General features: G+C 38.5%; 2 protein-coding genes across 2 annotated transcripts; one reads left to right on the top strand and one right to left on the bottom strand.

Moving 5' to 3' along the window:
• Positions 1 to 45564: 45564 nt before the first annotated feature.
• Positions 45565 to 46497, top strand: LOC143643805 (olfactory receptor 4C11-like). The gene has a single exon (XM_077112312.1). It carries the CDS (start codon positions 45565 to 45567, stop codon positions 46495 to 46497), a length of 933 nt encoding a protein of 310 aa, XP_076968427.1.
• Positions 46498 to 58833: 12336 nt separating this feature from the next.
• On the bottom strand, positions 58834 to 59745 carry LOC143643804 (olfactory receptor 4C11-like). The gene has a single exon (XM_077112311.1). It carries the CDS (start codon positions 59743 to 59745, stop codon positions 58834 to 58836), a length of 912 nt encoding a protein of 303 aa, XP_076968426.1.
• Between the last annotated feature and the right edge of the window lie 12344 nt (positions 59746 to 72089).

The following is a 72089-nucleotide window of genomic DNA, read 5'->3' as shown; positions in this document are numbered from 1 at the left end:
GTGTACCACAGAGGATTGCAAATGGTAACATAATGACCAAAGGAACTGAGGATGAGCCGCAGAGCCTCCAGACACCTTAAAAAGTGAAGTACAAAGGTCTGAGTGAGGCAGAGTTTGTAGGAGATGACTTTCTCCTAAGACACAGCACCTACAATCAACCTGGGAGACATGGTTGTGGAGAAACAGGCATCAGCAAAGGATAAGTAGAAAAGACAAAAATGCATGGATGTCCCAAGTATCTGCCTGTATCTTATGGTCATCCCAATATGGAAATTCACCAATGGAGTTACAAGGTCAATAAACAAGAAGACCACAAACACTATCTCCTCCTTTAGGACATCCTGCATTAACCCCAGCAGAATGAATACATTCACACTGCTATTAAGGTACATGGTCACAGTGGGTGTAGAAAGGACTCAGCTGAGAATGGCTTATTTGCAAAGAAAACTGAGAAAGTTGTCATTTAACAAGAGTAGTGGGCTTGAATTCTTCATTACTACCCGTATTTCAATTCTATGACTACAATAATCCGGTGGTTCCCAATGTTTTCCACATGTTATGATAGAATGGACAATTTTTTTGAAAATGTTAATGACCCTACTATAGCCACTGGGCCTTCCTGTAAGAGACAAATATTATATTTGCAAAACAAAAACACACAAGTGGTGGACTGTGTTTTCTGACAAGGACTGAGAACTGCTCATGTTGCTTTACTAACTCAATAAGTTAATTCAATGTCATAAATTGTTTACTTCATCTGCAAACTACAGATTCTAATGGCACTTTATTAAGTGTATTATTATATATAATATATGTATATCGATTTTGGATCTCAATAACTGAAAAACAACATTCCTATATTCTTCAAAAACATTAAATTTGCAGATTCTCTCTCTAGAAAAACATGATATTGCATTCATTAATCTTGACCTTATCAGAGTATGGGTTGGATTAGATTGTAAGAAGAAAATATTTCTCAAATGTTTAGCTCCTCATGATCATAATTTTAACTCCATTATCTTTCAGAAGATATTTGTATCTGCTAAGGTTCTCTAGAGAAACAGAATTAGCAGGAAATATTCATAGATGTAAAATTTATAAGAGTGTCTCCTATAACCATAGCAACATAGAATACAAAATCCATAGCGCGGGCTGTTAAGCTGACGACTCTACTGAAGTATGTGGACAAACTCCCCAGGAGAGGCTTACTAGCCAAAGCAGGAAGAGAAACTGTCTCTTCTGAAACTTCCTCAAAAGCCTCCCAATGATTAGATTAAATGTCACTCATTGCAGAAGACACTTCCCTTGTCTGAGTACAAATGCTACAGCTGTGGATGCAGCCAGTGTGATCATAACAAATGTCCTCATAGCAACAGACAGGCCAGCACTTGTCCAACCAGACAAATGTGCACCTGGCCAAATTGACACATGAACTGGACAATAATAACATTAAGTGTTTGAATAAATCCCTGAAGCTTGCATTATTGAGGGAAATTATTGCATATATGAAATCATCCATTTTTCATACTAGATGTATGGTATTGAGATTCAGAACCTATGGATCAACATGAAGTACAGCATTTTATATTTATATAAACTAAACAATGTCTTTTCTCACATATGGTTCTATCACAACCTTGTAGAGTTTTTGTTTTCTTCTATTTGTTTCTGTTTTAATATAATTCTGAAATGTGTTTCAGTTTTGCCATACAGATATTTCCATTTTCTACACTATTATTGGCTTATATACATACATTTCTATATTAATATCTTCATCAATAGTGTTACCATATAGTTTGATTTTAACATTGGATTGTAAATGACTTTTACCACTTTACAACTAAGAATACATAATATAATTATCCTTTTTAGAAACAAATATCATGAAATGGGTTGAATTGAACAATAAGAATTTATTTGCCCATGATTTGAGGCTAAACAGAACTCCAAATCAAAGTTTCATTAAGAGAATGCTTTCTTCCCGAAGTCAGGCATTCTGGAGCTGTCTGCTGATGATCCTTTGACTTAGCATGTCGTGTGGTGAGGCATATAGAAGCTTCTCCTTCATGCTCCTTTTCTCTCTCCCTTTTCTTCCTGGTTCCATTGTTGTTCAGTTTCCAGCTTCCTTTGACAATATCGCTGTGTGTCTTCATTTCATTCCACTTATACAGGACTCCAGAAATAGGATAGAATTAAGGCCCATTCTTATTTCAGTGGGCCACACTTAAACTGAAGTAATCTCATAAAATCACCATAGCTACAATTGACTCATATCCACAGGAATGAATTAAATTTGAGAACACATTTTTCTTTGGTACATACACTTTCAATCCACTGCAAGCAAGAACTATTAGCTCCTTTCATACTATTCCAGTTTTTCATGGGCAAAATCATTATGTACTTTATTTCAGTGTCCTTGTTATGTATATATAGGACAATTATTTTCCATCGTTTCTGAACATGTGGAAGATGGCAGAGATTTCTCATAGAAATCAAATTTGTTACATTATCTTCTTTGCTTAAGTGGTGTAATTAATATCACTGCTGTATTAGGGTTCTCTAGAGAAACAGAATCAGCAGGAAATATTAGTAAATATAAAATTTATAAAAGTGCTTCACATAACCATGTGAATATAAAGTCGAAAATCAGTAGGTCAGGCTGTGATGATGATTCTGATGGATGGTTAGGATGAACTCCCCAAGAGAGGCTCACCAGCTGAAGCAAGAAGAGAACCTGTCTCTTCTGAATCCTCCTTTAAAGGCTTCCAGTGATTAGATTAAGTATCACTCATTAAAGAAAACACTCCCTTTGGCTGATTACAAATGAAATCAGCTGTGGATGTAGCTGACATGATCATGATTTAATTCTATGAAATGTCCTCATAACAAAAGAGAGGCCAGCACTTGCCCAACCAGACAAACAGGTGCCACCACCTGGCCAAGTTGACACATGAACCTGACCAAGGTAGCCCACCCTTTGTCAATTTGGCAGCTTAACTTATCATCTTAAACCACACCTAATTTCTAAATAGAAACTAATAAAAGTCACATTTTTTCCTCACCTTACAATACTCAACTGTCCTGCATATAACTGGAAATATATTAAATCTCTCCAGAATAAGGGTGCAAGTCCTTGAGTAATATTCATTCTTAAACTTGATATCTTGTAACTAAAATAGTATAACATGAACAAAACAGCATTATAATTATTGTTCCTGTAACTGATCACATTGTCGTAGTTCATATTTATCACTACCTTCTTCCACTACCCATTCCATATTCCCTTTACCCTCAGCAAGCACTTCAGTTGGCTGTGGTTCTTTGCCTGCTGGAGTGACCCAAACCTTCATTCCTGAAGTTTAAGAGCCATTGGTATCCCTGCCTGGATTGGGTTGTTGCAGTTCTCCATTGATTTTTAGTAATAGGGCATGGTAATACTAAAAGACACCATAGGGATCTCCTATATTCCAGGAAAACTCTTTTTACTTCTATTGTGTAGTTGCAGTCCTATTTCCCTCTGATAGTCAGGGTCAATCACCCCAGCCATAATGTAATCCTTTCTCGGCTTGTTGATCCAGGGGCATGAGTAGCCCAAAGCGACCAGGTGGCAGTCTAAGATACCAGTTTGATGGAATCTTTATTTCTCTTGGTGGAAGCACTCACCTTTTGAAACTAAAACCTGTAGACCAGCAGAGCTCAGGGCCACAGGGACAGGAAGCAAAAAGATTCCTAGTGGATCCTTAGGGGTAATAGTGAGTGGTGCCACTCCCATTTCCATCCCTAGGGTCCTGGATCCATTGATCCTGGCAGTGGGTGAAACAGCACCATATATTGGATGCTGATTCAGAGCAAACAAAACTTACTTGAGAACATTACCCCAGCCCTTCAAGGTATTGCCACCTAGTTGGCACTGTAATTGAGTTTTCAAAAGGCTGTTCCACTGTTCTATCAATCCATCTGCTTCTGGATGATGGTGAACATGGTAAAACCAGAGAATAACATGAGCTTGTTCCCATTCCCACACTTCATTTTCTGTGAAGTGTTTTCCCTGATCAGAAGCAATATTGTGTGGCATACCGTGGCAATGGATGTCATTCTGTAGGCCCACAAATTGCAGTTTTGGCAGAAACATTGCATGCAGGGAAAGCAAACCTATATTCAGAGTATGTGTCTATTCCAGTTAGTATAAACCACTGCCATGAAGGGAGTGGTCCAATGTAATCAACCTGCCAGCATGTATCCAGCTGATTACCTCAAAAAATGGTGCTATATTGGGGACTGAGTGCAGGTGATTGGTGCTGGCAGGTTGGGCACTCAACAGTGGCTATAGCCAGGTCAGCCTTGGTGACTGAAAGTCCATGTTGCTGAGCCTATGCACAACCTCCATTCCTACCACCATGAGTACTTTGTTCATGAGCCCATTGGGCAATAGCAGAAGTTGCTATGGAAAGAGGCTGATGAGTATCCACAGAACAGGTCATTCTATCCACTTCATTATTAAAACCTTCCTCTGCTAAAGTCACCTTCTGGGATGCATTCACATGGGACACAGATAGCTTCATGATTTTAGCCCACTCAGGAAGGTCTATCTATATACCTCTTCTCCAGTCTTCTTTATCACCAATTTTCCAATTATGATCTTTCCAAGTCCCTGACCAACCAGCCAAACCATTAGCAACAGCCCATGAGTCAGTATACAAATGCACCTCTGGCCAGTTCTCCTTCCAAGCACAATGAACAGCCAGGAGCACTGCTGGAAGCTCTGCCCACTGGGAGGACTTCTTCTCACCACTTTCCTTCAAGGACACTTGAAGATGTTGTAGTGCTGCAGCTGTCCACTTATGGGTGGTACCTGCATATCGTGCTGAACCATCTGTAAACCAGGCCCAAGTTTTCTTTTCCTCAGTCAACTCACTGTAAGGAACTCTCCAAGAGGCCATAGCTCTCGTCTGGGAAAGAGAAAGTAATGTGGCAGGAGTGGAGACCATGGGAATTTGGGCCGCTTCCTCATGTAACTAACTTGTGCCTTCAAGACATTCTCTGGCCCTATCTTGTATATACCATTTCCATTTTATGATGGAGTGCTGCTGCACATGACCAACTTTATGGTGTGGTGAGTCAGACAATACCCAGCTCATGATAGGCACTCAGATCTCATGGTAACTTGGTGGTCCATGGTTAAGCATTCAGTCTCTACTTAGGCCCAGGAGCAGGCCAAGGACTGTTTCTCAAAAGGAGAGTAGTTGTCTGCAGCAGATGGTAAGACTTTGCTCCAAAATCCTAAGGGTCTGCATTGTGATTCTCCTATAGGGGCCTGCTAAAAGCTCCAAACACATCTCTAGTTGCCATTGACACCTGCAGCACCATTGGATCTGCTGGATCATACAGCCCAAGTGGCAGAGCAGCTTGTACAGAAACCTGGACCTGTCACAGAGCCCCTTTTGTTCAGGTCCACATTCGAAATTAGCTATTTTTCTGATCATTCGATAAATGGGTCAGAGTAGCATACTCAAATGAGGAATACATTGTCGCTATAATCCAAAGAGACCAACTAAGCATTGTGCCTCTTTTTTAGTTTTAGGAGGGGCCAAATGCAGCAACTTATCCTTCATCTAAAAGAGATAACTTGACATGCCCCACACCACTGGACACCTAGAAATTTCACTAAGGTGGAAGTTCCCTGTATTTTTGTTAGATTTATCTCTCGTCCTCTGACACACAAATGCCTAACCAGTAAGTCTAGAGTAGTTGCTATTTCTTGCTCACTAGATCCAATCAACATGATATTATCAATATAATGGACCAAGGTGATGTCTTGTGTGAGGGAGAAATGATAAAAGTCCCTATGGACAAGATTATGACATAGGACTGGAGAGCTGATATACCTCTGAGGTAGGACAGTGAAAGTATATTGCTGACCTTGCCAGATGAAAGCAAACTGTTTCTGGCAGTCCTTACTAACAGCTATTGAGAAAAAAGCATTTGTCAGATCAAGAGCTGCATATCAGGTACCAGGGGATGGACTGATTTGCTCAAGCAATGATACCAATCTAGAAGAGCAGCTGCAATTGCAGTTACCACCCAGTTGAGCTTATGATAATCCACTGTCATCCTGTAAGACCCATCTGTTTTCTGCACACATCAAATAGGAGAGTTGAACGGGGATGTTGTGGGAATCACCACATCTGCATCCTTCAAGTCCTTAATAGTGGACGTAATCGCTGCTATCCCTCCAGGAATCCAGCATTACTTCTGATTTACTATTTTGTTGGTAGGCACAGTTCTAGTGGCTTCCACTTGGCTTTTCCCATCATAATATCTCTCACTGTATGGGTGAGAGAGCCATTATGGGGATTCTGCCAGTTACTCAATATGCCTATTCCAATTATACATTTTGGAACTGGGGAAATAACTACAGAATGAGTCTAGATGCCCATTTGACCCACTGTGAAATGGACCTGAGCTAAAATTCCATTGATCACCTGACCTCCATAAGTCACTCTCTGACTGGTGAACCAAAGTTCATTTTGAGTACCCTGGAATTAATGTCACTTCTGAACCAGTGTCTAATAATCCCCAAAATATCTGATCATTTCCCTTTCCCCAGTGCACAGTTACCCTGGTAAAAGGCTGTTGGTCTCCTTGGGGAAGTCTTGGAGAAAGAGTAACAGTATAAATTTGTGGCAGTGTAACAGGGTTCTCCCCCAAAGGAACCTGGGCTCCCCTTCATTCAAGGGGCCCTGGGTCTGTAAACTGTCTCAAGTCTGAAAACTGATTAAGAGGCTGTGACTCTCTGTTTTTGCAATTCAAGTTAGACTTCTGTTCACTTGACCTAGACCTGTTTTGTTTATATAGCTCAAACAAGTATTTAGTAGACTGCCCATCTATTGCATTACTAGGTGTTCTAGTTTGCTAGCTGCCGGAATGCAACACATCAGAGACGGATTGGCTTTTAAAAAAGGGGATTTATTTTGTTGGTTCTTCAGAGGAAAGACAGCTAACTTTCCACTGAGGTTCTTTCTTACGTGGAAGGCACAGGATGGTCTCTGCTGGTCTTCTCTCCAGGCCCCTGGGTTCCAACAACTTTCCCCGGGTGATTTCTTTCTCCATCTCCAAAGGCCTGGGCTGAGCTGCGAGTGCCAAGATGAGGAATGCTGAGCTGCTAGCAGTGCTACGTTGCAATCTCTCATTTAAGCACCAGCCAATTAAGTCAAACATCACTCATTTCAGCAGACACGCCTCCTAGCTGACTGCAGATGTAATTGGCAACAGATGAGGTTCACATACGGTTGGTTTATGTCCGCAGCAACAAGACTAGGTATGCTCACCTGGCCAAGTTGACAACTGAATCTAACTAACACACTAGGTTTCCCACGATTAACTAGCCAACACCACAAATCTCTGAAAGCCAGGTTATTTTGACTCCTGCTTTGAGTTTGCTGTCTATTATCATAGCCACATCTACCCTGTGTTTGGTGATTAAGTCCTGCAACCAGGCTTCTGCCAACTCAGGATCTGCTCATCCCCATTGTATTTAAGGATTCCAGTTCAGTGACAGCAGTTCCTGCAGTTAGAAGAACTGCAACTACAGAGTTCTTCAGGGACAACGTCATTAGTCTTACAAATTTATTTCTTACTGTTCTGGTAAAAGGTGCATATTCTAGACATTCCTGGGGTGTAAGTGCAGGCTTTGCATGATAAATCCACTCTAACATTCTGATTTCTCTAAGCCTCTGGATCCCTTCATCTACATTATACTAGGGCAGTTCTGGCATTTCAACCTCAGGTAATGTTGGCTATCTTTTGATCAATGTTTCAGCCAACCATCCAAACAACCTGTTACTGCCTTTTCTAACCCCTCGAGCTATAACATTGGATACAGAATCTCTGCTTCGTGGAGCCACATCAATAAATTCAGCCTGATCCAGCCTTATATTCCTCCCACCATTATCCCACACCCTTAAAATCCATTGCCACACATATTCTCCTGAATTCTGTCTATATAAGTTGGAAAATCACGCAGTTCTTTTAGAGTATAACATACTTCCTCATGTCTGATACTTTGTACTTCACCTTTAGGGGCCTGTTGTGACTTCAATCTAGTTATAGGTCTGGAAGAAATGAGGGGTGGTGGGGGTAGGTCATGAAAAGAATTAGATGTATATTCCAAGCCATTTGTTTCAAGACATTCATTTGCAATTTCACCTGGTGAAACCGGATTAATCACTCTAGGGCAAATCCCTTCAGGTGGAGGTTGGGTGGCCTCAAGGCAGGTTGGCCTCAAGGCAGACTGGAGGTGGGGCAGCTGTGTCCTCAAGACAGACTATTACAGAGTTACCTAGAGAAGAGTCAGTGTGACCTAGGGTTTCAACTTCTCCGCTCACATCATTACCAATCCATATGTCACCATCCCATTTTTCAGGATCCCACTCCTTTCCCATCAGTGCCCTTGTTTTAACAGCAGACATCCTGCCACATTGAGATTTCAGTTTATGTTGCAATGTTGCTACTCTAACAATAAGATTCTGAGTCTGATTTTCAGATATCTCAAGTCTATGGCTACAAGAAATAAGATTTTCCTTCAGGTCATTCACAGAAACGTCTACATCTGTCAGACGGTGTTTAAGCTTCTCATTAGAAGCCTTAAGCCCATCCCTTTCACTCCTTAATGTATCCAGTGTATCTAACAACAACAAGCCAACTTCTCTATACTTCCTATTTCCACAAAACCCTTTCCCCCAGAGTCTGACTCTTTATAACCAAAGCATTAGAAGAACTAAATGGTGATATTTTGACTATCTCTTTTGACAACTCACCCCTTGGATTGGCAATGTCATTCTGATTATGGGAATCGGAAGCCTTAGTGGCTTTGAGTCCAGTCAGAGTAGAAAACCATTCATAAAAACACATTTTTAAGATTCTATTTCTTAATAACCACTCCTGGTACCAAGTTGTATTAGTTAGGGTTCTTTAGAGAAAAAGAATCAATAGGAAATATTTGTAAATAAAAAATTATTTAAAGTGGCTCACATAATTGTGGGAACATAGGGTCCAAAATATGTAGAGTAACCTGTGAAGCTGATGATTCCGTTGGAGAATTTGGATGAACTCCACAGGAGAGGCTCACTGGCTGAAGCAGGAAGAGAAACTGTCTCTTCTGAATCCTCCTTAAAAGGCTTCCAGTGATTAGATTAAGCATCACTCATTAAAGAAGACACTTCCTTTGGCTGATTACAAATGAAATCATTGCGGATATAGCTGATGTAATCATGACTTAATTCTTTGAAATGTCCTTATAGCAAAAGACAGGCCAGGATTTGCCCAACCAGACAAACAGGCACCACCACCTGGCCAAGTTGACACATGAACAGACCATGACAACAGCATTAATTTCTTTGATTACCAATGATAGCATATTTTTGTAAATTTGTACTTCATACATTTCATTTGTCCTAAATTATGTATAACTTTGGCCAATCAATTTTTCAATGCCCCTCATTATTGAGGCATTCTCTTTTTTTTCATTCTTATAGAGTAAAACCTGTCAAAATTTTTTCCCTTTGCAGTTTAGTACATTATTGCTATTACCAAAGTTAAAATTTTTACATTGTCTTACACTATTTCTTTACAGTTTAATATTAATCTCAGGTGATCTGGAATTTTTTTAGTATTAGTTTTGAGATATTTTCCTTATTTGATTAATCACTACTCCAACAATGAGTCAATAACTCTATCACGTCAATTATCATGTACATACTAAGAAATTTCTCAGATCTGTTGTAGATGTCACAGAAAGATGTCCTCAACTTCTTTACAATTGACATGGAAGGATAACATATCTCTACATAACAACATTAATTACACAGAAATTACATGCAATTGCACAGGATTGTGTCAAATGAATTATGGTTCAAAAAGTAAAGAGATTATTAATGAGAATGCATTAACTGGTCACTAAAGGTTTAAAACTGAGGGAAAACTAGAATTATGAATTTAAATGTGTGAAACTCAAGTTTCCAACTACGTTTTCTGAAACTCAGGTATTCAATAAACATCTATCTATTTACACTGACCAAAACATTTCAAAAGTCAGAATTCAAAATGTCCAAATACTCTAATAAATTTATTTGATCTAAATAAAATCTGAATATTCTTACAGCCTAACTGAAATAATATTAGCTCAATATGATAGCACTAATTCTTTTATTAAACTAGAAACTCTGAATGGCAGTTTCAGTTATCTCCTGCAAGCATAAAATAGAAAATGAATGAAATATTACTCAATTTCTGTTCATTAGGTCATTAATGAAAGCTATAGTCAAAAAATGTATTCTTGGCTGTAAGGAAAGGAACAAAGTAGGTGAGAAATGTGAGAAAAAATATACATAAGAATGGGAGAAGTACACAATGCTTCAAGTAAACATAGAAATGACCTCCAAGAAAGTTACACTCTTATTTTAAAAGTTTTAAGAGACAACGTTTGTGGGCAGACAATGGACAGCCATGACAGCCAGTTCATGTTATACTATATATCTTCCTTTAAATAAGCAAAGGGAAGGTTTTAGGATGTCATGGTATGAACGCAGTGGTTGAACAAAATGAATGCCTTACCGCAAACCAACACCACCTCAGTTTTATAATTTTTTTTCAGTCCTTATTTCTTAACACTCTTGGACTATCTGACCTGTCTGATTTGGGGCAAGAATGGGTCAAATATTGGATCATGCAATTCTCTCTTCCTTAATATCTGTATTTTTAATTTATCTGTAGGTATTTTAACCAGTTCAAATTATAACTGGTCCCAAACATTTTAAACTAGTCCCAAGTATTCTTTTTTTCCAGTTAATAAACATATACCCGAACCCCTGTGGCCAATAGTACTATGGGATTTCTTTAATATTTACTGAACTGAACAACATGATCCTAAATTAAATATTGTTCTTGTACTATGACCTCAAAACTTAAATAGATTTTTATACTTATAATTTCATTTGTCCTGGAAATTTTCTTATAAGCTAAATGTAGCCATTTGCCTTCTTCTTTTTACATGTATGAGTTGAACTGTGATATAAAAAGTTAAGTATAGAAAAGTTGGGGTGGAATTAGGACATAATGTTCCTCTATAGCTACTCCCTCTAGTATCTATTAGTCATATAAAATGTCAATTCCAACAATCCATACAAATTACTTCCCAGAAAAGAGAATTCATTAGTAGCAAAATAGAATGCCAGTGAATACTTTAATTTCCTGCCCTTTTACCACAATCAAGTTTATTAAACATTTATGATGGGAGAAATATCAAAGGATCAAACTAGATACATAATGGATAACAATGAAGGGAGGAAAGAGCAAAGAGTCAACGAAGTGAGAGAAGGAAATAACAGAGTGATAATGAGCAGAGAGCAGGAAAGAAGAAGCAGGGGGTATGATACAGAATGATAGGTAGGCTAGAAGTGAGAAAAGTATTTTCAAGGATGATCTGACCAAGTTTTCACCAGAGTTCGCAGCTTTCCTCCAATCCCCAGCACTAACAGTTCCCCCCAAACTGGAGAGATATGACAGTGTGGACCATGAGCAATGGTAACCGTGTGTCCTAACCACTTGGGACAATGGTGTAGAAGCAGCCTTAAATATACACTGTTCCTGAAACATCATCATTAACCTTAAATTCTTCAAGTGTGGGGACCCCCAAGAATAGAAAACTTGTGGGTTGGCCTGAACGCCATAGTACAGTACACTCCTTTCTGTGACCAGAGTGGCTTTTGAGAGATAATGTACTTTTATGTGGAAGCCAGGGAATGTTTAGGACACAGGACCTACAATCACCTTTCCTTTTGGAAATCCTCTCCAAGGGCTCTAGTATTTTGTAGGAGACCAAATGATCACAGAGCTTATCAGGTCAGTCTTCAGAAGGAGAAATGAAGAAAATATTATCGATGGAGAAATGTACAAAATATTATAGACTAATGGAAAAGTTATCACCTATGATCTATGTTGAGCAAATATATGCCTGCTATCTTACAACTTAAATAGTATAACAGGAACAAAACAGCATTATAGTTCTCATTTCTGTAACTAATCACGTGGTCAAAGTTCATATTTATCACTACCTTCTTCCACTACTCATTCCATGTTCCCTTTACCCTCAGCAAGCACTTCAGCAGGCCGTGATTCTTTGCCTGGTGGGGTGACCCAAACCTTCATTCCTGAAGTTTCAGAGCCATTGGTAGTCCTGCCTGGATTGGGTTGTTGCAGTTTTAATTGATTTTAATCACAGGGCATGATAGTACTTAAAGATGCCTTAAGGGACCTCCTTTATTCCAAGAAAACTCTTCTCTACCCCCATTATGTAGTTGTAGTCCTACTTCCCCCTGATATTCAGGGTCAATCAACCCAGACAATAATGTAATACCCTTCTTGGCTTGTTGATCCATTGGCATAATATCTCAAAGTGATGAGGTGACAGTCTTAACTTCCAGTTCAATGGAATCATTGTTGTTTCTCCTGGAGGATGCGCTCCCCATTTTGGAACTAAAACCTGTAGACCAGCAGAGCTCAGTGTCGCAGGGACAGGAAGCAAAAATTTTCCTAGTGGATCACTAGGGATAATAGTGAGTGGTACCATTACCATTTCCACCCCTTGGTTCCTGGACCAATGGATCCTGGCAATGGGAGAAATAGCACCGTACAGCAGACGCTGATTCAGAGCATATACGTCTTCCTGGAGAACATTACCCCAGCCTTTCAAGGTATTACCAATTAGTTGACACCATAATTGAGTTTTCAAAAGAACATTCCAGCTTTCTATCAATCCAGCTGCTTCTGGATGATGGGAAACATGGTAAAACCAGAGAATTCCATGAGCATGTGCCCATTCCCACACTTCGTTTGCTTTGAAGTGTGTTCCTTGATCAGAAGCAGTGCTATGTGGAATATCATGACAATGGATAAGGCATTCTGCAAGCCTATTTGGTAGAAGTGTTGCGTACAGGGAAAGCAAACCCATATCCAGAGTATGTGTCTATTCCAGTTAGAACAAATTGCTGCCACTTCCATGAAGGGAGTGGTGCAATGTAATCAAGCAGTCACCATGTAGCTGGCTGGTCACCTCGGGGAATGTTGCCATATAGGGGGCTGGTGTGGGTCTCTGCTGCTGGCAGATTGGGCACACAGCAGTGGCTGTAGCCAAGTCAGCCTTGGTGAGTGGAAGTCCATGTTGATGAGTCCATGCATAACCTCCATCCTTACCACCATGACCACTTTGTTCATGAGCTCATTGGGAAATGACAGGAGTTGCTGGGGAAAGAGGTTGACTGATATCCACAGAATGGGTCATCTTATTCACTTGATTATTAAAACCTTCCTCTGCTGAAGTCACCCTCTGATGTGCATTCACATGGGACAAAAATATGTTCATGTTTTTAGCCCACTCAGAAAGCTTTATCCACACACTTCTTCCCCAGACCTCTTTGTCACCAATTTTCCAATTATGGTCTTTCCAAGTCCCTTACCATCCAGCCAAGCCATTAGTAAAAGCCTACAAGTCAGTATACAAATGCACCTCTGGCCAGTTCTCCTTCCAAGCAAAATGTACAGCTGGATGCACTGCTCGAAGTTCTGCTCAGCGGGAGGATTTCTCCTCACCACTGTCCTTCAAGGACACCCCAGAAAGGGGTTGTAAGGCTGCAGTTGTCCACTTTGGGGTGGTACCTGCATATCGCGCTGAACCATCTATAAACCAGCCCCAAGTTTCCTCTTCCTCAGTCAATTCACTGTAAAGAACTTCCCAAGAGGCCATAGCACTGGTCTATGAAAGAAGGTAATGTGGCAGGAGTGGAGACCATGGGCATTTGGGCCACTTCTTCATGTAACTTACTTGTGCCTTCAGAACGTATTCTGGCCCTATCTCGTATATACCATTTCTGTTTTACAATAGAGTGCTGCTGTGCACACCCAACTTTATGGCTTGGTGTGTCAGACAACACCCAGCTCATGATAGGCAACTCAGGTCTCATGGTAACTTGGTGGCCCATGGTTAACCGTTCAGTCTCTCCTAAGGCCCAGTAGCAGGTCAAAAGCTGTTTCTCAAAAGGAGGGTAATTATCTGAAGCAGATGGTAAGACTTTGCTCCAAAATCTGCAGGGTCCGTGTTGTGAGTCTCCTATAGGAGCCTGCCAAAGGCTCCAGACAGCATCTCTATTTGCCACTGACACTTCCAGCACCATTGGATCTGCTGGATCATACGGGCCAAGTGGCAGAGCAGCTTGTACAGCAGCCTGGACCTGTCACAGAGCCTCCTCTTGTTCAGGTCCCTGCTCAAAATTAGCAGCTTTTCTGGTTAGTCAATAAATGGGCTGGAGTAGCACACCCAAATGAGGAATATGTTGTCATGAAAATCTTAAGAGACCAACTAGGCATTGTGCCTCTTTTTTGGTCGTAGGAAGGGCCAGATGCAGCAACTTAGCCTTCACCTTAGAAGAGATATCTCGACATGCCCCACACCACTGGACACCTAGAAATTTCACTGAGGTGGAAGGCCCCTGTATTTTTGTGGGATTTATCTCCCATCCTCTGACACACTAGATCCAATCAACATGATATTATCAATATAATGAAGCAGTGTGATGTCTTGTGTGAGGGAGAAACGATCATGTTACCTGTGGACAAAATTATGGCATAGGGCTAGAGAGTTGATATACCCCTGAGGTAAGACAGTGAGAGTATATTGCTGACCTTGCCAGCTGAAACCAAACTGTTTTGTTGGTCCTTACTAATAGCTATTGAAATAAAAGCATTTGCCAGATCAACAGCTACATACCAGGTACCAGAGGATGTATTGATTTGCCCAAGCAATGATACCACATCTGGAACAGTAGCTACAATTGGAGTTACCACCTAGTTGAGTTTACAATAATACACTGTCATCCTCCAAGACCCATCTGTTTCCTGTGCAAGCCAAATAGAAGAGTTGAATGGGGATGTGGTGGGAATCACCACCCTTGCATCCTTCCAGTCCTTAAGAGTGGCAGTAATCTCTGCAATCCTCCAGGAATCTGGGATATCTTCCGATTTACTATTTTGCTCAGTAGGGGCAGTTCTAGCGGCTTCCACTGGCCTTTCCCACCATCATAGCCCTCAATGCATGAGTTAGAGAGCCAATGTGGGGATTCTGCCAGTTGCTCAGTATGTTTATACCAATTATACATTCTGGAACCGGGGAAATAACTACAGGATGGGTCCGGGGGCCCACTGGACCCACTGTGAGATGGACCTGAGCTAAAACTCCATTGATAACCTGGCCCTCATAAGCCCCCACTCTGACTGGTGAACCAGAGTGATGTTTTGGGCCCCCTGGGATTAATGTCACTTCTGAACAAGAGTCTACTAATCCCCAAAATATCTGATAATTTCCTTTTCCCCAATGCACAAAATCCCTGGTAAAAGGCCGTTGATCTAGTTGGGGAAGGCTTGGAGGAAGATTAACAGTATTATTTGTAGCAGTGTAACAGGGTTCTCCCCCAAAGGAACCTGGGCTCCCCTTCATTCACGGGGCTCTGGGTCTGCAAACTGCTTCAACTCTGGAAATTGATTAAGGGACCGTGACTCTGTGCTTTTGTATTTCAAGTTAGACTTCTGTTCACTTGACCTAGAACTCTTTTGTTTATACAGCTCAAAGAAAATTTATTAGATTGTCCTTCTATTGTATTTCTAGGTACCCCATGATTTACTAGCCAATGCCACAAATCTCTGCGAGTCATATAATTTTGACACCTTCTTATAATTTTCTGTCTATTATAATAGCCACATCTACCTTGTTTTTGGCAATTAATTGCTCCCACCTGGCTTCTGTCAACTCGGTAGCCCATCATCCCCATTGTATTTAAGGCTTCCAGCTCAGTGATGGCAGTTCCTACAGTAATATCTGACCTACAGAGAAATGCAACTACAGAGTTCTTTAGGGATGATGGTGCTAGTCTCACAAATTTATCTCTCACTGTTCTGGTAAAAGGTGCATCCTCTGGATATTCCTGGGGTGTAAGAGCAGGATTTATCGTTTGAATGATAAATCGACTCTAACATTCCAGTCTCTCTAAGCCTCTGGATCCCTTCATCTACATTATACCAGGGCAGTTCTGGCATTTCAACCTCAGGCAATGCTGGCCACATTTTGATCCATGTTTCACCCAACCATCCAAAAAAAAAAAACTGTTAATGCCTTTTCTAAGCCCTTGAGCTATAACACTGAATGCAGAATCTCTGCTTAGTGGGCCCATATCAATAAATTCACCCTGATCAAGTCTTATATTCCTTCCACCATTATCCCACACCCTTCGTACCCATTGCCACACATATTCCCCTGATTTCTGTCTATATAAATTGTAGAACTCACACAGCTCTTTTGGAGTATAATGTACCTACTCATGTGTGATACTTTGTACCTCACTTTTAGGGGCCTGTTTGGACTCTAGTCTAGTTATAGGTCTGGAAGAAATGAGGGATGGTGGGGGTGGGTCATGAAAAGAATTAGAAATATCTTCCAAGCTATTTCCTTCAGGGCATTCATTTGCAGGTTCATCTGGTGAAACAGGATTAATCATTCTAGGGCGAATCCTTTCAGGAGGAGGTTGGGTGGACAACTCCTCAAGGCAGCCTGCAGGGGGGCAGTTATGTCCTCAGGGCAGACTATTACAGGGTTATCTAGAGAAGACTCAGCAAGACCTAGGGTTTTAACTTCACCCCTGACATAATTATCAATCCATATGTCACCATCCTATTTTTCAGGGTCCCACTCCTTTCCCATCAATGCCCTCACTTTAGCGGCAGACACCATACAACACTGAGATTTCAGTTTACATTGTAAAGTTGCGGCTCTAACAATAAGATTCTGAGTCCGATTTTCAGAGATCTCAAGTCTATGGCTACAGGAAATTAGCTTTTCCTTCAGGATACTCATAGAAACATCTACATCTGTCAGATGGCACTTAATCTTCTCGTTTGAAGCCTTAAGCCAATCCCTTTCACTCCTTAATGTAGCCAGTGTATCTAACAACAACCAGCCAACATATCTATACCTCTTATTTCTACAAAACTCTGTAAAGGTGTCAAAAACATTATCCCCCAGAGCCTGGATTCGTACAAGTGAAGCATTAGGAGAATTGAATGGTGATATTTTGACTATCTCTTTTGCCAACTCACTCCATGGATAGGGAGTGTCATTCTGATTATGGGAATCAGAGTCCTTAGTGCCTTCGAATTGAGTCAGAGTAGAAAACCATTCATAAAAACCCATTTTTAAGATTCTGTTTCTTAAGAACCACTCTTGGTACCAAGATGTATTAGCTAGGGTTCTCTACAGAAACAGAATCAATAGGGAACACTTGCAAATATAATATTTATAAAAGTGTCTCACATGATGGTGGGAACACAGAGTCTTAAATCTCCAGGACAGGCTGTGAAGCTGACTATTCCGATGGAGGGTCTGGACAAAATCCACAGAAAAGTCTCACCAGCTGAGACTGAAAGAGCCTGTCTCTTCTGAATCCTCCTAAAAAGGCTCCCAGTGATCAGATTAAGCATTTCTCATTGCAGAAGACTCTCCCCTTTGACTGATTACAAATGTATATGCTGTGAATGCAGCTGACATGATCATGATTTAATTCTATGAAATGTCCTCATTGAAGCAGACAGGCCAGCACTTGCCCAACCAGACAAACAGGTACCACCACTTGACCAAGTTGACACATAAACCTAGCCATGACAACTTCCAATGAAATATGTTGCTCATTTCTTGAACTAAAATGTACTTAGCAGGTGAATCATATGACATCTGGATAAAACATGCAAACTATACTTCATTGTGATTTATGATGCCTTCTCTCATAGGAGGTTGTGGGGAGTGGGGAGTTTACACAGAGAGGACCTCTCCCTGTGGCCCAACTTCATGAAGTTCCTCTCAAGAGGCAACAGGTTAGAGAAGATCATGGTCTATGGCACAGGAGGGTGTGGGGGGTGGGTAATGGAAGATTCTCAATTCAGTGGCAAAATCTCTTTTATGGAAGAAACTGTTCATGTGCTGAGAGAGTGAAATGCCTCCAAGGTCAGCTCCATTCCCACAGGTTTTCATTTGGAAATACATATGTTAAATGTTTCTATTTCCATTGCATTTGTATATTTATAGTAATTCATACAAATGTTTAAAAATTCCATCCCCAGCAACTCCAAGGAAACCCTAAATTCCAACCGAGTCCTCAAGGATTGTCCAATGAGCCACTCAGCTCAGACAATGTGAGGGCAAATAGGTATGCAACTAGGTGAGTGAACCTTGAGGACAGTGTGCTGGGTGAAATAAGCCAGAAATGAAAACACCAATATTATTATGCCTCACTAGCATGCCCAACTATAATGTGCAAACTGTGAGAACTGAATTTGAGAGCCTAAGTTATCAGGTGAAGGCATATTCATAATGTTCATGTAAATGTTCCTAGATTGTAAGCTCTTACAGCAGCCACTTCTGTCTGGGAGTTGTCATTCTTATTTCTAAATTTTGAGATGCTGAGATATTTGTGTACAACCTGTCCATTCCCTGGAAATTTGGGTATTTGTATGACACCTGAGACTCAGGGATAGAGTTCTGCAGTTATAAAAGTCAGCAATACCCCATATAGTATTTGCTTAAAAAGCTGAAAAGGGGCCATGGTGGCTCAGCAGGCAGAGTTCTCACCATGCTGGAGACCTGGGCTCATTTTCTGGTTCCTGCCCATGCAAAAGTTAAAAAAAAAAAAGCCGAAAAAAGGATCATACTTCAATTAGAGATATGAATGAAGCTGATCATGATAGGACTAAGATAAATCAGACTAGAGGGTCAAGGATGTTATCGATTGTACTTTAAGACTTCAACTTCTATGTGATGCCAAAGTAAGTGATATATATGTATTTGAGCAAAATTATATTGTCTTTAGCACACTACCAGATTACAGTGTTATATTATAACTTATATGGTCACCTTATTCTAATTCCATAATTACATGGAATCTTGAATGGGTAGTGTGATCTTGTTGGTTTGCACAGGTTGTTGTGATGCCCTAATAGATTCCAGAGTAATCTGGGAAGAAGATTAAAAATAATTTGCATTTCTGGGTCATAGGGCAACTCAGTATTTAGTTTTCTGAGGAATCACCAGGAGCAGTGAATACATATTCCAATTTCTCCACATCTTCTCCAACATTTTTAGTTTCCCAATTGCTCATTCACAGTCATTCTGATATATGAGTGAGGTGATATCCCATTGTCATCTAAATTTGCTTTTCCCTTATAGCCAATGAAGATGAGCAGCTCTTCATGTACTTTTTAGCCATCTATATCTGCTCTGAAGAAAAGTGCATATTCATTTCCTTTGCCCATTTTATAGTTGGGCTGTTTGTTCTTTTGTTGGTGAGCTGTATAATTTCTTTATGTATGCAGGATATCAAGTCTTTATACAATATGTGGTTTCCAAATATTTTTTCCCATTGAGTGTAGCTGCCTTTTCACTTTTTTAACAAAGTCCTTTGAGGTACAGAAATTCTTGATCTTAAGAAGTTCCTATTTGTCTATTTTTTCTTTCACAGCTTGTGCTTTAGGTGTAAAGTTTAAGAAGCTACCTCCTACTGCTAGATCTTAAAGATGTTTCCCTACATTTCTTCCAGAAGTTTTGTGGTACTGGCTCTTATATTTAGGGCTTTTATCCATTTTGAATTAATTTTTGAACAGAGTGTAAGGTTGGGGTCCTCTTTCATTCTTTTGGCTATGGAAATCCAGTTCAGTATACCTATTAATTGAAAAGACAATTCTGTCCCAATTCAGTGGATTTGGGGATTTCATCAAAGATCCAATGGTCATAAATTTGGTGGTCAATCTCTGCACCCTTAATTCTATTCCATTGGTCAGTATGTCTATCTTTTTGCCAGTACCATGTTGTGTTGAACACTGCGACTTTATAGTAAGCTTTAAAATCAGGAAGTGATTTAGTGCTTCCACTTTGCTCTTCCTTTTTAGGATATCTTTAGCTATTCAGGGTCTCTTTCCTTTCCATACAAAATACCTAGAAAGGGTGAGGGCAGTGACATAAACAGAAATTTGCAAACCTGTGTTCATAGCAGCATTATTCACAATTGCCAAGAGGAAAAATCAATCCAGGTGCCAATCAACAGATGAGTGGATAAACAAAATGTGGTGTATACAAATGATGGAATATTATGCAGCAGTAAGAAAAATGATGTTGCAAAACATATGGCAATGTGGATGAACCTTGAGGACATAATGCTGAGTAAAATAAATCAGACACAAAAGGACAGATGCTGCATGATTTTGTTATTATTACTCTGGTAAAGCCTCCAGTATTTAGAAGCAGTGAGAATTAAAAGTATGAGATGAAGATATGGTAGCCCATGACAAATTCTGAGACTGTTCTGTAACTGTTTGTTGAAGTGTGCTTTGAAGATCATTGCTTTTTTCTTTCCTTGCTTTGTATACATGTTGTAATCTTTTTATTTTTGTTTTTATTTATATGTTATATTTTACAACAAAAAAGGTACAGAATGGCATTTAAGATAGTGTTTAATATTTAGAATCTAAGAAACTCTGATATCTATATCTGAAGATTTTTCCTTCCTTGTTTTAATTTTAAATTTGTGTATGAAACATATTGTGTAAACAGGTTTTACAATCAATTTTTGAACATATTTATTACTCCAAAAACTGTAAAAGAATACCTAGAAATCCCATATCTCCCAATTATTTATGTATTTTTTTGCCTTTTTCTCACAATCTGTCCAGATACTGTGCAAAGGGAGCACCAGTCACAATGTTTTTGCAATCACATGGTCACACTGTGAAAGGTGTCATACAATCATCTTCAAGAATCAAGGCTACTGGACTACACTTTAAGAGTTCCAGGTATTTCTTCCTATCTATTCTAATCCACTAGAAACTAAAAAGGGGTATCTATATAATGCATAAGAATAACCTCCAGAATGACCTCCGCATGCTATTTGTAATCTCTCAGGCACTGAAAATATTTAGTTGTCCCATTTCTCTTCCCCCTTCTGGTCAAGAAGTTTTCTTAATCCCATGATATCAGATCCAGGCTCATCTCTGGGAGCCGTGTTCCAGGCATATCAACACCCCTGGGTATCATGTCCCATGTAGGGGGAAGGGCAGTGGGCTCACCTGCTGAGATGGCTTAGAGAGAGAGGCCACATCTGAGTAACAAAAGAGGTTCTCTGAGAGTGAATCCTAGGCATAATTATAAGTAGGCTTAACCTCTTCTTTGTAGAAATAAACTGCATAAAGGCAGGGACCAAGATCCAAGCTTTGGCCTATTAAATTGGCAGTCACCAATACTTGGGAGAGTATCAGGAATCCCTTAGGTGAGAAAATTTAATATTTCCCCATTTTTCCCCAGCCCCTCAGTGGGACTTTGCCAATACATTTTATCTTTTACCCAAAATACCCTGGGATGAAATCAGGGCATCACATTAACCTGCACAAACCAACAAGAGCTCATGCATGATTCAAGTTTCCATATAATTATAGTGGTTGAGTAAACTGAACACACACGTTAGATTATTTAGTATGCTAAAGCAAATATAAATTTTGCACCAAATAAACATCTGTTCCTTTGGTCTCACACAGAAGTTGAAGTTTAAAGCAGTAATATCATTCTTTACCCATTAGTCTGATTTATTTTAGTCCTGACCAGATCAACTTCATTCATATATCTAATTGAAGACTGATCACTTTTCCAGATTTTTTAACTGTTGTTGTATGGGGTAATGTTGACTTTCATAGCTGTAGAACTCTATCCCTGAGTTTCAGGTGTCACACAGATACCTAAAGTTCCAGGGAACAACCAATTTATACATAAAATCTCAACATCACTGTCTTCAGAAATAACCTTTGCAACTCCAGAATAGATGTAACTTCTGTAAGAGTTTAAAATCTCAGAACTTTACAATATGCCTGTACCTGATAACCTGTGTTCTCAGATTCAATTCTCAGAGTTTGCACATTATAGTTAGTCCCTATTAATGAGGCATTATCAAATTTGTCATTTATTTCTGGCTTACTTCACTCAACATACTCAAGGTTGCTGCTGGTTTAAAATTATTATGTATGTCAGAAAAGACATGTTTAAATCCAGATCTAATTTTATGGGGGCAAACATTTCTTTTAATCCTGATTCAATACTGAAGGGCAGTATTTTTTTAATAGATTATTTCCACAGAGATGTGACATGCCAAATTGTAGGTGATTTTTTTATTAGATGCCGATATGATTTCACCCTTTCAAGGTGGGTCTTGATTAGTTACTGATCGTTTAAAAGGGGAAACATTTTTAAGAAACCTCAGATAAAAGCCAATGCAGATGCTTGGAGAGCAGAACTGTCAGAGCCAATACAAGACCCAGTTGTTTGGAAATGCAGAGCTCAACAGACATTGCTATGTGCCTTCCCATGAGATGCTAAGCAAGCTAGAATCTAGAGAGAGACAAGGGAAGCCACGAGATGAAATCTAGACTCAGAGAGGCCAAGTGAAGAATCCCTACAGGAAAAGAGGCTGGAAGCAATGGAGCCCAGGAGCAACGGACCAGCAGATGCCAGCCACATGGCTTCCTAGCTGATAGAGGTTTTACAGATGGTATCAGCCTTTCTTGACTGAAGGTAACCTTTTCTTGGTACCTTAATTTTCCCATTTTCTTGGCCTTAAAACTGATAACTTGCAAATTCATAGTTACATTTTTTAAAAGCTGTTCCCTTTCTGTTATGTTGCATTCTGACAGTTTAATAAACCAATACAGATTTGGTACTGAGTGGGGTGTTACTGTGTTTTACAAATACCAAACATGTTGGAACAGCTTTTCATGTGGATAAGAGGGAGATTTTTGAAATATTGTGAGGATATTGATAGAGAAGGCTGAGAATGTTTTGAAGAGACTGTTGGAAGAAATGTGAACTCTAAAGCTACCTCCAGTGAAGCCTTAGAAAGAAAAGATGAATTTGTCATTGCAAGCTGGAAGCAAGGTGTTTCTTGTGGGTGGAAGGCAGAATGTGTGGGTGATGATTTGGATATTTAGCAAAAGAAATTTTCAAATGAAATGTGGAAATGGTAGTCTGGCTTCTTCTTGCAGCATATAGTAAAATAAAACAGGAAAGAGATGAGTTGGAAACTGAATTCTTGGGTAGAAGGCAAACAGAATTTGATCATCTGGAAAACTCTGGGCTTCCAGGAAATGAACTCCAGTGAATAGGACCCCAAGTGAAGATTCAAGCAAACATAGAACCAGTCATCCATTTCAGAATAAGCCAGGATTAGAGATGGAGTTACCCAGAAAGGATTTGTGAAACTACATTTCCTGATGGCCATGATCCCTACATACTACATAGAAAACCAACAAGGGTGTTGTGTGGTCTGTATAAACAGTACCACTGCCAATCTGGACTAAAAGGGACAGATTGAAGAGAAAAGGACTTCAGAGGCATAAAACAGAAGCTAAGGTCTGGAGTCAGGAAATCTCAGGCCAGGAGAGCAGACCCTCACATAGAGAAAGAGTTTGCCCTTAATACAGATGGACTGCCTTCTGTCATGGTGCCCCAGGACACAGAGAGAATGATGCATATTTTTGGGGATTGGAGGGAGCATGGCTGCCACCCCATTTTTCTGGACGGGTTGAATGTGTGCCCCAGAGATGAAAGAGACCCAAGGTGCTTTCCCAATGTTTGGAGAGGGTGAAACTGAGAGGAACGTGGTTCCCACAGCATTGTCCAGTGTTGGATAGCATTTGGAGAGCAAATGGCCATTTGAAAAGTGGCCTTTGGAAAGGGTGGGGATGATGCTTTCTAGAGCCCAAGGATAATTTTGAAATCCAATGGAGTTTACCCTGTGGGTGTTGGAACTCTTTAAGTCTGGTGACCCATGTTTACCTTTTGATTTCTCCCTGTGACAATGGAAACATGTATCCTATGACTGTCCATCTTTTTATACTGCCAGGAGTTAACTTGTTCTGAGGTTCAGAGGTCCAGAGCCAGAGACTTATGCTTTATGACAGACTATGTCTGTAACTGACTTTGATGAAATTTTGCACTGTTTTTTTACTTTGTACGCTGTTTCTATTGTTACCAACACATTTTAAGGCTCTTGATACTTTAATGGAGACAATGTATTATTTTTTTTTTGCATGGGAAGACACTCAGAGATGAACCCGGGTCTCTGGCTTGGTAGGTGAGAACTCTGCCTGCTGAGCCACTGTGGCCCAGCCAGTCAGTGTATTTTATATACTGAAGGAGAATGTCTTTTGGGGTGTCCAGAGGATAGAATGTGTTGGATTGAAATGATTATGTACCCCAGAAAAGCCATGTGTTTACCCTGATCTAATCATGTGGGGGTAGCCATTTCTTCTAATCCTAATTCAATACTGTAGGACTGAAACATTTTGATTTGATTATCTCCACAGAGATGTGACACACTCAGTTGTAGATGTGGCTGTTTGGTTAGAGGGAATTGTGATTCTGCTCATTCAAGTTGTTGTTCCTTGAAAGGGGAAACATTTTGAAGAAACCTCAGATAAGAGCCAGTGCAGATGCTTGCAGAACATAAGTGACAGAGCAGATAGAGCCAACATGAGACCCAGACACTTGGAAATGCAGAGCCCAGCAGATGTGGCCATGTGCCTTCCTGTGAGATGCTAAGCAAGCCAGAACCTGGAGAGAGCCAAGGGAAGCCAAGAGATGAAACCCAGCCCCAGAGAGGTCAAGTGATAACTCCTACACATCACAGGCTGGCAGCAACAGAGCCCAGAGCAAGCAACCAGCAGATGTCAGCCACATGCCTTCCCAGGAGGTGTTCTAGATGTCATTAGCCTTTCTTGAGTGAGGGTGATCTCTTTTTGGAGCCTTAATTTGGACATTTTCTCAGTCTTCATACTGTATATTTTCAACTTAATAAATTCTCTTTTTAAAAAACGATTCCATTTCTGTTATATTGCATTCCAGCAGCTTAGCAAACTGATCCACTTTCATTCACCTAGTTGCATGCCCCACAACTTCATTCTTTCTTGCAGCTGCTGAATTTTCTATTATGTTTATATGCCACAGTTTGTTATTTCGTTCTTCAGTTACATACCCTGAGACCACATCCATCCATTGCAATTAGTGAATATTACTGCCATAAACACCAGTGTGCAAATGTCATTCATGCCCCTACTTTCAGTTCTTCCAAATGTACATCTAATAACTGGATTACAGGATCATAATGCTATACTCAGCTTCCTGTGGAAATATCACACTTCCCTCCAGAGGGGCTGCACTATTCTACTTCCCTACCAACAGTGAATAGGTTCATCTTTCTCTCCAGATTGTATCCAGCAAATGTATCTTTAAGCTTATTTTTGAACAGTTTTTTTTCACACTACATATAATCCATCATAAGTAAACAATCAACGGTTCTTGGTGTAAATGTATAGTTATGCATTCACCACCACAATCTCTACGAGGACATTTCCATTTCTCCTCCAAAGCAAGAAGAAGACAGAGAGAAAAGAGAAGGAAAAATAAGATAAAGCAAAATAAAAATGTGGAACAACAATACCAACACCAAGAGTCGAATACCCCTCTTTTGTATTCCCTTCTTATTGATATTTAGCTTTGGTATATTGTCTTTGTGACATTTAAAGGAGACATATTCCAATGTTGCAGTTAACTATAGAACCTATTTTGCCTTGATTGTATTTTTTCAACATACTATCCAATTTTAACATCTTGTAATATTGTTTTTCATTTGCTCTCCCTCATGTAAAAATTTTGTTATGTTTCTTCATTTGATCACCATCATTGTCAACCCAAGTTTTTCATTGAGTTATACAGTTCCAGTGATCTTTTCTGCTGGTTTGAAACTGCTATGTGCCCCAGAAAAGGCATGCTCTTTTAATCCAATCTTGTGGGTGCAGACTTTTTGTAGGGTGGGGTTTTGATTAGATTTTCTCCATGGAGATGCATCCCCTCCCATTCATGGTTGTTCATAATTAATTTACAGGAGTCCTTAAAAGAGGAGAGAAAGAAAGAGGGAGAGGGATAGAGAAAGAGAGAGAGAGAGAGAGAGAGAGAGAGAGAGAGAGAGAGAGAGAGAGAGAGAGAAAATGCAGAGTCAACACAGAGAAGAGAAAGAGATGAAACCGAGACACAGACTTTTGGAGATGCAGAAGGAAGATGCCCCAGGAGACCCCAAAAGCTGAGAAAATTGTTTGAAAACAAAAGCCAAGAAAAAAGGGCAGTACATGTTACCATGAGCATTTCTATGTGACAGAGAACCCTGGCCTGCTCAGCATTTCTTGAGTGAAGGCATCCTCCTGTTAATACCTTAATGTGGACATTTTCACTGCTTCAGAATGGTAACTTGTAACTTAATAAACCTGTTTATAAAAACCAATCCATTTCTGGCATATTTTATTTCAGCAGCTTTAGCAAACTGAATCAGATTTTGGTATCAGAGAAATGGTGTATTGCTGAGTTTGCAAATACCAAAACCGTTCGAATGTCTTTTCAAATGTATAAAAGGAAGATTCTGAAAGAACTTAATTGACTGTAATGGACTTGATAGAGAAAGCCTAGATTGCTTTGAACATAGTATTGGTAGAAATGTGTGCTCTAAAGATGTTTCTGTTGAGGCCTTAGACAGAAATAATGAATGCAGCATTGCCAACTGGAAGAAAGGCAACATAAAGTGGCGCATAATTTGTCAAAATTGAGTCCTGATGTGGATTCAAGGTAGAATTTGAAAGCAATGAGTTTGGATGTCCAGCTGAGGAAATTTCAAAACTAAAATATGAATAATTCCACCTGGCTTCTTCTTTCAATTTATAGTAAAATGTGACAGGAAAGGCATGAGCAGAGAACTGAACTCTTGGGTTCAAAGAAACCAGAAAATGTAAGTTTGGAAAATTCTGATTTTTTCCAAAATGTGCCCCCAGAGAATATTGTTCCACATGAGGATTTAACCAAATATGAAAACAGTCAGCCGTTTCAGAAGAAGCCATGATTGGAGATAGAGTTATTTGGAAAGGGTTTGTGGAAAGTACTATTGTCTGAGGTTTTGACCCCAGTATGCAGCATGCCTGATCAACACCTTTTTTCAGAGATCTCTATGAAGAGACTCACTGCCAGTCTGGGCCAAAAGGGACAGAGAAGGACAAAGTGAAGGAAAAATGACTTCAAGGCAAGAAGTCTCATGCCAGGAGAGTGAATGCATGTGGAGGGTGAGTTTGCTCTGGAAGCAAAGGATGAGTTTTGAGCTTCAATTCTCAGGAATAGTGTTGCCCCAATAGGCCTCAGAAAGGGTGCAGCACATTCCTCTGGAATTATGGAGAGCCTGCCAACCACCCCACTATTCTGGAGGGTTTGAACATGTGCCCCAGAGATGGCAGAAAATCCAGGTGCCACCCAGATTGTTGAAGAGTGTGGGGTCTCCCCAGTGCTTGGATATGGTGGAATACTTACTCCACTGTTTGGAGAAACTGGGACTCCTGTGTAAGTCCTGGGAAAGGGTGGTAAGGCTGCTTTCGCAATTCCCAAGGATAAGTGATTCTCACACCTTGAAATCTACTGCCCAGCTGGTTCTCAGAAATTTGGGAATCCAGTGACCCCTGTTCTCCCTAAAATTTCTTCCTATGTGAATGAGAATGTTTATCCTATGACTCTTCCTCTTTCATATATTGGCAGAAGTCAATCTGTTCTAAGTTTCACAGGTTCACAGCCAAAGGATAATTTTACCTTAGGACAAAACATGCCTGTAGTGGATTTCCTGAGGGTTTGTACTGTTTTTTTAGTTGATATTGTATTGGCATTATCTCTGAAATGTTTTAAGGCTCTTGTGATGTTTTGATGGAATAAATGCCTTTTGCATTTGGAAAGAATGTCTTTTTGGTGTCCACCAGGTGAAACGTGCTAGTTTGAAACTGTTATGTATCCCAGAAAAGCCATGCTCTTTTATTCCAATCTTGTTGGTGCAAACTTATTGTGGTTGGGACTTTTGCTTAGATTGCTTTCATGGACATGTGACAACCACCATTAGAGTTGAATCTGAATTAGGTTACTGGAGTCCTTAAAAGAGATCATGGGGAGAGAGCAAGAGCTCTGAGCCAACACAGTATGTGCATAGATGTAACCAAGTGACACAGACATTTGGAGATGCAGAAGGGGGGCCCCCTGGGGGACACCAGAAGCCTGGAGAGTTGTTGAAACCAGAAACCAGGAGAGGACAGCAGATGTCACTATGAGCCTCTCCATGTGACAGCGAAAACCTGAATGTGATCAGCCTTTCTTGAATGAAGGTAGATTTGTGTTGATGCCTTAATTTGGGCATTTTCTCCACCTTAGAATTGTAATTTGCAACTTAATAAACCCCCTTTAGAAAAACAAATCCATTTCTGGCATATTGCATTCTGACATTAGCAAGCCCAAACATCTTCTATCTTTCCTTCTGATGCCCTATATGCCTGTAGCCTTCCTCTTTCAGCTACACTCTTATTCAGCTTTGTTCAGTGTATGTGCCTGTTGTTCTAACATCAGATGCCATGGTGCTATCCATTTCTGGATCTTTACAATCAATCCTGATGAATATTCTGTATTTCTTCACTATGAAATGCCCAATCTCTACTGTCTTTCTATCTCTTGAAAACCTTTGTTCTCAACTTTAACCCTCAAGGCTCACTCGTTAAATCACTTCGTATTCCTGAGACCATTTTTCTTTTGTCTCTGCCTAATTTCACTCAACATGATGTTCTCAAGGTATATCCACATTTTTACTATTTCCATCTCTTGAATAATATGCTGTAATGTGTAGCAGTCAGGGTTCTTTATGGAATAATGTGCAATAGTCAAGGTTCTGAACATAAGATTTTATGAAAGTGTCTCACACAGCTATGCAGATGCATGAGTCCATGTTCCATAGTGCAGGCCATGCGCTGGCTACTCCAATGAGGTCTGCAATTAATTTCCCTGCAGATACTGAAGTGGAGAGAGATTTTCTCTTGTAACTTCTCCTTTAAAGCCTTTAATTATAGTAAACATCACTCATTGTGGAAGATGTTCATTATGCTGGTTTGAAGTTGTGTACCCCAGAAAAGCCGTGTCTTTTTTCCCTATCCAATCTTCTGTGGTCAGCCATGTTTCTTTTTCTTTTTTTTTTTATTAATAAAAAAATTAACTAACAAAAAATTTAGAAATCATTCCATTTTACATATACAATCAGTAATTCTTAATATCATCACATAGTTGCATATTCATCATTTCTTAGTACATTTGCATCGATTTAGAAAAAGAAATAAAAAGACAACAGAAAAAGAAATAAAATGATGATAGAGAGAAGAAAAAAAAACTATACGTACTGTACCCCTTACCCCTTGCCTTCACCTACCACTATTTCAAACTGAATTTATTTTAACAACTGTTCCCCGTTATTTATTTTTATTCCATATGTTCTACTCTTCTGTTGATATAGTAGCCAAAAGGAGCATCAGACATAAGGTTTTCACATTCACAGAGTCTCATTGTGAAAGCTATATCATTGTTCAATCATCATCAGGAAACATGGCTACTGGAACACAGCACTACATTTTCAGGCAATTCCCTCCAGCCTCTCCACTCCATCTTGAACAACAAGGTGATATCTACTTAATGCATAAGAATAACCTCCAGGATAACCTCTCAACTCTGTTTGGAATCTCTCAGCCATTGACACTTTGTCTCATTTTACTCTTCCCCTTTTTGGTTGAGAAGGTTCTCTCAGTCTCTTGATGTTAATTCTCAGCTAATTCTAGGGTTTTTCTCAGTCCTTTGATGCTGAGTCTCAGCTCATTCCAGGATCTTTGTCCCACGTTGCCAGGAAGTTCCACACCCCTGGGAGTCATGTCCCATGCAGAGAGGGGGAGGGTGGTGAGATTACTCATCATATTCGCTGGAGAGAGAGGCCACATCTGAGCAACAAAAGAGGCTCTCTTGAGGGTGACTCTTAGGCCTAAATTTTAAGTAGACTTGACCTATATTTTGTGGGTTTAAGTTTCATGTGAACAAACGCCAAGACTGGGAGCTCAGCCTATAGCTTTGGTTGTCCACACTGCTTGTGAGAATATCAAGAATTCAACTTGGGGAGGTTGAATTTCTCCCCACTCTCACCATTCCCTGAAGGGGGCTTGCAAATACTTTTTCAGTCACTGATCAAATCACTCTGGGATTCATCGGGGGATCACTCTGGACAAACCAACAAAAACTCATGTGCTACCTGAGATTCCAAGTACTTATGGCATTCAATCAAACTAACTACATTAGTTATATTAGGAAATGCTCTAGTCAAAATCTAAATTTTGTAACAAATAAAGATTTTTTGCTTTAGTCTCACACATAATGTGACATTTTAAAGTATTAGATATCATCTATTTTCAGCAACATGCAATGACAATCCTTTGTTCTTCGCCATGCAAAAACATTCTTAAAATTTGTACATTGTACATTTCACTATTATTATACACTCTAGGCATTCCTAGATTATACCATCTCGATCTTTAACATCTATCTTTCTTTCTGATTACATTTATGTCCCCAGCCCTCCTCCCTCTATCATTCTCACATGCAGCTTCATTCAATGTTTTAACATAATTACATTACAATTAGGTAGTATTGTGCTGTCCATTTCTGAGTTTTTGTATCCAGTCCTGTTGCACAGACCATATCCCTTCAGCTCCAATTACCCACTATCTTACCCTATTTCTATCTCCTGATGGTCTCTGTTACCAATGACATATTCCAAGTTTATTCACTAATGTCGGTTCATATCAGTGAGACCATACAGTATTTGTCCTTTAGTTTTTGGCTAGTCTCACTCAGCATAATATTCTCTAGGTCCATCCATGTTATTACATATTTCATAAGTTACTCTGTCTTAGAGCTGCATAATATTCCATCATATGTATATACCACAGTTTGTTTAGCCACTCGTCTGTTGATGGACATTTTGGTGTTTCCGTCTCTTTGCAATTGTAAATAATACTGTTATAAACATTGGTGGGCAAATGTCCATTTGTGTCTTTGCCCTTAAGTCCTTTGAGTAGATACCTAGCAATGGTATTGCTGGGTCGTATGGCAATTCTATATTCAGCTTTTTGAGGAACCGCCAAACTGCTTTCCACAGTGGTTGCACCATTTGACATTCCCACCAACAGTGGATAAGTGTGCCTCTTTCTCCACATCCTCTCCAGCACTTGTCATTTTCTGTTTTGTTGATAATGGCCATTCTGGTGGGTGTGAGATGACATCTCATTGTGGTTTTGATTTGCATTTCTCTAATGGCCAGGGACATTGAGCATCCCTTCATGTGCCTTTTGGCCATTTGTATTTCCTCTTCTGAGAGGTGTCTATTCAAGTCTTTTTCCCATTTTGTAATTGGATTGGCTGTCTTTTTTCTGTTGAGTTGAACAATCTATTTATAAATTCTGGATACTAGACTTTTATCTGATATGGTGTTTCCAAATATTGTCTCCATTGTGTAGGCTGTCTTTTTACTTTCTTGATGAAGTTCTTTGATGCACAAAAGTGTTTAATTTTGAGGAGCTCCCATTTATTTATTTCTTTCTTCAGTGCTCTTGCTTTAGGTGTACAATCTATAAAACCACCTCCAATTATAAGATTCATAAGATATCTCCCTACATTTTCCTCTAACTGTTTTATGGTCTTAGACCTAATGTTTAGATCTTTGATCCATTTTGAGTTAACTTTTGTATATGGTGTGAGATATGGGTCCTCTTTCATTCTTTTGCATATGGATATCCAGTTCTCTAGGCACCATTTATTGAAGAAACTGTTCTGTCCCAGGTGAGTTGGCTTGACTGCCTTATCAAAGATCAAATGTCCATAGATGAGAGGGTCTATATCTGAGCACTCTATTCAATTCCATTGGTCGATATATCTATCTTTATGCCAGTACCATGCTGTTTTGACTGTGGGTTCATAATATGCCTTAAAGTCAGGCAGCATGAGACCTCCAGCTTCTTTTTTTTCCCTCAAGATACTTTTAGCAATTCTGGGCACCCTGCCCTTTCAGATAAATTTGCTTATTGGTTTTTCTATTTCTGAAAAGTAAGTTGTTGGGATTTTGATTGGTATTGTGCTGAATCTGTAAATCAATTTAGGTGGAATTGACATCTTAACTATATTTAGTCTTCAAATCCATGAACATGGTATGCCCTTCCATCTCTTTAGGCCTTCTGTGATTTCTTTTAACAGTTTCTTGTAGCTTTCTTTGTATAGATCTTTTGTCTCTTTGGTTAAATTTATTCCTAAGTATTTTATTCTTTTAGTTGCAATTGTAAATGGAATTCGTTTCTTGATTTCCCCCTCAGCTTGTTCATTGCTAGTGTATAGAAACACTACAGATTTTTGAATGCTGATCTTGTAACCTGCCACTTTTGCTGTACTCATTTATTAGCTCTAGTAGTTTTGCTGTGGATTTTTCAGGGTTTTCAACATACAGTATCATATCATCTGTAAACAGTGATAGTTTTACTTCTTCCTTTCCAATTTTGATGCCTTGCATTTCTTTTTCTTGTCTAATTGCTCTGGCTAGAACTTCCAACACGATGTTGAATAACAGTGGTGATAGTGGATATCCTTGTCTTGTTCTTGATCTTAGGAGGAAAGTTTTCAATGTTTCCCCATTGAGGATGATATTAGCTGTGGGTTTTTCATATATTCCCTTTACAATTTTAAGGAAGTTCCCTTGTATTCCTATCCTTTGAAGTGTTTTCAACAGGAAAGGATATTGAATCTTGTCAAATGCCTTCTCTGCATCAGTTGAGGTGATCATGTGATTTTTCTGCTTTGGTTTGTTGATATGGTGTATTACATTAATTGATTTTCTTATGTCGAACCATCCTTGCATACCTGCAATGAATCTTACTTGGTCGTGATGTATAATTCTTTTAATGTGTTGCTGGATTCGATTTGCTAGAATTTTGTTGAGGATTTTTGCATCTATATTCATTAGAGAGATTGGTCTGTAGTTTTCTTTTTTTGTAATATCTTTGCCTGGTTTTGGTATGAGGGTGATGTTGGCTTCATAGAATGAATTAGGTAGCTTTCCCTCCACTTCAATTTTTTTGAAGAGTTTGAGCAGGGTTGGTACTAATTCTTTCTGGAATGTTTTTTAGAATTCACATGTGAAGCCGTCTGGTCCTGGACTTTTCTTTTTGGGAAGCTTTTGAATGACTGATTCAATTTCTTTACTTGTGATTGTTTTGTTGAGGTCATCTATTTCTTCTAGAGTCAAAGTTGGTTTTTCATGCCTTTCTAGGAACTTATCCATTTCATCTACATTGTTGTATTTATTAGCATAAAGTTGTTCATAGTATCCTGTTATTACCTCCTTTATTTCTGTGAGGTCAGTGATTATGTCTCCTCTTCCATTTCTGATCTTATTTATTTGCGTCCTCTCTCTTCTTCTTTTTGTCAATCTTGCTAAGGGCCCATCAATCTTGTTGATTTTCTCATAGAACCAACTTCTGGTCTTATTGATTTTCTCTATTGTTTTCATGTTTCAATTGCATTTATTTCTGCTCAAATCTCTGTTATTTCTTTCCTTTTGCTTGCTTTGGGGTTAGTTTGCTGTTCTTTCTCCAGTTTTCCAAGTGGACAGTTAATTCCCGAATTTTTGCCCTTTCTTCTTTTTTAATATAGGCATTTAGGGCAATTAATTTCCCACTTAGCACTGCCTTTGCTGTGTCCCATAGGTTTTGATATGTTGTGCTTTCATTTTCATTCACCTCAGGATATTTACTAATTTCTCTTGTAATTTCTTCCTTGACCCACTGGTTGTTTAAGAGTGTGTTGTTGAGCCTCCACGTATTTGTGAATTTTCTGGTCCTCTGCCTATTATTGATTTCCAACTTCATTCCTTTATGATCTGAGAAAGTGTTGTGTATGATTTCAATCTTTTTAAATTTGTTGAGGCTTGCTTTGTGACCTAGCATATGGTTTATCTTTGAGAATGATCCATGAGCACTTGAGAAAAAGGTGTATCCTGCTGTTGTGGGGTGTAATGTCCTATAAATGTCTGTTAAGTCTACCTCATTTATTGTAATATTCAAATTCTCTGTTTCTTTATTGATCTTCTGTCTAAATGTTCTGTCCATTGATGAGAGTGGGGAATTGAAGTCTCCAACTATTATGGTAGATGTGTCTACTTCCCTTTTCAGTATTTGCAGTGTATTCCTCACGTATTTTGGGGCATTCTGGTTCGGTGCATAAATATTTATGATTGTTATGTCTTCTTGTTGAATTGTTCCTTTTATTAGTAGGTAGTATCCTTCTCTGTCTCTTTTAGTTGTGTTACATTTGAAGTCTAATTTGTTGGATATTAGTATAGCTACTCCTGCTCTTTTCTGGTTGCTATTTGCATGAAATATCTTTTCCCAACCTTTCACTTTCAACCTATGCTTATCTTTGGGTCTAAGATGTGTTTCCTGTAGACAGCATATAGAAGGATCCTGTTTTTTAATCCATTCTGCCAGTCTATCTTTTTGATTGGGAAATTCAGTCCATTAACAGTTAGTGTTATTACTGTTTGGGTAATACTTTCCTCTACCATTTTGCCTTTTGTATTTTATATATCATATCTAATTTTCCTTCTTTCTACACTCTTCTCCACACCTCTCTTTTCTGTCTTTTCGTATCTGTCTCTTGTGCTCCCTTTAGTATTTCTTGCAGAGCTGGTCTCTTGGTCACAAATTCTCTCAGTGACTTTTTGTCTGAAAATGTTTTAATTTCTCCCTCATTTTTGAAGGACAATTTTGCTGAACATAGAATTCTTGGTTGGCAGTTTTTCTCTTTTAGTAATTTAAATATATCATCCCACTGTCTTCTTGCCTCCATGGTTTCTGCTGAGAAATCTACACATAGTCTTATTGGGTTTCCTTTGTATGTGATGGATTGTTTTTCTTTTGCTGCTTTCAAGATCTTCTCTTTCTCTTTGACCTCTGACATTCTAACTAGTAAGTGTCTTGGATAACGCCTATTTGGATCTATTCTCTTTGGGGTGTGCTGCACTTCTTGGATCTGTAATTTTGGGTCTTTCATAAGAGTTGGGAAATTTTCAGTGATAATTTCTTCCATTAGTTTTTCTCCTCCTTTTCCCTTCTCTTCTTCTTCTGGGGCACCCACAACACATATATTTGTGCGCTTCATATTATCATTCAATTCCCTGAGCCCCTGCTCAAATTTTTCCATTCTTTTCCCTATAGTTTCTGTTTCTTTTTGGATTTCAGATGTTCCATCCTCCAGTTCACTAATTCTAACCTCTGTCTCTTGAAATCTACCATCGTAGGTTTCCATTGTTTTTTTCATCTCTTCTACTGTATCTTTCTTCCCATAAGTTCTGTGATTTGTTTTTTCAGACTTTCCATTTCTTCTTTTTGTTCATCCCTTGCCTTCTTCATGTCATCCCTCAATTTATTGATTTGGTTTTTGAAGAGGTTTTCCATTTCTTTTCATATATTCAGAATTAGTTGTCTCAGCTCCTGTATCTCATTTGAACTATTGGTTTGTTCCTTTGACTGGGCCATATCTTCAATTTTCCTGGTGTGATTTGTTATTTTTATGGGTGTCTGGACATTTAATACCTTAATTAGTTTATTCCGGAGATTGCTTTCACTTATCTTACCTAGGGTTTTCTTGCTAGATGAGTTTGTTGTCTATCTGTTCATTGACCGTCAGTTCAGCTTTTTCTGGGCCTCTAGCTTAAGTTTTGTTTAACAGAGGGTAAATTTTCAGTTCTTATTTTCTTGTTTCTTTTCCTGCTTGTAAGATGCCTTTTCCCTCCCTACCCTTAGGAGGGTCTACATAGGTATTACAGACTCCAGCCAGGTTTTCCCAGACTAAGCTGGTCTCCTTTTGAGGGGAAGAAATCACCTGCATCAGTTTTCCCTGAGAGTGAGACCCAGCAGGTTGAAAGACTTTCCTGTAAACTCCCTGGCTCTGTTTTTATTATCTTGCCCAGTATGTGGTGCTTGTCTGCCTACAGGTCCCACCAGCAACAGATGTTTTTGCTCTTTAACTTTGGAAGGCTCTCCCTTCTGGGGGCATGGTGGAGACAGAGAAAGGTTGTAGGCTGGTTTTAATGGCGTCAAATTGCGAAGCCCTGGAATCTGAATTCCTTGAGAGAGGGATTCAACCTGAGTTGCGTTTCACCCCTCCCGTGGGGATGGTTCAGATGGGAGACAGCCCTGAAAGCAGCCTGTTTCTGCGTTTGGGGCAGTTTCAGCCTGTGTAATCCTGGTGCTGAGACCAGAGGCAACCAAGCCTCCATAGAAACAGCTGAAGAATGCTCTGTTTTGTCCCCTTTCCTCTTTTTCAGTTAGCCCAATAGGCGACTTCCACCTTGATCAGTTTTGCCTGAGCTGGGGGCCTATTTTTAGTAGACAGAATTTGTTTATTAATGCCGCTATTGGTGTTTGGTTGGACTCAGTCCCTGCTACTGTTGGAGATTCTTTCCTTTCCCTCTGGGAAGCCGCCTCTGGGGGAGGAGCACCAGCCACTGGCTGCCGCGGTTTGGGGAACTCACTTTTCTTGAGCCTCGCAGCCAGTCCAGCTGGTCCAGACTGGGGTACGCTGTGTGTCTGGTCTCTGTCATGTCTCCAGGAGCTATTCTGTACTGTTTCTGGTTATTTAGTAGTTGCTCTGGAGGATGAGTTAAAACGCATGCTCCTTACTAAGCCACCATCTTAGCCCCTCCCCCAGCCATGTTTCTTTTCATCTTGATTCAATATTGTAGGGTGGAAACTTTGGTTAGATTGTTTCCAAGAGATGTGAGACATTCAGTTGTGGGTGGGATCTTTTGATTGATTGTTTCCATGGATATGTGACACACCCTATTTGATTAGATGGAGATGTGACTCTGTCCATTCCAGGTGGGTCTTGATTAATTTCCTGGAGTCTTTTAACTGAGAAAACATTATGGAGGAAACTCAGATGATTGGAGAACATTTGCTAGAAATCCTACAGAAACTTATACGTTTAGAAATGCAAGGCCCCAAGGGATGCCAGGAGCTAAGAGAACAGGCAGAAAATAGACAGTTGCTGACAGCAACTAGAGAGAGCTGACAGGGAACAGACATTTGGAGATGCTTGGAATGGTAACAGAGAGATCAGGCAACTAGATATGGGCATTTGGAGACCCAGAGCCCAACAGACATCTCCATATGCCCTCCCATGAGATGCTGAGGAAGCCATAACACAGAGTTGTGTCCCAGAGATTTAAATGATTGCACACAGATGCTTAGGGAAGAAACCAGTGGCATATGAACCTGGAAGCAACAAACCAGGAGCAAGGACCAGCAGATGTCAGCCACATGACTTCCCATGTGATGGACATTGGCCTTCCTTGAGTTAAGGTGTCTTTCTCTGGATGTCTTAATTTAGACATTTTTATGGCCTTAGAACTGTAAACTTGAACCTTAGTAATTTCCCTTTATTAAAGTCATTCCATTTCTGATATATTGTATTTCTGGAAGCCTTAGTAAACAAAAGAACTCCCCTTAGACAACTGCAGATGTTATCAACCATAGATGCAATCATTGTGTTGATGATTTAAGTATGTGAAATGTCCTCACAGCAACAGATAAGCTAGTGCTTGCTTGATCAGACCACAGGGCACAATCACCTCACCAAGAAGAAGCTTGAACCTAGCTATCACAGATCACCCTTGTTCACTTAAAAGCTATACACATTACCTTAAACCTTTCTTAGTCTGTATATAGAAAACAACATTGTTTTTTTTTGTCTAAGAGTATTTAACTGTCCTGAATAGAACTGGAAATCCACTGAATCCCCCAGAATAGGGTGCAATTCCTTAGGTAACATTCACTCATATACTTGGCATCCTATAACTTACATACTATAATGTGAACAATACAACGTATACCATATGATAGAGGGTATAAGATACAGAGGAAACCAATGACCTTTCCTTCATGTACAAATGCAAACATACCAAAAACATAGCAAGGAAGAAAGAGTCATACAATTGCAGTCAATTTTTTCTGAAACCTGTCATATGATCTTAGTTCATATTTTTCACAACCTTCTTGAATACTCATTCCATTTTCCCTCAGAAAGCACCTCAACTGGTTCTGGTTCTTTGTCTGGTGGGGTATTAGCAGTTCTGCCTGAATTGGGTTGCTGTAGTTTTTCACTGACTTTAATCATGGGGCATGGTAATACTGAGAGATGCCCTATGGGATCTCCAATATTCTAGGACACTCTTCTTTACCACCATCATGTAGTTGAAGTTCTATTTTCCCTTAATAGTCAGGATGAATCACCTGGCCATTACATTAATACCTTTCTTTGCCTGTCGATTGAGGTACGAGAAGCCTAATGAGGTCAGGTGGCAGTCTTAAGTTCCAGTTCAAGGGAATCATTGTGTTTTCTGGTGGAATCACTCTTCCTTCTGAAACTAAGACCTGTTGACCAGCAGAGCTTAAGGTTGCAGGAAAGAAGGCCAAACTTTTCCTAGTGGATCTCTAAGAGTGATAGTGAGTGTTACAACTCCCATTTCCATGCCTCCATTCCTGGACCCGTGTATCCTGGTTATGGGAGAAACAGTGCCACACAGTGGATGCTGATTCAGAACACACACAGCCTCTTGGAGAACACTACCCCAGTCTAATTGGTATTGCCACCTAGTTGGTGTATTACTTGACTTATCAAAAGGCCATTCCACCATTCTATCAATCCAGCTGCTTCAGGATGATGGGGAACATGGGAAGACCAGAAAATTCCATTAGCATGTGCCCATTCTCACACTTTATTTCCTGTGAAGTTGTTTCCTTGATCAGCAGCAATGCAGGGTGGAATACAAGGAAAGTGGAGAAGGCATTATGTCAGCCAATGGGTGGTAGTTTGGGCAAAAGCATTACATGCAGAGGAGGCAAATTCATTTCAGAGCATATGTTGTTCAGTTAGAATAAATTGCTCTCCCTTCCATGATGAAAGTAGTTCACAGTAATCAACCTGCCACCAGGTAGCAGGCTGATCACCTTGGGGAATGGTGCCATATCAGAGGCTGAATGTGGGTCTCTGTTGCAGGCAAATTACTTCTGATATCTGCAGGAAACAGAGGAAATGGAAATTAGAACCATATGTTATGGACTGCATTGAGTTTGGCACTGCACTGTGAAATCCACAAGGAAAATTGGTATTTAATTTCTAGTGAAAGATAAACCTAAGTGTATGCATGACACTGATAATGGTATCATCTCCATTGGAGTAGACCCTTTCCTTTCCACTAAGTCATGGATACTTAGCAGCTCCAGAGATTCCCCAGATGCTATTGGTGCCTCATTTAATCTTTGTCCTGTTTATGAACCACAAAACTATTGGTCTGGGAACTGGACACAAGGGTTTATCATAGGAGAATGTGCAGCTGGTTTCCCCAGATGTGGAGTAAATGCAAAATGAAGTCTATGCATTGTAAAAGGGCAGAGCTGACTCCTGGCCATGAACTTTAAATGCCAAGGGGAATTGTTGCTTATTTCTTAGGCAAGCCTACCTGGGAAGATAAAGGAAAATCTGATCGTAGAGAACCATGGAGAAAGAAAATAAAATGTCTGCTAGAATATGAATGAGGCAGAGACTATGGCTTAAGATATTCAAAGAACTATAATGAGATGACTTTGAGTCCTGGACTTTGAGGCCATAGGAGAGCACTGATAAGGAAGTAAATTCGTGTGGGCACTCTTGATGTCCCACTCTGTGTAATGTCTTTTCTTCTTTATTCATCCTGTTATCGGTTACTAATCCTTCAAGACTCAACTCAGATATCATTTCTTCTAGGTCCTAACTCTTTTCTATCTTATTGGTAGTCACAGAATAATTATATGGAATTGAACATGTGTGTCTACAAATACTTATTAAAATTAAAAAATATCCTTTACATGAAGACAATGTATATAATACTTACAAATCACACTACTTAAAATAAAATTTGGGGTGCACAGGTGTTTCAGTGGTAGAATGCTCACCTTCCATAAGGAAGATCTGGGTTCAATTCCCAGACCATGTACCACCAATTAATTAATTAATTAAAATTGGGGGCAAGTAGGTGGAGAAAGGGCATTTTTAGGGCATGAAACTATTCTGTATGATACTAAAATGGTGTAAAAATGGCAGTATGAATTTGTTAAAATCAGTAGAACTGTACAATGGAAAAAATGATCCATAATGTAATACAGACTTTAGTATAATAAGGAGGTATCAATAATTATTTATTAATTGCAACAAATGTCCCACAATAATACAAGATGTTAATTAAAAGAACATCTGGGGGAAGGGGTATAGGGAATACTGTATTTTCTGCAAAGTTTACTTTAAACCAAAAACTCATCTAAAAGTAGTTTATTAAAACAATTAATAAATACATGCATATGTACATAAATCAATGGTAGTTTAAACCAGGGGTTTTGTTTGACAGATAAGGAGTTCTATTTCTCCATTGTTCTTCACTAGTTCTTTGATCATAACAGGTTGCTGAGTGTCTCTGAGTCTCACTTTACTTAGATATTACATGAAATGATCATGATTGAAAGAGTTGTGGAACAGACTTAAGTGCTAGCATGTCAAATTACTTTTATAGTGACTGCCACACAGTATGTAAACCCAAAATCACAGCCACCATTCTCCTTTCCTTGGTTTATGTTGCTAAACTTAAAGATGAAAATTAGCGGGAACTTCATAATAGAGAATGATGGTTACCCTGGTATTTAGATCACAACTTTATATATAACTGGTATTTACTGAATATTTGATAAACTGATTGAATTATGCATACTCTTTTCTGTGTTCACCATTTAAAAATGAATATTTTATTTTATATTATTTTAGACATACAGAAAAGTTGCAAATATACTACAGTGCTTCCATATACCCCAACCTGTTTCCCTTATTATTACCTATTATTGTCCTCTTACATTAATATGGCACATTTCTCACAACAGTTAGCCAATGCTGATACATTATTATCAATTAAATTTCATACTTTATTCAGGGTTCCTTAGTTTTGACCTTACATACTTTTTCGATTCCAGAATCCCATCTTGGATCCACTATACTTAGACACCTCTAGGCAGTGACCTTTTCTCAGACTTTTTGATGACCTTGATGGTATTAAGGATGAATAGACACACCTTTTGGAAATGATCAATCACCTAGGGATTTCTGATAGTTTTGTCATGATTACATTGAGTTATGGAGTTTAGGGAGGGAGACCACAGGGTGTCCATCTCTTCACAATACCTGAAGGATACATGCTGTCAACCTGTCGGCTCTGTGGAAGTTGATTTGATCACTTGGTTGAGGTTGTGTTTGCCAGGTTTCCCCACTGGAAGGCCCTCCTCTCCACCCCTGCCCTAGCCATTTCCCACACTCGAATCTACATACCTGCCATCCCATAAAGGGGAGAGTTATGCTCTAAGTCCCTGAAACATTTGGATCCACATAAATCATTTGGCATTGTTTTAACTGCTATATATATAGGAAATTTGTCTATTATACCCCATTTATTTATTTTTTTCCTTGAATCACATGTTTATATCAGTATGGACTCGGAGATATAAATTTTATAGTTTGGGTTAAATCCAACATTCTGCTATTTATAGTTTTTCTCAAGTTGTTCTAGCCTAGGCCTTTGAGACCTCTTTCACTTGGCTTCTGTGTCCTGTTGCTCATCCTAGAGTGGAAAATTTTAGTCATTATTGTGCATATATGTGCATGTGTTGTGTCCATAATTGATATGTTGCTGTGTGTATATGTATGTTCAATGTTTTCTTTTTTAGTTCTTTCTTACTTTTTGGCAGTAAAATATCCTCCAGCTCATCTTTTGTATTCTTTATCAAAACTCTAGAGTCAAACAAATGTCCAAAACCCTGTTTCCTTAATTGGACAATGGCTTAGGAAGCCATAATGTGTCCATGAACATGTACTGGTATTCTAGTAAAGAAATGTCTTAGGGCCCAATTCACAATGTCATTACAAAAATATTGGCTACCTATTATCCCATAATCTAAGAAGACAAATTGAAGATTAAGTTCCTTCTCACATCTGGCTCATGTTTCTTAATTAGGGGGGATGGGACACTAGGGAATGATCTTCCCCAGACTCAGATACTTTGCATCATTCATGCTAAATACTCCTCCAGGGAAAGTAAAAAAGAACCATTTCTCAGTTAAGATCTTGTGTCATTGTGGATTTGAGAAAGTATGGTATGAATCTGGGAACAACTTAGCTTGTCTTGTTTAGGTACATGAGAAACTACGCCACTCTGTGACATCAAAGATATACTGTTTCTAGATTCAACAGACAGCATTTTAGAAGCACATTTTCTTCTTATTTTAGTAAGTGGTTTCCAAATTACCTTGGGAATGAAGGAGAGCAACTGAACACTTCAACATCTGCACAAAAGTGTCAAGATTTTTATTGCAGAATAGCTTATTTGAATTTATTAGTATTCAGAGAAAATCAATCTGGCCATGTCCATGGTAAGTATCTAATATATACAAGGCCCAGTGGAAGAATGGAAAATGCAAGGACTTTTCCAAAAGTAATTTAAAATCTAAAGGAGAAGTTGGAAACAAAAGATGTGCATGTGAATTCTTGATGGGAATGGGCACTTCATGGTAAGGAATACTGGTAGTGAGAGGAGAGAAAATAGAAATAATGTCTGTTTGAGTGATCCAGGAAGTGCTTCATGGAGATAAGGATTTTGTCGTGGATGTAGTGGATGCAGGCTTCCCTCGCTCAAAGGGAAGTGAGTATAAAATAGTATCAGGCATTATAGAATTGTATCTATGGGAAATCCTCTGTAATACTTTCACTCATTCTACAAACAATAATTAAACCATTACTTTTATCCTAGATACTTAAATCAGCAATCAACAGATAGACAGATATTAATATTCTTATGTTGCTTCATTCTAATGTATGTCTTTCTTATGGCATGTCATTCTACTATATGTCAGTTGTGTGAATTATGCATATGTCTGTCTATCTATTCTATCTCTCTAGCTATCTCATCTCTTTATCTCTCTATTTTCTATCTCTCTCTAAATATTTAATAGAAACTGCAAGCAATCTTTCATTTCATTTTGCTGAAGCTCTTTGACAAAAAATGCATTAGGAAGACGTCCAAGAATGCAAGTGACCCTTAAGTTGGTGGCAGTGCGGTGGTGTCAGACACGAAGCCCCCTGAGCCCCAGATCCACCTCTGTACCTGAGTCCCCACCTTCCTGGAGAGCCTCAACACCAACAAGACCCTAGGAATACTGCAGTTCCTCCTGCTTGGGTCAGGACAGCTTTGAGGTCTCAGCGACATGCAAAAGGAGATATGGAATCAGATCATTTCCTAGATAAGATATGAAATTCTTTACTCTTTAATGCAGGGCATGATCACATTCATGTTAAATATCACCACAAGGTACATCTTAGAGGGGACGTTTTCCTCCCATCTCTGATCCCTAGAAAGTAGTTTTCCTCCCCAGGCACTAGAGTTATCATGCTGTTCTTTGGTACTCCTCTAGAAAATAATTCTCTTACATAAATGTGCATCTGCAATATAAATTATCCTGTTTTTAATGAAAATTGTACCATCCTAAGTATATAGTTCTGTCCTCAGATTTTTCACTATACAATATATTTTAGAGTCTTTGCCTGTGTATTTGCTGCATTTTTATCGATGGTTGATTAAGGTGTCATCTCTGATTATTCACTCCCCTTCTGATAGACATTTGTTTCGCATGTTTTGACTCCATAGAAATGGCCTCAATTATTGTTTTTACATGTGAGTGAGTCTATATGTAGGAAATGGAAGCACTAGACTAATTTCTATGTGCAGTTATAATATTAAAGATGCTGAAAATCACCCTTAAGTGACTGCACCCATTCAAACTCCTATGAAAATATGTGAGACACAGTTTCCCACACCCTCTCAGCACTATATGGCAAAACTATTCATCACAATATCATTTTATTAATATAATAGATGAAAAATATTCCTAATTGGGATTTTTGTCTTAATGTATCTAATTATGAATGAAATTGAACGTATTTTCATAAGTTTAATTCTTTTGATAAAGAGAAGGGTCCTGTAAAATTTGTTCTTTTGCCTGTTATTCATTTGCATTGTCATTTGTAATACCAACTTGTGAAATCCATTTTCATTTGAAGAAATTAGTCTTACTAATTTCTTACTGTTATACATGTATTTTCTTATTCTGACACTTATTTTACTTCTGACTCTGCTATTGTTTGGTAATGTACAGAATGCATTACATAAATTTCACATAAATGTATGTAAATGTGGTAATGCACATAAAACAATTTTTCCAGTATCTGGCATAGAGCTAGAGATAAATAAATATTAGTTTACCTTTTGTTTCTGTCTTCTTTTCTTTGATGTCATAGCATAGGACACTCAAGTATATAAATAACAAAAATTCAATTGAAAAGCTTCAGCTATCACATGGGGCTCTCTGAACTTCTTTTCTAAATCCTGATACTTAAGCTATAGACCTGAAATTTGAAAGCATGTTCTCATTTGGGGTAAATGTCCCCCCATCTCCTTTTCCTTAACCATAGATAGTCTCAGCATCTCAACGTATCTTAAGAAATTATAATGAGAGGGTCAGAATAAGGAATGAATAAGGGGAAGAATATAACTGTAGACAACATGGTATGAAAAACAAATACAAAGTTGAATGAGAGGGTGAATTTAAACCTGGAAACAACTGGAAAGAATTGGGAGGAGAAATAAAAGGAAATGCATTTAGCGAAGGCAACAGATAATAATGTGGTATGCTGGACCAGGTTGACAGCTTGCATGCTTGCTGCTGGCTGCACTATTTTTCTCTCATTATCACACAACAACTCCTTAGTAAGCTAAAATCATAGGTTTATCTGTGTGTGTGTGCATGTGCATGCATGTAGGTTTTATTAAGGAAGCTCTTCTCAAGTGTCTACATAATCATTCATTGAATTTTCAGAATTTTGCTAGAAGAATCCTTAATGAATGGATCACCAGTTCAAGAAATATGAAAAGTCACTGAAGTTATAGATGGCTGTTCTCAATTTTTGCAACATGTTATTTGTAATATTGGCAGGGACTTTCTGAAAACTAAAGAAATACATTCAGATCAGGAAATTATGTACTTAGGCAAATCCATGAAATTAAAGTTTATTATGTCTGAAGAATCATTTACTTTTTTCATTCTTTTCATATTGCACCCTCCTATGCAATCGGGTAAAATAGTGTGCAATTGTGAATTGCAATGCATTCAGAAAAAATCAGTACACAGATAGTAAGTGATTTCCATTGTTAAGGGGTGAAGTTCAATGATCAACTCATATTCAGGCTCCAAACGTGTCCATTTTATAAAATTATGTCTTTTCTCCTTGCAGATTAACTGTTTCTAACCTGTTCTTTCCCCAAATTGACTGAAGCAATGCAGCAAAATGACAGCGTAACAGAATTCATACTGTTAGGATTGACAGAAGATCCTCTGAGACAGAAAATGGTCTTTCTAATCTTCTTAATTTTCTATTCGGGAACTGTGGTGGGGAATTTGCTCATCATTGTGACCATCAAGTTCAGCAGTACACTTGGGAGCCCCATGTACTTCTTCCTATTTTTTTTGTCCTTTGCTGATGTCTGCTTTTCAACTTCCACAGCCCCTAGACTGCTTGTGGACACTCTCTCTGTGAAGAAAATTATTTCCTACAATGAGTGCATGATGCAGGTCTTTGCCCTGCACTTATTTGGCTGCATGGAGATCTTCGTCCTCATTCTCATGGCTGCTGATCGATATGTGGCCATCTGTAAGCCCTTACGCTACCCAACCATCATGAGACGGCAGGTCTGCATCTTCTTGATCGTTCTTGCCTGGATAGGGTCTTTCATACATTCTACGGCTCAGATTGTCCTGGCCTTAGAATTGCCTTTCTGTGGACCCAATGTGATTGATCATTACTGCTGTGATTTACAACCCTTGTTGAAACTTGCCTGCATGGACACTTATGCAATCAACCTGCTCTTGGTGTCCAATAGTGGGGCCATTTGCTCAAGCAGTTTCTTGCTTCTGATAATCTCATACATTGTCATCTTGTATTCTCTGCGAAACCACAGTGCAGAAGGGAGGAAAAAAGCCTTATCAACTTGTACCTCCCACATTATTGTAGTTGTCTTATCCCTTGGTCCATGTGCATTCATGTATACACGTCCCCCAACCACTTACCCAACAGACAAGATGGTAGCAGTATTTTATACCACTGGTATACCTTTTCTCAACCCACTCATCTACACACTAAGGAATGCAGAAGTGAAAAATGCCATGAAAAAGTTATGGAGTATTAAAATGACCTCAGATGTCAAAAGATGACTTGTGGGTCCAATTACTTCCTTAATCATGTTTTCATTAAATTGATACATAAATCAAATATGATAGTATATTATTATTGTGCAAAGAACATGCAATTATATGTAAAGTTTTGTGTTGCTATTTATTTCTAGTTCACAGAGAAGTTGAATTTTGAGGCAACATTTTTTTGTATTAGAGAAAGATGAGTGTCAGATTAATTCAGATAATTGTGGAATAAGAGACTTTCCTCTCTGGATCTACTTTCTCTCAAGTCACACCATATCTAGGTGGAAGTCTGACTCTCCCTATGCACACTAATGTCAAGTGCATCTGATTTGCTTTATATTTCTATGCTCTGTCCTCATCCTGGTAGCTTTCTGAGCTTAACCTGATTTGCTCTTTTTCTAAGAGCCCCATTCTAACATTGCTGACCATGAATTCCATTTCCCAACTCTAAATCTGGACTCTGGTTTATTATAAAGAAGTATTTTTGTTTCTGAGTAAATCTGTTACTTACTCAAAAAGTTTTCAAACTTGTGAGCAGCTCTTAATAAATTAAATAAGTCATTAATTCATCTGTACCACATTTCCATCTAGGTGTCCAGCCTTGTCCTGAATGCATCCAGAGCAAGGCCACACAGTGTGCCAAGACTGTCCATTTAATTTTGTCACTAGCTCATCTTTAAAACTCTATTTTTGAATCAGAGATTTTTAATGTACTTATCTGATAAACAATTCTTTCTCATTGTTTGCTCTTGTCAACAAAATCAGAAACAAATTAAACATCAATTTTTCAACAATGCAGAAAAATCGTTGGATGAATTCATATAATTTCACAGCACTCAGCATACGAAGAATATAGTGGACCTCGCTTACACTAAAATTAGTATTTATTAAAACCTCACATAAAATATTTTAAAGGAAGTAAGTTAAACATATTATTTTCAAAATTAAGAAGGCAATAAAGATTCTGTCACAATATTGTAATGCAGGTCTTGGCATTTTTACAATATAATTTTTATTGTAAGACAATAAAATTTTAATAAAAAGAAATGGATAGGAGGTAATATAATGCGTTATTTTCAGATGACATGATCATGCAGAAAAACCAAAAGACTTACAGATTGTTTTTACTTTTTTATTGTATAATATAACATATATACAAAGCAAAGCAAGAAAAAAGCAATAGTTTTCAAAGCACTCTTCAATAAGTAGTTACAGGACAGATCCCACAGTTTGTCATGGACTACCATACCATCCTCTCAGATTTTTTCTTCTAGTTGCTACAGAATATAGGGGGCTAGAAGGAATAAATATATTTTTATCATCACAATCGACTTTTTATTTCCTTTTTGTGAAAAATAACATATATACAAAAAAGCAACACATTTCAAAGCACAGCACAACAATGACCTATAGAACAGATTTCAGAGTTTGGTATCGGTTGTAATTCCACAGTTTTAGGTCTTCACTTTCAGTTGCTCTAAGATACTGGAGACTAAAAGAAATATCAATATAATGATTTAGCATTCATATTCATTTGTTAAACCCTACCTTCTCTGTATAACTCCACCATCACCTTTGATCTTTCTATCCCTCTCTTTAGGGGTATTTGGGCTATAAATTTTTCATGTTGGAAGGGGATGTCAATAATATAAGGTAGGGAGATGGAATTAGCTGATGTTCTGGAGAGGCTGGGCCCTCTAGATTTCAGGACTTATCTGGTCCAGAGACCAATCTGGAGGTTGTAGGTTTCTGGAAAGTTACTCTAATGCATGGGAACTTTGTAGAATCTGATATAATGCCCTAGCTGTTCTTTAGGATTGGCTGGAATAATTTTGGTTGGAATTTAGCAAGTTATGATAAGTAGCAATATCTAACTGAAGTTTGCCTAAGAGTGACCTCCAGAGTACTATCTTGACTCTATTTGAACTCCCTCGATCACTCATACCTTATTTGTTATACTTCTTTTCCCAATTTTTGTCAGGATGGTATTGTGGATCCCACAGTGCCAGGGCTGGACTCATCCCTGGGAGTCATCTCCCATGCCACCAAGGAGACTTTCACCTCTGGATGTCATGCCCCATGTAAGGGGGAGGGCAATGGTTTCACTTGCAGAGTTGGGCTTAGAGAAAGTGAGGCCACATGTGAGCAATGAAAGAGGTCCTCCGGAGGTGACCCTAAGGCATATCTATAGGTAGGCTAAGCTTCCCTGCTACTTACATGAGCTTCACAAGAGAAAGCCTTAAGATGAAGGGTTTGGTCTATTGATTTGGGTGCCCCTCATGTTTGATACAGTATCAGGGGCTTCCCTGATAGTAAAGTTTAACGGTTCAATATTTTTTCTTCCACCCCTCAAGAGACTTTGCCAATACTTTTTGATTATCTGCCTAATAAATTCTAGGATGTATCCAGGCATTGCATTAAGCTATACAGGATTAAAGACCTTCATTCCCATTCTGGGTTCTCTGTTTCAATTGTTCAAATGAACTATCCAGACAGATTGAGTTGGATTATGTGCTACAGATAATTTAGGTTCTGGACAAAATAAACCTTTCTTCCCTTGGTTTCAAAGAGTGTGTGTGGTTCTAAAATATAGACAATGTCTCCTTATTCTTGTGTTCTGAATCACCACAATCCCAACCTGATCATCTTTGGTCTTCACTCTAAGGGTCAGGTTATACATACATAAAACAGTCTCTCAAAATTCAGAAATAGTAGTTACCACTCAGGTCTAAACGTGACTATTATAAGAGCTTGCAATATAGACCCCTGTTTTCTTATGAGCATTTTCTAAAGGAGATGATACAATAAATATTCTTTCATTTCTAGCTTATTTTGCCTCACCAAATGTCTCGCACATTCATTCACAATGTTGTATGCCTCACAACTTCATTTCTCTTTGTAGCAACAGAATAGTCAATCATACATATACCTCATTGTTCACCAATCTACTTCTCAGTCAGTACGTCCTTTAGCCACATGCATTCATTAAGCACCATGTATAATGCTCAACATCCACAGTCCATGAACACACTCAATTTTAGAAAATTTCATTGTTTCCAAGAAAAAGATAGCCAACAAACACACCCTCACCAAATAAGAAACCTAAGCTTCCCCTTAACACTTGTCCCTCCCCCAACTATTTGGCTCTGCTGTTGTTGTGATACTATTGATGCTTTCCTATTAAACACAGCCCATAGCATGTAATAGCAGTTTTCCCCCTGTACCCTGGACTTTAACACTCTTTGTGCAAGAGTCATACCTTTGAAGTAGTTCATGCAAGAACTTACTTGTATTTGTAGCGTTGATCAATGGGACACATAGGTCTGTACAGTCCATTTGAATGATTTTCAACTTCAGTATGGTAATATTACTTACAGACCCACTAGTGAACTGCCTTCACTTCTATCTATTCCCTTACATTTCAGTTCAACCTCATTAGCTAACTGCTCACCCATCTCTAGCTTCTATGTATCTCTAAGTCCCCTATATTCTGTATTATAAGTATCCAATTTTACCTTTACCTAAGGCCATAAAAGTGAAGTCACACAGTATCTATCCTTTTGTGTCAGGCTTATTTCATACAACACTATGTCCTCAAGGCTCATCCATCTTGTCATGTGCTTCAGGACATCATTTCATCTTACCAGTACATAATATCCCATCGTATATATATACCACATTTTGTTAGTCCATTCATCTGTTGATGGGCATTTGGATTGTTTCCATCTTTTGGTAATTGTGAATAATGCTGCTATGAACATTGATGTGCAAATGTCTCTTTGTGTCATGCTTTCAGCTCTTCTGAGTATATACCAAGCAGTGCTATTGCTAGGTCATAGGGTAACTCGATATGTAGTTTCCTAAGAAACCACCAAACAGTCTTCCATAGTGGCGGCACCGTTATACATTCCCATCAGCACTGCAGAAATGTTGCCATTTCTCCACCTTCTCTCCAACATTTGTAGTTTACTGTTGGTTTAATAGCAGCCATTCTTATAGGTGCAAGGTGGTATCCCATTGTAGTTTTGATCTGCACTTCTCTTATAGCTAATTAAAATGAGCATCTCTTCATGTGCTTTTGAGCCATCTTTATTTGCTCTTCAGAAAAATGCATATTCATATAATTAGCCCATTTTATAATTGGGTTGTTTGTTCTTTTGCTGTTGAGTTGTATGATTTCTTTATGTATACAGGATATCAAACCTTTGGCCAATATGTGATTTTCCAGTATTTTCTCCCATTGAGTTGGCTGTGTCTTCAACTTTTTGAGAACGTTTTTTGAGGTGCAGAAGCATTTGATTTTGAAGAGTTCTCATTTATCTATTTTTTCTTTTGTTGCTTGTGTTTTGGGGTGTAAATTTCAGAAAGCTACCTCTTTTTACTAGGTCTTAAAGATGTTTCCCTACATTTTCTTCTGGAAGCTTTATGGTGTTAGTTCTAATACGTAGGTGTTTGATCCACTTTGAGTTAACTTTTGTATAGGGTGTAAGGTACAGGGTTTCTTTCTTTCTTTCTTTCTTTCTTTCTTTCTTTCTTTCTTTCTTTCTTTCTTTCTTTCTTTCTTTCTTTCTTTCTTTCTTTCTTTCTTTCTTTCTTTCCTTCTTTCCTTCCTTCCTTCCTTCCTTCCTTCCTTCCTTCCTTCCTTCCTTCCTTCCTTCTCTTTCTTTTTTGGCTATTGATATCCCCATCCCATTCTCCTATTTAAGGAAAACATTATTTTATTTCAGTTCAGTCAATTTGGGGGCCTTGTCAAAAATCAGGTGACCATAGATTTGGTGGTCTATTTCTGCATTTCAGTTTGATTCCATTGGTCAATACCTCTATCTTTGTGCCAGTACCATGCTGTTTGTGAGCACTGTGGCTTTATAATCAGTTTTAAAGTCAGGAAGTGTTAATCCTCCCACTTTGTTCTTTTTTAGGATGCTTTTAGCTTTTCAGTCTTCCCCTTCCTGATGAATTTGGTAACCAGCTTTTCCAAGTCTTCAAAGTAGGTTGTTGGAATTTTCAGTGGTACTGCATCGAATCTGTAGATCAATTTGGGTAGATTTGACATCTTAACTATATTTAACCTTCCTATCCATGAGCAGGGAATGTCTTTCCAACTATTTAGTTCTTCTTTGATTTCTTTCAGCAATGATATGTAATTTTCTGTGTACAAGTCCTTTACAACCCTAGTTGTTATTTTGAATGGAATTTTTTTCTTAACTGACTCCTCAGTTAGGTCTTTGCTTTGCATAGAAATGTTACTGATTTTTGCACATTAATTTTATATCCAGCCACCTTGCTGAATTTGTATGTTAGCTCAAGCAACTTTGTTTTAGATTTCTCAGGATTTTCCAAGTATTAAATCTGGTCATCTGCAAATAATGAAAGTTTTACTTTCTTCCTTCCAGTTTGGATGCCTTTTATTTCTTGTTCTGCCTGATTGCTCTAGCTAGAACTTTTGGTACAATGTTGAATAATTGTGGTGACAGAGGACATCCTTGTCTCATTCCTTATCTTAGGGGGAAGCTTTCAGTCTCTGTTCATTGAGTACAAGGCTGGCTGTCAGTTTTTCATATATGCCCTTTATCATATTGAGGAAGTTACCTTTGGTTTCTATCTTTTGAAGTGTTTGAATTGTTGAATTTTATTGAATGCTTTTTCAGCATCAATTGAGATGATCATGTGATTTTTTACTTTTGATTTGTTAATGCATTGTATTACATTAATTGATTTTCTCTAGTTGAACCATCCTTGCATTCCTGGTATAAACCCCACTTGGTTTGGGTTTATAATTCTTTTTGTATGTTGTTGGATTCGATTTGCTAGTCTATTGTTGAGAATTTTTGCATCTATGTTCATTAGGAAGATTGGCCTGTAGTTTTTCTTTCTTATAGCATCTTTACCCAGCTTTGGTATCAAAATGATGTTAGCTTCATAAAATGAGTTAGGCAGTGTTCATTTTATCTCAATTTTTTGGAAAAGTTTGAGCAGGATTGGTGTTAGTTCTTTTGGGAATGTTTGATAAAATTCCACAGTGAAGGCATCTGGCTCTGGGCTATTTTGGAAGGAAGAGTTTTGATGACTGATTGAATCTCTTTACTTGTGATTGGTTTGTTGAGATCTTCTATTTCTTCCTGAGTCAGTGTAGTTTGTTTTTGTGTTTACAGGAATTTGTCCATTTCATCTAAGTTGTTTAGTTTTGTGACATATAGCTGTTCATAGTATTCTCTTATGATTTCCTTTATTTCTTCAGGGTCTGTAGTAATGCACCCCTTCTCATTTCTGATTTTGTCTATTTACATGCTCTCTCTTTTATTCTTTGTCAGTCTTGCTAAAGGCCCATCAATTTTATTGATTTTCCCAAAGAACCAACTTTTGGTTTTATTGATTCTTTCTATTGCTCTTTTGCTCTCCAATTCATTTAACTCTGCTTTAACTTTCATTATTTATTATTTCCTCTTTGCTTTGAGGTTAGTTTGCTGTTATTTCTTAAGTTCCTCCAAGTGAGCAGTTAAGATCTCAATTTTTGCACTCTCGTTTTTTAAAAAATATAGGCATTTGGGGTAGTAAATTTCCCTCTCAGCACAGCCTTTGACACATCCCATAAGCTCTGATATGTTGTATTCTCATTTTCATTCACCCCAGATACCTACTGACTTCTCTAGCAATTTCTTCTTTGACCCTCTGGTGTTTAAGAGTGTGTTATTTAATCTCCATATATTTGTGAAAGTTCTCATTCTTTGGTTGTTGTTGATATTCAGCTTCATTCCATTGTAATCAGAGAAATTGCTTTGAATAATTTCAGTGTTTTTAAATTCATAGAGACTTGTTTTGTGCCCCACCATATGATCCATCCTGGAGAATATTCCATGAGCACTAAAGAAGAATGTATATCCTGGTGTTTTGGGGTGTAGTGACTTATATATGTCCTTCTCTATTTCTTTGTTGATCCTCTGTCTCATTGTTCTATCTATAGAGAAGAGTGGTGTATTCAAGTCTCCTACTATTATTCTTGAAAAAATCTATTGCTCCCTTCAGTTTGCCAATGTCTGTCTCATGTACTTTGTAAGTTCTTGATTGGGAGCATAAGTATTTATGATTGTTATTTCTTCTTGGCTAATTGTCCCTTTTATTAATACATAGTGTCCTTCTTTGTCTCTTATATTGTTGTTACATTTAAAGTCTATTTTGTCTGATAATAGTATAGCTACTCCTGCTTTCTTCTGGTTACAACTTGCATGGAACACCTTTTTCCATCCTTTCACTTTCAGTCTATTTGTATTCTTGTGTCTAAGATGAGTCTCTTGCAAGCAGCATATAGCTGGATTATATTTATCAATCCATTTTGCCAATCTGTATCTTTTAACTGGTACAAAGTTTGGTCTGCTAAGATTCAAAGTTATTTCTGAAAAGGCATTCCTTGAATCCACCATCCTGTCTTTTTTTATTTTATTTGTCAGATCTATATATTCTTTCCCTTCTTTCTCTTTTTATCCTTTAAGTTAACCACACTAGTACTCTTCAATTCTTGCCCACCTCCAGACCTCCTTCTCCTGTCCTTTTGCTTTCAACTGGCAGAAATCTCTTTAGTATTTTTTTGTAGGGCCAGTTTCTTGTTGAAAAATTCTTTCATGATTTGTTCGGCTGTGAAAAATTTTAATCTCACCCTCAGTTTTGAAGGACAATTTAGCTGGATACAGAATTCTTGGCTGGGAGTCTTTCTCTTTCAGGATCTTAAATATAACATACCTCTACCTTCTCACTTCCACAGTGCCAACTGAGCTCAGTCTTATGTGGTTTCCCTTGTATGTAGTAGATTTTTCTCTCTTGCCACTTTCAGGATTTTCTGCTTCTCTTCAACATTTGACAGGCTGATTATTATGTGTCTTTGGAAAGGCCTATTTGGATTCATTCTATTGGAGTTTGTTGAGCTTCTTTGACATATATTCATTTCTTTTACAAGGGCTGGGAGCTTTTCCTCAACCATACCTACAACTACTCTTCCCAGTCCTTTACATTTTTCTTCCCCTTCTGGGACACCAATGATTCTTATATTTGTGCGCTTTGTTTTGTCTATCATTTCCCTGAGATCTGATTAAATTTTTCCATATTTTTTGTCATTTGCTCTTTTGTTTCTTTGAAATCAGTTGTCCTGTCCTCTAGTTCACTTGTTCTTTCTTTTGCCTTTTCAAATCTGCTGTTGTGTGTCACTAGTATGTTTTTTATTTGGTTTCCAGAATCTTTAATCTCTGTGATATCTGCTATTTGTCTTTTTACTCTTTCAAATTCCTCTTTATGCTCTTCTAGTGTCTTCTTTATCTCCTTTATGTCATTAGCCATTCCATTTATTTTATTTAGTAGAGTTATATGAACATCTTTGATTAGTTGTTTCAATGTCAGTGTCTTCTTGTTGCTTTAATTTGGTCATTAGGCTGGGCTATATCTGTCTGCATCATGATATGCTTAGTGATCTTCTGTTGTCTTCATGGAATGCAAATATCTTGATTGTTTTACTTTGGAAGTTGATTTCCTTCAGTTGTCTAAAGTTTTGTATTTATGGGATGGATGTGGAGCAGGATGCAGGGTGTGGAATGGGGCATAACAGTGTGGTTATGCATTGCAGCACAGGTATAGGTGCAGGTTAGGGTTGCTATACTGGTGCCTGTGAGTGTGGGTGCCCAGCTGCAGTGACAATGTGGCTATGTGGGTGCATGGATCTGGGTGCAGGGCACTGATCTGTGCTGGTCTGGGACATGTGGCCCTTTGTGAGCATGTGCAGAGCTCAGGGAAGTAGGTCAGTGCTGTGCCTATGTGGGCTTGGAACAGATGTGGCCTGGCTGCACAGGTCAGCACTTTCCCAGAGCTGTGGTGTGTGACTGGGGGCCATGTATGTGTGCAGACCTGGGAGGCCTGTAAACTGATGTACAACTGAACAGAACTTGGGGGCAGGGTGGGGTTGCATGACTGTATGGACTGGGGGCAGGTATAGCCTGCATGTGGAGGTAAGCACCTGCAACCTTTATGCATTGGCAATAGCCTAAAGGGGCAGAGACAGGGAGGTATGGCTCAGGAGGGGCGGGTCAGGACTGCAATTTTGCAGGAGAAGTGTGTTGGACTGGGGCAGGAGTATGCACACTTGGGGTGGGGGTGGGGGGCGGGTATGCACATGAGGGGTTAGTGGGGTGGGAGTGCTTGGAGCATGGGGAGGGGACAGGTAATGGAATTCAGGTGTGTGGGGTGTAGGTTGAGTCACAAGTGGAAGGGCTGCTCTGGTGAGGTTAGTGCATTCAAGGAACATGGCTTGGCTTACTTCCTGGTCATCTCCCTGTCTGTGCACTCCTGAGGGCTCCACATTTCCATGTTAGGTTGTTTGCCCCAACTGGATGGTCTCTGTTTCTCTTCTTCTCAGCAACTCAGTTTTTGCAATCAGGGCCACCCTATGTGGTACAAGCATCTCTCCCAGGTCACTTACACCCAGGAATTGTCATTTCAGTTGCCCTTCTGTCCCTTCTCTACCTGTTCCTTACAGCAGGGTTGAACTTGACCTATCCTATTTCACCATTTTCCCATGACTCCTCTATATGTCTTGTGTTTTTTTTTGAATGAAAAAATGAGAGAAATGTGAAACTATAAGATCTGAGTGGGATTTGGTACTTTCTAATTGTAAACAATTCCACAGATATTGCAGCCAAAAGACTGTTTAAGGATAAGGGATTCTAATGTCTCAGAATTCTTGGAATTATCATAGATTTAGCTTTTCACTATTATAAGCCTTAAATCATCTCATTATTGGGTAGCCTATATTGATAATTGGCCTAATATGATATTTTTTATTAGCACACATGTATTTTCATTCACACGTATCTAATGTTTTTCTACTGCAGGCTAAACTGCCAGATAGGAAACATTTAGGATAAAAAACCAGCTTTAATTCCTTAGCCCCATCAACCTCTTCAAATATTTACATAACTCCAGGGCTGCAGTCCGATTCTGCCCTGACACCTGGTGTAGTGGACAGTGGAGAGAGATCCTGTAGAACCCCATTGGCCTGCATAGATAGATAGCCCCTTTTTTACGTGTCCATTTTGGTTATTTGAAGTAACAGGTACTATAATTCCTTGAAAACTAAGCTACTCTATTTTTTTAATTTGTGGTGATTCTTTAAAGAATACTGTGGAACTTTTGGGGCCTGACATCTCAGACATGCACGCAGAGATGGGGTAATTGAAAACGGCTCCTCTCACTATCTAAATAAATCATAAAGCATTTTATAATTGATGACTTGGAAGTTTTATGAAGTGCCTTATGGTCCTACCCTATCATGGACTGGTTTCCAGACTTCCTTTCCTTCCCTCATTTACTATGCTTCTGGTAGTTTCCCTTTGCTCTTTTCCCATTCCCTTTTCAAAACATCACCCTTGGAGCTCTAGTATCATATATCATAGAATAATTCACTCAGATATTATAGTGTAATTCACTTTGACATTTTCTGTATTTAGAGCTAAGATTCAATTTTAGAAGGTTTTTGTACCAAAATGTTCTTTTTATGTGTACAAACAAATGATTCTACAGTTGGAATAATGTACAGCCACATTTTGAATTAAAATAATCTTGAAATCCACTATTGATACAGTTATTCCTGATTTAATGTTTCTTGTATAATAACATGTTAGAACACAAATTTAGACTAGATCCATGGGTATGAAATAATAAGTGTGATCCAAGATTATTCATGAGGCACTCTGAACTTTGATTCAGAGACAGACAAAGACTATCTTCTACCCTATTAAGTCTGAAGGGGAACCAGGAAATGGGAATTAAAGTTTTGTTTTGATTGTCTTGCTTATATAAGAACTGAATATACTTAAAAATATTCTTTATGGAATTAGAGTCAAATCTTTTAAAAACAGAACTCTAAGACAAATTTTGAAAATTGTGAGTATTCATTTGGAGGCATATGAAGCAAAATTGCCATCTTTAAATATGATACTGAGAGCTCTGAAAAATATCCTCTTTAAGACTTAAATATTTATTATATCACCAGTTTTCTATACAGTATCTCAATTACTGGGAACTTTGGAATGAGGTGATGACATTTTGTCTTCAGGTGACTAAAGTGTTTATTTACTTGTGAAGTTCACCTTGTCTTCTCTTCATTAGCCTGTATCACTTACAGTAGTAGTTCCTGATGCCAATGTAATTGAAATAACTCGAGTCCTGATAAAGCATGTCATTACTTGATTATGAGGAAGTGAGGTGGTGTGTGCGTTTCCATGTAATACATATGGATTATGTTACCTTCCACATGGAAGTGTTCATTATAAAACATTCCCATATAAAACTAATAGGTCAAAGTTTGAGAAATAGTAGAGATGAATTTTCAATTCTTCAGTATTTCCACAAACTCTGAAATAGGGATAGAGTTTGTATTAGCGTCAAAACCATGTGTATTTCATCCTTCCTGTTACCTTTTAGGTAGATATCAAGTAGGAGCTGAGAGTAGAAATATTTTGAAACTTCATTTTTTCCAGCAAATGTGATCATAGGTACAATGTGATTTCTGAAATAAAAGGAAGATAAATTTCCTACTCTCTCCTGGAGAAAAACCATTAATTATTTTTCTTTTTAATTTTTCTTTCTTAATTACCTATTATTCTCTAGCCCTCTTTCTGCTTATTCCAGCTGACAAATGCTCTCACTTCCTCCTTCCTTTCACTTCTGAGGAGCAATATGAAAGTCTCAGGAGGGCAGGTGAATGGCTGATACTGGTTAAGACATCCAAAAGCCAGGCTCCTCCATCCACATGATGTTCAAGCTATTTCAGAGAAAGTCTAGATTGGCTCTTAATTTCCAAAATCATTGTGAAGATTGAGAGTCTATCTGTACGGGGTCTCCAGTGAGGCACACTTAGACAAAATTTCCTAAAGTAGTATCTTCTTAGGCCATCTTCTCTACTTGTCAAGTTGGCAAGACAACAACATGATTCTGTAAGTCTCCAGTCTCTTCTAGACTAACTCATGTTGATAAATTGTGTAAAGGACTAGAATAAAGTCTGGAAAATGAATTTGGTGACCACATACATAAACACATGCAATCATTCATTGTTAGTCTAAGTGTTCTTTAGAAAGAAACACTTCTTTCTAAATAAACATATGAACAGAAAGCTAAACTATCTTGTGATGATACCCAGATGTTGATGGAATTCAATTGAATCATCAGAGTGTCTTCAAAATGATTATGAGGCATGCACAGATTGTTAATTATTCATGGTAAGGATAGTTTATGTTTCCTGTCCATATAATATAAAATAAAATGCTCAGAAAATGTAAACTAGATTCACCGTAAATTATACAACTGTTGAATTTTTCATTTGTGGCACCATAATTTTTTTAAGGCATTTTTCACTTCTGCATTCCTCAGTGTATAGATCAGAGGATTAAGCAAAGGTGTCCCAATTGAATAAAACACAGCCACCATCTTGTCCACTGGAAATGTGGTTGGTGGCCGTGTGTATATGAATATACACGGACCAAAGAATATGACAACCACGATAAAATGGGATGTACAGGTGGAGAGAGCCTTCCGCCTTCCTTCTGCACTGTGGTTTCTCAGGGAATATAAAATAACTCCGTAGGAGATAAGTAATATCATGAAGCTCACCATGCATATAGCTCCACTATTAGACACAACCAGCAAATTTATCACGTAAGTATCCATGCAGGCAAGTTTCAACAAGGGCTGTAAGTCACAAAAAAAGTGATCAATGACGTTGGAGCTGCAGAAGGGCAATCTCAGGGCCAGGAAAAGCTGTGCTGAAGAATGGATACACGATCCCACCCAAGCCAGAACCACCAGCACACCACAGACTCGCGGACTCACAATGGTCGTGTATTGCAAGGGCTTGCAAATGGCCACATAACGATCAAAAGCCATGAGAATGAGCACAAAGATCTCCATGCACCCAAAGATATGGAATGCAAAGACCTGGGTCATGCACTCATTGTAGGAAATGATCTTTTCCTGAACAAGGGCATCCACAATCAGCCTGGGGGCTGTGGTTGTAGAGAAGCAAGCATCAGCAAAGGACAGGTAGAAGAAAAAGTAGTGCATGGGACTCTGAAGTGTTCGGCTTGCCTTAATAGTCACCACAATGAGAATGTTTCCCACAAGTGTTGCAAGGTAAAGAATCAAGAAGACCCCAAATATTGCTTTCTGCTTTCCAGCATCCTGGGTCAACCCCAACAGAATGAATTCAACCACACTCCTATTCATCGCCATATCAGAAGCTATAGATAGAATGCAGCTGACAAAGATTTATTCTGCAGAGAAAAGAAAAGACAGGAAAAGAAGTGACATCTTGGGGAGATCAGTAAGCTAAACTCTGAATTCTTTGGTTCTCTTCTTTACTCTGTTACTTCTGTCTTTTTTGTGTGTGTCGGAATTTCCCAGGAATGTTTGTAAACCTGTAGATGACCAGGCCTCCTGCATATTTATCAATTGATCCATGGCCTTGTTTTATTGACCCAAGGCATATATATTTTGGAACAAAAAGAAATATCTTTCACTAATTTTGATTCCTACCATGATTAAAAAATGCAGGGCTTGTTTTTTTCTTGCCAAGTTACTTAAAAGATTTGAAACTTGGTCTGTATATGAGGAATTTAGTGCAAATATTTGTCCTACCTTATTCTCAGGTTTAAAAAGAATCTATACAAAAATTTACACATGCACCTATGCCCATACATCCACACTTGTATTTTAGGCATTATGCAGCTTATCTATGCAGTTTAAAACTTGACACTTTTCCAATAAACTTAGGCAGTAATGTTACAAATCCCTCCTGAACAAAATAGTCTCAGTCCAGTTTATTCACTTCGGTGTCTATTATAGCATACCCTTTTTAACTGTCGAGTGAAATATGTTTTACAAATAACTATGGAGACAACTTTTTACTTATGTTTCAAGAGGTCAACTTCCCTAGGGTTCATGATATAACAAATGTCTGTGTAATGCATTGAGCTGCACATCACAGGGGAAGACTGAACTAGTCTTTACCTTGAACCCATCCCATTACTCGGTTAACGAAAGGATATTGGGTCACTCTACGTTTGAATGTGAACTAGACCTCAATTTCTAATATTTCTATTACTACGTTTTGTGCTTTACTCATATATATTTATACCTCTTCACCCTGAATTACCAGGCTATTTCTTCTAAAAACATTGTTTGAAACAAATCTCATTGTTCCAACATAGACTTTTGATTATTCTATTTCAAAACTTTGTTCAGATACACATTTGCAATTGAAATCATCATATAATACCATTTTGTATTCTGACTTTCATTTAGAATGATTATAAAAATTCCTCTTATGTTGTCCAAGTTTCCATATTTAATTATCAATTTAATGATATGATAATCAATATTTGATTTTATGTTTCCTGTCCTTTTAACATGAAATAAAATGTTAAGGAAATAGAAACTAAATTCCCCATAAATCATTGTGACATTTATGTTCTTTCTAATTCTCACTCTTATAAACAACAGTTCTACAAGCAACTTTGGAATAATTTTCCAAATCTAATATTGTTGCCCCATTGGTTTTTTTCATTTTTGTTGATATATTATAAATACTATTTTGCAAGTTATTGTATCCTTTTAAACTATATTTTATCTCAATAATACATGAGTATGATGAAATGCTTAAGTAAGCAAAAGGATGAAAAATAAAATAGAAATATCTCTTTCAATCTGTTGAATTGGTATCCTTTTCTCCAGATGTAACTAGTTTTTTTTTCATTTAGCCTCCTTAAATTTTCTGCAAATATTTTGCATATGTGTATATATATATATCCCTATATTTTTACCTACAAATCAGAGCAACATTTCAATATTGATATTATTTAGAAAAATTCATAGACATGCAAAAAAATAGGTTGCTTGTGATGCTATCCCATCTTGCTAAATTAATAATAATACAAATATATGTGTATATTTATTTCACAAAAAATTATTATAAACTTCATACTTTTATATATTTGTATCTGAAAATATTTCCCTTCTGAAAATGATTCCTTTTATATCAATACATGTTTATGAATCCTGTGATTAAACTGCAGATGAATACTAATCTAGCAAAACAGTTCTGTGTCTGTGTTAAGAATTCACTTGCTGGAGGCAGATGACCTGAGTTCAACTGTCTATTCACTAGATATGATATTGGCCAAGCCACATGAGATAAAGTCAGGGTTCATGTGCAGATTAAATGAATAATAAAAGCATCTGGCTCATAATAAACAGTATATATGTCTCAGCCTCTGCTTTTTTCATTACTGTGGCATTGCTTTTCCTTTGTTTCATTTCTTTTTTTACTGTCATTGTTTTTATGTTTTACACAGTCCAATCTGTCAATTTTTTCAATGTTATTTACTCCACTGTATCATATTATGCAAAATGATCATATTTGTTCTGTTTTCTTACATATTACCATGATTATCTTTTGTTTCATATGCAGATAAAAAATAGCTGTAGCAATTCTAAGAATGGGGAAAATACTTCCCTCTTCTTAACCTCTTATTATGAGTTTTAAGATAAATGTGTAGAAGATTATTAATTCTAGGCAACACCATTTGAGAAGAATTAGAACAGTAGAAATGATCTGCAGAGAGAGGGGTAAAAATTCATAAAATTTCCTGGAGATTGGACAGTATGGAATTAAAATTACATGAGAGCTAAGCTATAAATTTACTGGGACAGCATCAGCTTCTACACCAGGTTCCCTGATATGCAAACCTTGGAAACTTTGGTTGGAGTTTGTGAGCTTGGTGATCAGAGCCCGGAGCCTGAAGCCACACTGCTAAGATACAGCATTACCTCATTGTCCATCAGAGGTGTGACAGTAACAAGTCCCTTGATATCTATGCTTTATCGTGTTCACCTGTAAAGCAGAAATAATAAAACTCTTTCCATTTCAGGGTAACTCTGAAGGTTAAATAATTTAAGCTGTGTGAAATCTTTCAATGAAGCCCTACCCAGTTCCTGCAATAAGAGTGGTTGTCACTGAGTTTCCAGGAGGCATTATAAACTTCAGAAAACATGAATTCAAATGGTCCATGCACCCACAACAAAGCTGCAAAATGATATTAGACATTAATTTCCTTTGTGGAGTGGCTGCAATCCTATCAGCACTCTGTGTGACACTGATTTTCTCATGGTGATCAGCAGCTAGGGAGGACTTTTAGGAAAGATTTTTAATAAAGAAAAAAACAATAAAAATTGCAGAACAGTGTCAATACCAGGAATTGATGATCAGAGGAAAGTAGAAATTTCTTTGTTTTGAGAAGTTTAAGAACCAGATACATACAAAGCCCAAGAATAAGAGGATTTGAATGAGAAAACAGAAATCAAAGGTTTGTACATGCCATATCAGAAAGATCAATATGAAACCTCTTGCTTTGCCAGACATATATATATTATAGAGTTGTAGGAGAAAATCTTGGGAAGGTAAGTTGTCTTCATAGGCAGAGTCTGTAAAACCAGACTATGAAGGTTTGATGTTTTCTGTTGGCAATACAGAACATGTAGAGGCACACAAATGGGAGAGCAACTTTTATTAAGATTTAATAGCAACTAAAAATAAAAAGCAGGCACTGTTCTTTAATGGGATTTAGCTACCATTGTCTTCATAGAATTTAGTCCAATTTCTCTTTTGAAATTGTCTGTGATAACGTGCCTACCTCCACAAGATTTCAGGCTCTAGAAAGAACATCTGTCTTTGTTTCCTTGATTTAGAACCCAGTGATTTATTTGTGGCTCCAACAAAACAAAGAATGACCCTAATTCATTCCACGTGAGTGTCTCCAGACTTCACACTTCCCTTCCTAGAGAAGGATGAGAGGTCTTCCCTCAGCCTCCACGTGATGGCAGAACTTTGTAAGAGCTCAAGATGTTCTCCTCTGCACCTAATATGACTCTCAAAATTAGTGAAATTAGCTTATATCTAAATCTGAGGGCATGACTTGAAAATGAGTGGACTCAAGAATAAATCTCTCCCTTCAGCTTTAAGAGTATCCTTTTCTTATTTCTAAAGCATGGAATATAATAATTCATTTCACACAGTAATTAGTACTTATCAAATTGTAAATAGAATATCACTCAATTTAGTGGAAGAAAAATAGTACTTTGTGTAAGATACCTATGTTTGTTTTATTGTGAGAATTATTAACTTATGCATACCAGAATTTGGGCTGAGATGTCATGATTCTTAATTTACTAATGGTCACTGGGAATTAATCTAGTAGATTTTCAAAGGACTTTTTTGAAATATCTCTTCTAGACATCTAAACAGAGAAGAACAACAGAAATTCATTGATTCTCACCTTTCACTCTTCTCTCCTCTCTCTCTTTCCATCCCCTTGCCATCTCATGAAAAGGAAAAGACAATTTAAAATTTAATGTCTGGGTTACTGACCACGACTTACAAAACCCTTTACTGCTTCTCATAATCTTATTTCCACTTTTCCTCTAGTGCTAGCAAAGACTTACACTTGTACTCAAGGACATCTATTCTCAACCCCGAATTGTTTCCATGTTCAGAGCAGTGGAATGCTCTTTCCTCCACTATAGCATCAGCTCTCCATATCTACCTATAGAAAGAGTACCCACTAAGTAATGCAACTTCTCAGGAAACCTTCAGAGATTTCCCCAAATAACTCTCTCTCTACTAACCAACCACTGCTCAACAACAAAAATTGTTTCATTAAATAACATAAGCCCTAATTATGTCCTCTCACTTTTGTTTGGTATCTTTTGTTCATTGCACCCTGCAGTTTATCTTTAGGCAAATGAGACAAGCCAGCATTTTTCTCCTTTGTGCACCTCAGGTGCTGGTGGAGGCTGAGTTTGGTGAGAGCCAGCACAGGGGTTCTGGGACCACAACTCAAGCCTTTATGCTCGTGGCAACTTCCTAACACCCTCCCAAACTGCCATGAAAATGTGAGACTCCAGCCAACCAGGCAGAACTAGCAAAGAATCATAGACAGGGAAAGAAGGAAACCATTGGTATGGTCAGCACCTGGACAAGAGTCAGCATTTTACAGGCATATTTGAAGAAGTAATAGTAAGGGGTAGTGGTCAGAGAAGATGGAAGGAGTCAGAGCCAGAAGAAAAAGTGTCACTGTGAGCAAGAGCCAGGAAAGACAAAGAATCAGGAAATAGAACAAGGAAAAAGGCAGAGGGGAAAACTGAGCAGAGAACCTTCTACAGATAAAAGCTCCTCGAGTGCTTTTTGGCCATGTGTGTGTGTGACAGTCGGTCCTGGACACCCCACGTTAGTATACAACTATGCATCCCTCTCCTTTTCCTGACATTAACATCTGCAAATAAGGAATCTTAGGGTGCTACAACCTCTGCCTCCTTCCCTTTGCTCTTGTTTTAATCAAAATTGGCCTGAGACAGGGCTGCATCAAGCAAAGCCCATTGAAAGTTGAGGAGCCCAAAACATCAGAATCTTCACGTCTGTGAGAAATTGTCCCAGACTTTCATATTCCTCATGAGACACAACTAGATGATGTCAACTTCTCTAAAACCTTTTCCTAAATTTCAGGCAAGAAAAGGGAAACATCAGTTGGACTGTAAACTTACCTTTCTTCTTGCATGCAAAGAGACGACATGATATCCAATAGAGAGCCCATAATTTTCTCTTTTCAATTCTAGTTTATTTTGAAGATAAATCATGTGCAGTGCATTATAACAAGCAAATTATACTTCAAAAACAAGTCAGTCTTGCTTTATGCTTCAGGAGCTATGGGGAAGGAAGATGGCACAGAGAGCCAATCATTCCTAGAAGGCTTTAGTAGCTCCTATGAAGGAGGCTGTGATACTGGCAGGAAAAAAGTAAAGTTTGTACTCCTGCTCTTAGAAATATCTAGAAAAAAGAGATACTATTCTAATTATTCTTTGGTAGAAACATCTCTAAAACTAACTCTATTACCCCCAAAACATTCCCTGACAGAACAGATCAATTAAACATTTCTTCTTCCATCAGTTATTTATAGGGATTTCACAAAATTCACAAATGCCCAAAACTTCCTTTCAGACTCCAGAGGTCCAAAATTTCCACCCTTCCCTCCCATCCCTAGAGAATTTGCTCAGTGAGCTATTTAGCACAGTCAGGAGCACAGAAAACCACATGGCCAATTAATCCCAGGCAAGAATCAAAAGGCAGATTTCATCCTCTGAATCCTCGTCCCCTCCACTCCCGTCCTGAGGGACATCTTCCATGTCAGTGAGCAGGCACTCAGGTCACCTCTACCCCCACTGCACCCACATACCCTGCTCTAAGGAAAGGGATATTTTCAAACTCGTATTGGAGGGTGGACTACTAAGTCACCAAAGGCTTTGGAAGGCAAAACTATCCTGACAAATAAATGTGATATCATGGATTTCTGACTCCTTCACTTAAATTCTGGGAGTTCAGCAAGTTTATTTATTTGCCCTAGTTTCCTACACTTGTTACTGTTAATTAGAATAATTGGTATTAGTGCTAATGATACTAATTAGGTAGATAGAACAAACTACAATTTAAATAATTTTAATCCAAACTTTTCATTAAAATGTCTTTAATTTCTAAAACATATCGATTGGTTATTTAGTAAAGAAAGGAAAGAAGAAAATGAAAAGTAAAATTACATAGATGTTGTGGTAGTTAGTTTCAGGTATCAACTTGGCCAGGTGATTATGCCCCATTTTTCTGTTTCTGTGGGCTTAAATCACCAGCATGTGAAATTCATCCATGGCTGATTACATCCACAGTCTGCCAAGGGGAGTGCCTTTCACAAGAGTGATGTTTAATTTAATGGGATGGAGGCTTAAAAGAGAGATCAGAAGGGAGCTCAGCACAGCACAGCCCAAGTGGCTCAGCATAACTTGAGGCTCACCCAGATGTTTGGAGATGCAGAATGAATTGCCCAGGAGAAAGCCATTGGAATCCAGAAGCAAAGAGAGAAGGCCAGCTGATGCCACCATGTGCCTTCCCATGTGACAGAGAAACCCAGATGAAAGTCAGCTACCTTTCCTCTAAAGAACTACAAATTTGTAACTAAATAAATCCCCTTATTAAAATCTGGTCCATCTCTGGTGTGCTGTATTCCTTCACCTTTAGCAAACCAAAACATATGCATTTGTAAATCAACTTCTTTAGGCATGATTTAAAGAACAAAATGCACAATTTTCAAGCACACACTTTGATAAGATTTTACAAATGTATACACCCATGTAATCACCACCACAATCAAGATGCAGACTATTTCCATCATGCCAAAAAAGAATCTTTATGCCCCTATACCGCCAAATACTTTTTACAGTTTTTGCAATCATTTCTTCCATTAACAAGCAATTTTTTTAATTTGAGTAATGAGGAAATTAAAAACAACTATGGGAAATTATTTTCCTACCAAAGTGGCCATCTTATCTTTCTACATAATTCTGTAACCCTCATGTTCCTGTTAGTGTTGAAAGAAACTAAGGAAAGGTGAGCTTGAGATTAATAACTTCCAAGAAATAGCACCCTAGTAACAGCTCCACACGAAAATGAGAACTTTCTCTGAGGACATATTGTGCCAATACCTGATTTAGCTCTAACTGTACATGTAAATCAGAAGAGAGTGGCCTAACATCTGGAGCATTAGGAGTGCACCTGACAGAACTACTTACCTCTGCAGTGGTCCAATTTGCGGGACCTTTTTCTCGACTCTTGAGAAGAACCCCCTGAGCTGGATGTGAAGTTTGAATGAGTGAACCGTCTCCACTTCAATCCACCTACCCAGGGCAGGGCAGGGCCTCCTAAGTGTTACCATGGAGAGGTAGGGCAAGGAACCTGGACGCAGGTTGCTTCCTGTTTGCTTTTACCTCTTTTCACCCCAGTGCTCTCCCCAATCCAGGATGGAGTTGTTGAACTCCTACTCTTCCCTAAATTCTCATACTTGTGCCAGCTCACTATATTCTTCATTTTCTTTTTCCCCAAATTACTTTTTTCTCTTTCCTGTGTCCCACAGTCCTGGAGGAGCTCAAACTTTAAACTAAAGGCTTAAGCTTCATTTTTAAATTTTCTATGGTTACACACATGATATAATTGCACAAACTGCCTTTTCCTTTTTTTTCTTATTTGTTCTTATATTAAAAATGTAATTTTATTGAGATATATTCACACATCGTATAATCCATCAGAGGTGCACAATCAGTGGCTCACAGTACCACTATAGAGTTCCGCATTCATATCCACAGTCAATTTTAATACATTTCCATTAATCCAAAAGCAGAAGTAAAAATAAAAAAGAAAACCTAAAACATTCCATATCCCTTTCCCCTCATATTATTGTTTATTTTAACAGTTTTATTCAGATACCATTCCATCAATCTCAAATACACAATAGATGGCTCTTGGCATAATTACAAAGTTATGCATTCCCCACTAAAGTTACTATGAGAACATTCTCATTTAGTCCAAAGAGAATCATCTCATACCCCTTATTGACCCTTGTTATTGACATTTTAGCTTTGGTATAATACTTCGTGACAACTAATGAGATAATATTACAATGCTACTGTTAGCTATAGACCTTAGTTTATATTAACTATATTTTCCCATATACCACCCTATTATTAACACCTTATAACAGTGATGCATATTTGTTCTAGTTGGTGTAAGAACTTTCTTATATTATACTTTTGTTCTAGTTTGCTAGCTGCTGAAATGCAATATACCAGAAATGGAATGGCTTTTAAAAAGGGGAATTTAATAAGTTGCTAGCTTACACTTTTAAGCCCGAGAAAATGTCCCAATTAAAACAAGTCTATAGAAATGTCCAATCTAAGGCATCTAGGGAAAGATACCTTGGTTCAAGAAGGCCAATGAAGTTCAGAGTTTCACTCTCATCTGAGAAGGAACATGGTGAACAGGGTCAGGGTTTCTCTCTCATCTGGAAAAGCGTGTTGCAAACACAGCATCATCTGCTTGCCTTCTCTCCTGGTTTCCCTTCATGAAGCTCCCAGGGAGGGATTTTCCTTCTTCATTTCTAAAAGTCGCTGGCTGGTGGACTCTCTACTTCTTGTGGCTATGTCGTTCTGTTCTCTCCAAATCTCCTGACTTTCTGTTTTGTCATTCTCCTTTATAGGATTCCATTAAACTAATCAAGACCCACCTGAATGAATGGGTGGAGCCATGTCTCCACCTAATCTAGCTTGACAACCACTCTTGATTGAGTCACATATCCACAGAGATGATCTAATTACAGTTTCAAATATACAGTACTGAATAGGGATTAAAAGAAACAGCTGCCTTTACAAAATGGGATTATGATTAAAACATGGCTTTTCTAGGGTACATACATACTTTCAAATCAGCACAACTATTAACCACCATCTTTTGTTCACTCTAGGTTTCACTAAGTTATACAATCCCGGTTTTTATCCTCTAGCTTAATTTCTGATGACATACACAAGTCTAGAGTTTCTTTTGCAACCATACTCATACTCAGCTTTGTTAATTGCACTTATAGTATTTGCTACAATCATACAATATTGTGCTCTCCATTTAACAACCTTTCCAATCAATTTTCTTGAACATTCTGTACTCTTTAAGCAATAATTACCTAATCTCTGCTTTCTGCCTCCTGATAGCCTGTTGTATTAGGGTTCTTTAGAGAAAGAGAAGCAACAGGAGATCTCTTTAAACACGAGATGTATAAAAGTGTCTCACACAACCATAGGAATGGAAGCATCCAGAATCCATGGGCAGGCTATGAAGCTGTCAGTTCCAGTGAAGGGTCTGGATGAACTTCACAGGAGAGGATCATTGGCTGCGGAAGCACTGAAAAGAGTCTCTCTTCTTCCTTAAAAACCTTCAACGATTGAATTATCTCATTGTGAAAGACACACCTTAGTTGTTAACAGATGTTATCAGCCACAGATGCAATCAACTGACAAATGATTTAATACGCCAGCCTTTCGGCTCATCAACCAGCCATGAGGTGTCCTTGCAGCAGTGGTCAGGCCAGTGCCTGCATGAATAGACAAAAGGGCATAATCATTTGGTCAAGTTGACAACAGAACCTACCACCACAGTCAACCCCTTGGCAATGTGGCAAGCTATACACATCACACTGAAATACAATTAATTTCAAAATAGAACAAAATAGCAGACATATATTTCACCTAACAGTACTCAACTGTCCCGTGTATACATCTGGAAATACACTACATCTCTCCAGAATAGGGTGCAAATCCTTAGGCAACATTCACTCTTAAATTTCATAACCTATGACTTAAATACTATAACACGAATAATACAACTTCATGTCATGTGATGAAAGGAAAACAAGACATTTGCTTATGTACAAATGTGAACTTTATTATAACAAAACAGGGAGGAAATATTCATGCAATCACAATCTCATTCTTGTAACTGGTCATGTGATCATAGTTCATATTTATCACTACCTTCTTCTACTACCATTTCCATGTTCCCTTTACCCTTAGCAAGCACTGCAGCTGGCTATGGTTTTTTGACAGATAGGGTGACCCAAACATTCAGTCCTGAAGTTTCTGGGTCATTGGTAGTCCTGCATAGATTAGGTTGTTGCAGAGGAAAGCAGATGACTTACATCCACAAGACAGATCATCTTATCCACTTGATTAATAAAACCTTCTTCTGCTGAAGTCACCTTCTGCTGAGCATTCACATGGGACACAAATATCTTCATGTTCTTTTCCCACTCAGAAAGTCGTTCTGCATACATCTTCCGCAATCATCTTTGTCACCCATTTTCCAGTCATGCCCCTTCCAAGTCCCTGGGCAAAAGCCAAACCACTAACAACAGCCCATGAGTCAGCACTCAACACCTCTGGCCAGTTCTCCTTCTAAGCAAAATAAAAAACCAGGTGCACTGCTTGAAGTTTCACCAACTGGGAGGATTTTCCCCCCCACCATCCTTTAAGGATATCCCAGAATGGGTTGTGGTACTTCAGCTTCCACTTCTGAGTGCTCCCTGCACATGGTAGAGAACCACCTGTAAAGCAGACCTGGGTTTTTCCTTCCTCCATCAGCTGACTTTGAGGAACTCCCCAAGAGGCCATAACTCTAGTCTCAGAAAAAGAAGATAATGTGGCAGGAGTGGGAGTCATGGGCATTTAGGCCACTTCTTCAGTAACTTACTTGTGCCTCAGGATCTGCTTGAGCCCTATCGCTAATGTACCCTTTCCATTTTAGGATGGCATGCTGTTGTCCACATCAAACTTAATGGGTTGGTGGGTCAGACAACATACAGCTTATGATTGGCAACTCAGGTCTCATGGTGACTTGGTGGCCAATGGTTAAGCGTTCAGTCTCTACTAAGGCCAAGTATCAGTCTAAAAACTGTTTCCCAAAAGGAGAGTAGTTATCTGCAATGTACAGTAAGGCTTTGCTCCAAAATCCTGAGAGTATGCATAATGATTCTCATTTAGGGGCCTGCCAAAGATCCCAGACACTATCTTTTTTTGCTACTGACACTTCCAGAAATTTTGGATTTGTTGGATCATATGGTCCAAGTGGCAGAGCAGCTTGCACAGCAGCCTGGACATGTTGAAGAATCTCCTCTTGTTCTGGTCCAGACTACAAAGTAGCAGCTTTACTGATTACTTGGTAAATGGGCCTGAGTAGCACACCCAAATGAGGAATATGCTGTCTCCAAAATCCAAAGTGGCCAACTAGGTCTTGTGCCTCTTTTTGGTTGTAGGAGGAGCCACTGCATGAGATTATATTTCACCTCAGAAGGTATATCTCAACATTCTCTACAACACAAGACACCTAAAATTTTCACTGAGGAGGAAGATGCCTGTGTTTGTGATGGATTTATATACCATCCTCTGACACACAAATGCCTTTCCAATAAATCTAGAGTAGTTGCTGCTTCTTCCTCACTCAGTCCCATCAACATGATATTAACAATAGAATGGATGTGATGTCTTATGGGGGAGGGGATGATAAGGTCCCTGTGGACAAGATTGTGATATACAGCAGGAGAGTTGATACACCCCAAAAGCAAGAGAGTTAAGTTATTCTGTTCTCTTTGCCAGTTGAATGCAAACCATTTGTGGTGATATTTACAAACAGCTATTGAAAAAAAAAGCATTTCCAAGATCAATAATCACATACTAGGTACCAGGCAATGTGTTGTTTGCCCAAACAATGATACCACAGCAGGAAAAGCAGTAATTGGAGTGACCACCTGGTTAGGTTTACAATAATCCACTGTCTGAGACCCATCTGTTTTCTGCATAGGTGAAATGGGACAGTTGAATGGAGATGTAATGGGAATCACCACCCCTGCATCCTTCAAGTCCTTAAGAGTGGCACTAATCAATGCAGTCCCTCCAGGAATATGGTATTGTTTGTGATTTACTATTTTGCTAGATATAGGCAGTTCTAGTGGCTTCCACTTGGTCTTTCCTAACATAATAGTCCTTATCCTTCACCTCAGAGGGGTTACTGCAGCTGGAACAGCAGCTGTAATTGGAGTCATCACCAGGTTAAGTTTACAATAATCCACTGTCATCCTCCAAGAATGAACTGTTTTCTGCACAAA

This window comes from Tamandua tetradactyla, chromosome 8, assembly GCF_023851605.1.
Source record: "Tamandua tetradactyla isolate mTamTet1 chromosome 8, mTamTet1.pri, whole genome shotgun sequence".
NCBI classification, from domain to species: domain Eukaryota; kingdom Metazoa; phylum Chordata; class Mammalia; order Pilosa; family Myrmecophagidae; genus Tamandua; species Tamandua tetradactyla.
Note: the sequence above shows the minus strand (reverse complement) of the source record. Positions and strands in the feature narration are given on the sequence as shown.

Excerpts from the sequence above, each read along its gene's own strand:
- LOC143643804 (XM_077112311.1), bottom strand. The coding sequence starts at position 59,745 with ATGGCGATGAATAGGAGTGTGGTTGAATTCATTCTGTTGGGGTTGACC.
- LOC143643805 (XM_077112312.1), top strand. The coding sequence starts at position 45,565 with ATGCAGCAAAATGACAGCGTAACAGAATTCATACTGTTAGGATTGACA.